The 72,089-nt window shown below is 33.6% G+C and overlaps 4 protein-coding genes across 4 annotated transcripts; 1 reads left to right on the forward strand and 3 right to left on the reverse strand.

Annotated features, from left to right (window-relative positions):
• Positions 1-2,938: 2,938 nt before the first annotated feature.
• dcakd (dephospho-CoA kinase domain containing) lies at positions 2,939-8,661 on the reverse strand. The gene is made up of 5 exons (XM_073831121.1): positions 8,442-8,661; positions 7,960-8,072; positions 6,802-7,005; positions 6,620-6,707; positions 2,939-3,847 (listed from the first exon to the last, which is right to left on the reverse strand). The coding sequence occupies exons 2-5, from the start codon at positions 8,069-8,071 to the stop codon at positions 3,562-3,564; spliced, it is 690 nt and encodes a 229-aa protein (XP_073687222.1). The 5' UTR covers position 8,072; positions 8,442-8,661; the 3' UTR covers positions 2,939-3,561.
• A 2,801-nt stretch (positions 8,662-11,462) lies between these two features.
• On the reverse strand, positions 11,463-22,482 carry fam171a2b (family with sequence similarity 171 member A2b). The gene is made up of 8 exons (XM_073831107.1): positions 22,315-22,482; positions 21,463-21,690; positions 20,071-20,163; positions 18,552-18,704; positions 17,911-18,090; positions 16,844-16,957; positions 16,618-16,744; positions 11,463-15,432 (listed from the first exon to the last, which is right to left on the reverse strand). The coding sequence occupies exons 1-8, from the start codon at positions 22,409-22,411 to the stop codon at positions 13,878-13,880; spliced, it is 2,547 nt and encodes an 848-aa protein (XP_073687208.1). The 5' UTR covers positions 22,412-22,482; the 3' UTR covers positions 11,463-13,877.
• Positions 22,483-27,417: 4,935 nt separating this feature from the next.
• Positions 27,418-53,426, forward strand: LOC141300813 (carnitine O-palmitoyltransferase 1, liver isoform). The gene is made up of 19 exons (XM_073831108.1): positions 27,418-27,619; positions 31,036-31,178; positions 33,143-33,282; positions 35,121-35,292; positions 36,432-36,533; positions 36,623-36,760; positions 38,430-38,507; positions 38,612-38,719; positions 39,292-39,379; positions 41,667-41,862; positions 42,905-43,093; positions 43,250-43,355; positions 45,495-45,611; positions 45,714-45,878; positions 47,804-47,932; positions 48,195-48,350; positions 48,648-48,761; positions 48,852-48,944; positions 50,647-53,426. Exons 2-19 carry the CDS (start codon positions 31,038-31,040, stop codon positions 50,773-50,775), a joined length of 2,361 nt encoding a protein of 786 aa, XP_073687209.1. The 5' UTR covers positions 27,418-27,619; positions 31,036-31,037; the 3' UTR covers positions 50,776-53,426.
• A 5,380-nt stretch (positions 53,427-58,806) lies between these two features.
• LOC141300820 (dynein axonemal assembly factor 3-like) lies at positions 58,807-62,958 on the reverse strand. The gene is made up of 11 exons (XM_073831113.1): positions 62,815-62,958; positions 61,437-61,549; positions 61,228-61,321; positions 60,790-60,950; positions 60,517-60,693; positions 60,168-60,290; positions 59,965-60,087; positions 59,574-59,796; positions 59,322-59,436; positions 59,158-59,232; positions 58,807-59,053 (listed from the first exon to the last, which is right to left on the reverse strand). Exons 1-11 carry the CDS (start codon positions 62,894-62,896, stop codon positions 58,915-58,917), a joined length of 1,425 nt encoding a protein of 474 aa, XP_073687214.1. The 5' UTR covers positions 62,897-62,958; the 3' UTR covers positions 58,807-58,914.
• Positions 62,959-72,089: the final 9,131 nt, after the last annotated feature.

Raw genomic sequence — 72,089 nt, forward strand, 5'->3', positions numbered from 1 at the left:
CGTTTTATTTCTTTTATGCCAAAAATAAAACTTCTTATTTAGTTCCTTGTGATTTCTGAGGTTTGCCCAGACATTTCTGAGAACTTCACCCAGAACATTTCTCAAAGTGACAGTGTTCAAAAAGTTTAGATACTTTAGCTCTTGATATGCAGATACTTGATTCTGTCTGTTTCAGACTAAGGCTCTCTGACAGGATGGCATTCACACACACACACAATCTTCATCCACTGCATAAAGACTGATGCACAATCTTAAAACCTTGACCATCTATTTCTCTCGCTCTCTCACACACACACACACACACACACACACACACACACACACACAGAGGTCTTACTGTGCAGGGCCGCTGGCCCGCGTCACTCTGCGTTAGCATAAGAACAGCTTATTAAAGACAGAGAACATGACCATCGGCCAACCCTGAAGATGAAGGACTGAGTGAAGAAGTCAGAGAAAGAGAGAGAGAAAGAGAACTCACAACTGTCATATCTGTCTGTGTGTCCGTCTGATGTACATTATTCATGTTTACACTGCGAGACCAACATAAACGCCCATACAAATCATTGTTCATCCTCAAAACACAAATTAAGATGTTTTTGATCTAAAAGCTTTTTGCATAGACAGCAATGCAACTGACACATTCAAGGCCTAGAAAGGTAGTAAGGACATTAATAAAATAGTTCATGTGACATCAGTGGTTCAGCCATATTGTCATAAAGCTAACAAAAATAACTTTATTTAACAATCTCTTTGTGTTCTGAAGATAAACAAAGGTCCTATGGGTTTGAAACAACATGAGGGTGAGTAATTAATGACTGATTTTTTATTTTTGGGTGAACTGCTGTATCCCTTTAAATTTCATATGCACTGAATAAATGGTAACGTCTAAATTAACTGGTTTTATTCAAGTCAAAAATATTATTTATTATTTAATAAACATCTCTGAACCAATCTAAATACACCAATGTTATACATACAAATTTTTTTTTTGTGTTGCAGTAGGTAACAGCTGCAGGTTACCACTTTTTACCAGTTTTATTTTAGAATAATTGGGATGAAGTTATAGTTTATATGAAGTAATAGTTTGTTATTAATAAATAATAAGCAGTTTTTTCCCAAGTTAAAGTTTATTTTTTACCACCGAATAAAAAATAAAAACGGTTGTTGTGACTTTTTATCTCATAATTCTGACTTCTTTCACATAATTGTGAGATATAAACTCACTATTGCAAGTTGTGAGTTGACTTGAGTTAACTTCATTTCTCAGAGTTACGAATTTATATCTCACAATTCTCATTTTATAACTCAAAATTATGAGTTTATATTTCACAAATCTGAGGGAAAAAGTCAGAATTGCGAGAAGAAAGCCAGAATTATGAGATAAAACGTCACAATTACCTTTTTTCTTCAGTGGCAGAAATGTTCTTCCGCTTCCGTTAGTTTCGTTGTGACTGTTTATCTCACAATTCTGACTTTTATTTCTTATAATTGTGATATAAACTCGAGTTATAACGTACAATTTTAAGGGGGGAAAAATACTGTTCTCAGAATAGCGATTTTATATCCCACTGTACTGACTTACTCACAACTGTGTGTTATAAAGTTGCAATTCTGAGGAAAAAATGTGAGTTTATCTGACAGTTCTGACGTTATAACCTGCAATTGCGAGTTTATACCTTACAAATCTGAGAAAAACGTCAAAATTTCGAGATGTAAACTCTCAATTGAGAGAGAAAAAAAAACTGAATTGTGAGGGGAAAAAAAGTTGCAATTACTTTTTAAAAAATTTTTACTCAGTGGCAGAAACGGGCTTCTGCTTCAGTTACGTGACTTTTTTTCTCATAATTGTGATATAAACTCGCAATTGCAAGTTATAAAGTCAGAATTGCGAGATATAAAGGGAAAAGACTGATATGTTCTTAGAATTGTGAATTGTTCTCACAATTCTGACTTTATAACTCTCACTTATGACTCGTGTTATGAAGTTGCAATTGTCAAAATTGAAAGATATAAACTCGCAATTCTATATATCTCACAATTCTGACTATAACTCTGACTTCATTTCTCAGAATTACTCATTTATATCTAAATCTGACTTTATAACTCACAATTACGAGTTTATATCTCACAAATCTGAGAAAAGAAACTCAGAACTGAAAGTTTGTATCACGCAATTCTGAGAAAAAAGTAAAAGAATGGTGAGATGTAAAGCAACAATTGCAGTTGCAGTTACCTTTTTTAATTTTTTATTCAGTGGCAGAAACAGGCTTCCATAATTTTAAGTATTAGTTAAAAAAGCTGTTTACATTTAGTATTTACATTTTTTTTACTAGTTTATTTTTTTATAATAACACTTTTTTTACTGTGTGAAATCATTTTTCTAAAAAAAAACTTTTTTTTGCTTGCTTTTTGCTTGCATCAAGAGACATCGTCTATTTTACATATGTGACCCTGGACCACAAAACCAGTCATAAGGTTAAATTTTACAAAACTGAGATGTATACATAATATGAAAGCTCAGTAAATAAGCTTTCTATTGATATATGGTTTGTTAGGATAGGAGAATATTTGGCCGAGATACATCTATTTGAAAATCTGGAATCTGAGGGTGCAAAAAAATCAAAATCCTGAGAAAATCACCTTTAAAGTTCTCCAAATTAGGTTCTTAACAATGCATATTACTAATCAAAAATTACATTTCGATACATTTACAGTAGGAATTTTACAAAAAATCTTCATGGAACATGATCTTTACTTAATTTCCTAATGATTTTTGGCATAAAAGAAAAATCAATAATTTTGACCCATACAATGTATTTTTGGCTATTGCTACAAATATACTCCAGCGACTTAAGACTGGTTTTGTGGTCCAGGGTCACATATGCATATTGCTGGATGGGTCATTTAGCATTACAAACAAAGAATTTAGTCTGACAGATCATGTTGTGTTAGTTTGTTTAATCCAGATATAGATGAAAATATCTGACATTAACAAAGAGCAGCAGAAGGTTTTAATACATTCGGTCCATTAAATGTATGCATGAATTCACAATGTTTACCAAACGTGTGCTGAGGTCAAAAAGTAGCATTGTTGCCATAATTCCATTTTATACAGTATGTTACATTTAGGACTAATATCACAATCATTGTGTTGATTACAGAGTTACACAGCCTTTGCAATCAAATAAACGTAAATATGGCCTTTTTTACAGATGTAGCTGAATGATTCAGACAAAAAAAAACTCATGTTAGAATACAAAATCATATTCTTCATTGTTTTTTTTTTGGACTGAAAAGAAAAATTCTGTCATGATTTAATCGCATTGTTCCAAACCTATATGACTGACTTTCTTCTGTGGAACATGAAAAAGAAATATTGTGGGGGATTTCTATCCATAAACTCAAAGCCAATGGTTTCCAATGTTGTTTGTTGTCAAAATATCTTCCACATAAGAAAGAAAGCCATACACAATAAGTAAATGCTAACAGAATGTTGATTTTTGTGTGCACTATCCCTTTAAGACCTATTGCCGTTTTTGCAAAAGCAGATCATTACATTTGCTAAGAGACCAGCAGTCTGACTGTATATAAAAACAGGCCGCTGAGCCCAGCGAAGGCTGCCATTGCGACGACCCTGACAACCAGGAACTCCATGGAGTCCTCGAGCTTGGTGTGCAGCCGCAGCACCTGTCTGTGAGTGTCCTCACGGGAGCCCGAGTTCTCGATTACATGACTGGCGAGTCCACGCTTCTCTTTGAGGGGCATCTGAGCGCCGATTCTCTGTTCGGCGGCCTCCTGAGTAGAACCGTCCCTCTGCATGAGTCGGGACAGCTGCGTCGCCGGATCACTGCCAACATATGCACTCATGAGGTGAAGAGTCCAAGGTTATTTCTGTTAACTAAAACGATGTTGTATGCAGTGTTGTGGAAAGTTACTTTTAAAAGTAATGGATTACAATATTGAGTTACTCCCTAAAAAAGTAACTAATTACGTAACTTGGTTACTTTATATGAAAAGTAATGCGTTACGTTACTTTTGCGTTACTTTTTAAATCTGGGCAGGGCTTGCTTGTTTGTTTTTAATATAAAAAGTTCTATTTTTGGCAAATGTAAAAGCCTTTTCACACTAAAAGCCTCAGGCTTAGAGAAAAGTAATTTCACGTCTGTACAGTAGACCGCAGAAGAAAAAATGTCAACTCTTCAGCAATAAAAGAAAACGAAAAAACAAATGTTCGATTATCTTGAGTCATTTTTGCTTATTAGTATGGATGAATTGGATCATCGAATGTCGGCAGCAAAGACATCGGTAATAAAATGGGATTAAATACATAAAGGATATTTGTATTATTTACCATATTTAATTATTGCAGGTTTGCGTTGAATTTCACTGTTTTTATTCATTTTGAGGAATACTGTATCTGTTTTTTTAGTGAGTGAGATTATTTTTTCTTGCATGTTCACATTTATTCTAGAACTAAAGTATCACAGTTTCTCTCAAAATGGGGACAGGAGAGCTTTTAATCAATAAATGAGGGGGAAAAGTAACTCAGATATTTTCTTGTCAATTAAAAAGTAATGCGTTACTTTACTAGTTACTTGGAAAAGATAATATTATTATGTAAATTGTGTTACTTGTAATGCGTTATCCCCCACATTGGTTGTATGTAATATTGACAGCTAGCAGTTAAAATGCAAAACTCAAAATATTGAAAAAAAGTTGTTTCTTCTGCTGCCTCCTTAAGGATTACGGTGAGTAGTTTTTTTGTTTTTTTTTATTTAAAGGATTAGTTCACTTCCAGAACAAAAAATTACAGATAATTTACTTGTCATCCAAGATGTTCATGTCTTTCTTTCTTCAGTCGTAAAGAAATTATGTTTTTTGAGGAAAACATTTCAGGAATTTCCTCCATATAGTGGACTTCTATGGTGCCCCGAGTTTGAACTTCCAAAATGCAGTTTAAATGCAACTTCAAAGGGCTCTAAATGATTCCAGCCGAGGAACAAGGTTCTAATCTAGTGAAACAATCGGTTATTTTCTAAAAAAAAAAAAAAAAAATTTACAATTTATATACTTTTTAACGTCATATGCTCGTCACATGCGTACTCTGCACTTTGGTTCAATACAGTTAGGGTATAATAAAAAACTACCATCTCATTTTCTCCTCCGACTTCAAAATCGTCCTACACTCTTAAAAATAAAGGTGCTTTAAAAGGTTCTTCACAGCGATGCCATAGAAGAACCATTTTTGGTTCCACAATAAAACATTCAGTCAAAGGTTCTTTAAATAACCATCTTTTTCTTGCCTTTTTATAATCTGAAGAACCTTCTTTCGCCACAAAGAACCTTTTGTGAAACAGAAAGGTTCTTCAGATGTTTAAGGTTCTTTATGGAACCATTTAGACAAAAACGGTTCTTCTACAGCATTGTGAAGCACCTTTATTTTTAAGAGTGTTCATCGCTGCAGAAGTACCGACCCAGTGTTTTCAAAGGTGAATGTGCAAAGAAGGTCAAACGCCCTTTACAAAAAAGGGAAAAAAAGCGATTTAGGACGATTTTAAAGTTGGAGGAGTTTTTGACCCACTCTAACTGTCTTGAACTGGAATACACAGAGCTAGACAAGATGAGCATTTGAGGTTTAAAAGTATATAAATTTTCCTTTTTTTTGTAGAAAAAGACATCTTTTCGCTAGATAAGACCCTTCTTTCTCAGCTGGGATAGTTTAGAGCCCTCTGAAGCTGCATTTTGAAAGTTCAAACTCGCGGGCACCATTGAAGTCCACTATATAGAGATGATTCCGGAAATGTTTACCTCAAAAAGAAAGAAAGACATAAACATCTTAGATGACATAGGTGAGTACATCGTCTTTTTAAAATTTTCTGAAAAAATTTTCTGCAATGAACCACTCCTTTAATAACTTTTAGATGGATGCAGAGAATTTCTAGGTTGGGTCGAATCTGCAATCTCATAGCCAGTTTGTTTGCTGGATTCTATGGGTATAATACAATGTATTTTTCACCAACTGGCAACCCGGTGTGTCAAAATACTATTGGGTAAATTGGCAGAAGGCGGAGTCACAAAGACCAAAACAAAACTAAAACAATTTGACACGCAATGCACATTTCTAAGCAGAATAACTGGCTGTCTTTCGGTGAAACAAGTATGGGAACTAAGCGTTTCCTAAATATCTGCTTATGCTTTATCTGCTTATGCTTTAACTGAAAAAAAAAAAAGATTAAAAAGTTTAAGTTGATCTAAAAAAAAAGTTTCCTTCCCTGAAAAGTCGAAGTACTGAAATTACTACAAATAAAAAATAAATACAAATAAATTTAAATATTTTAATAAAAAAAGAAAAGACATTTTATTTTATAATTTTTTTTTGTAAAATAATATATTATAAATATTAGTGTATATATAATAAATATTAGTAAAATTATGAAAATTAAAAAGAAAAAACATTTTAACTAATTTAAACAATTAACAAAATAGTATATAAATAATACTAAAACAACACTAAACACTCTAACACAGATAAAACTCAATTCAGCTATCAATTTAATTTAAATTATGTTGTAGTGATTCATGAAAACAAAGAAATTGAGAGAGAAAATGAACACCGTACCAGTATACGACAACAGTGTGGGTTAGGAAACGGGTGAGACGTTGTGTTTCGAAGAGCAGCGGCACATCCAAAATCACATACCTGTAGCCTAAAGAACAACAAACACAAACGTCAATGAGATTCGTGAGATTTTGGCACACTTCTGTCATTGTTTGTTTGATTTCATGCATTTGTGAGTGTACCTTTAATGAAGTACAGCAGTATTTGTTTGAACATTTCTTTATGTATTTCTGGGTGTGTGATGGAGTTGAGAAGTTTTCGTTTCTCTGGGCTGGAGAAGATGATCCGCCCCAGTTTCTGTCTGTCAATCTCGCCATTGTCTAACAAAATTTCTTGTCCAAAGTGCCGCACGATCAATCTGTATGCTGGGCTCTGGGGCTCCACCACTGATGCACAAAGAAAAATCACACAATTACAGCATGTATTAAATAAATAAATGTATATAAAATATAATATATATTAATTATTTAAAAGTATTTAAAGCAGTAAATTATTTAAAAATATATAATAAATATTTTACGTTATTTTATTATTTTATATTAAATCTTAATATACAAATTATTTTAAAAATATTAAATAATTCAGTGTGTGTATTTTTCTCACTGAAAATATTTTAATTTATATATTTGTTTAAAAAAATTCAGAAACACACACTAACACTAAAGTCATGTAAGTTTTTAAATTTTAATTAAATTTATTTTCTTTTTCTTTGATTTATTATGTTAAAAACCATTTGATTGATTGTTTTGTGTTTAATTGCTTCTAATTAGTTTTCTAAATGGTGCCTACATATGTGACCCTGGACCACAAAACCAGTCATAAGGTTAAATTTGACAAAACTGAGATTTATACATCATATGAAAGCTCAATAAATAAGCTTTCTATTGATGTATGGTTTGTTAGGATAGGACAATATTTGGCTGAGATACACCTATTTGAAATCAGAAATCTGAGGATGCAAAAAAATCTAAAAGACTGAGAAAATCACCTTTAAAGTTGTCCAAATTAGGTTCTTAACAATGCATATTACAAATCAAAAATTACATTTTGATATGTTTACAGTAGGAATTTTACAAAAAATCTTCATGGAACATGAACTTTACTTAATTTCTTAATGATTTTTGGCATAAAAGAAAAATCAAAAATGTTGACCCATGCAATGTATTTTTGGCTATTGCTACAAATATACCCCAGCGACTTAAGACTGGTTTTGTGGTCCAGGGTCACATATGATTTAATTTTTTTAAATTATTTTTAATACTTTTTTTTCCAAAACACAAAAACCTACATATGAATGAATGCTGTAATGAATATTAATAAGAAACTATAAAAATAAACACCTTTTCTGGCAACCACATCTGCATCGATGACGGGACAGCCCAGTTCTTTCAGCTGAGAAGACACTGTGCTCTTCCCTGAGGCGATACCTCCGGTTAAACCCACCAGAAACATGCTGAAACACACAAATCATGGTCATTTACCCTCTAAACAAGTAATTATACAGTGTGTGGCTGATTAATATTAGTCAGTGGCGCCTTCTAGCGGCCTCCACTAGAACTTCAATTAAAATTAAGCTCATAAACATGTAAAATACACGAGTAATAAGTCATTTAGATTTAAACAAAATTTTAATAACACATTATTAACGTACTTTAATTATAATAGCTGTCTTGTTTATAGAGTGTTAAAACTCAAGTTAAACTTGTTAACAAATTTTACTAAGGTTACAAATCACTCATAGCACAATAATAATGTGATTAACGAAGTTAATAAACTGTACTGACATTTTAAAATATTATAAATATACAGAAAGCACACTTACCCAACAGCTGTGACCTACTTCATATACTGTAAACAGAAACTATAAACGCGTTTCTGCATAGATATATACGAATATAAAGACGAACCGCAAGAAACCTCAAACCACAAGATAACACTTAATAGAAAGTATCTAAAGGGTTGTTGGGCTCTATAATAATGCTAGATACATATAATTTCATTATTTGTGTACATAACATTGACCTGTACGCTTGTATGTAATGTTTCTCTTCCTCGTCTTTGTAAACTAATTCAACGCGTCAGATCAGCGGCGCCACGCGGCCTGGAGCGCAACAAACGTTTATTATTTTTCATAAAGATAAAAGAATCTAATAGTTTTTAAGTAAAACGTCTACATTTTCAAACATTTATAATAATTGCGTAACCCCTGCCTGAACCAACAAACGTCAGCTGCAGCTGTGGTATTTACGCTTTGAAAGACAGGTAAGTATTTTAGAGCAGAAGTGGAAAAGGTAGATTTCCAACAGACTGTATTGAACAACCTTGTTCTATTTTGACATTTAGTTAATGATTTTATCCATAGCAATGTATAGTTTTCTTATGCCACTTTGCTCTGACCTAGAGGTTAAAAACAAATCATGTTTTTACCACAAAAGGCAACCAAGGTGGTCAACCTAAAACTAGATCTACCAGTTGGTCTTGTTTGAACACACTGCCTAGTTTTCAAGTGAGCATAAAAGCTTTTGTTCACAAGTTTGACCGTGTTTAATTAGCTGGAGCCAGGGGCGCCGCTCGCAATTTTGGGCCCTATGATAAAATAGGTCTCTGGGGGCCCCTAAAAGACGTGGGCCCTTAGAATTGTCCTTAGCTGGTTATGCTGGTCCATAGCTGGTCCTTTGCTGGTTTATGCTGGTCCTTTGCTGGTCTATGTTGGTCCTTAGCTGGTTATGCTGGTCCATAGCTGGTCCTTTGCTGGTTTATGTTGGTCCTTTGCTGGTTTATGTTGGTCCTTTGCTGGTTTATGTTGGTCCTTTGCTGGTTCATGCTGGCCTTTTGCTGGTTTATGCTGGTCCTTTGCTGGTTTATGCTGGTCCTTTGCTGGTTTATGTTGGTCCTTTGCTGGTTCATGCTGGCCCTTTGCTGGTTTATGCTGGTCCTTTGCTGGTTTATGCTGGCCCTTTGCTGGTTTATGTTGGTGCTTTTCTGGTTTATGTTGGTCCTTTGCTGGTTTATGCTGGCCCTTTGCTGGTTTATGTTGGTCCTTTGCTGGTTTATGCTGGCCCTTTGCTGGTTTATGCTGGCCCTTTGCTGGTTTATGCTGGTCCTTTGCTGGTTTATGTTGGTCCTTTGCTGGTTTATGTTGGTCCTTTGCTGGTTTATGTTGGTCCTTTGCTGGTTTATGTTGGTCCTTTGCTGGTTCATGCTGGCCCTTTGCTGGTTTATGCTGGTCCTTTGCTGGTTTATGTTGGTCCTATGCTGGTCCTTTGCTGGTTTATGCTGGTCCTTAGCTGGTTTATGCTGGCCCTTTGCTGGTTTATGCTGGTCCTTTGCTGGTTTATGCTGGCCCTTTGCTGGTTTATGTTGGTGCTTTTCTGGTTTATGTTGGTCCTTTGCTGGTTTATGTTGGTCCTTTGCTGGTTCATGCTGGCCCTTTGCTGGTTTATGCTGGTCCTTTGCTGGTTTATGCTGGCCCTTTGCTGGTTTATGTTGGTGCTTTTCTGGTTTATGTTGGTCCTTTGCTGGTTTATGCTGGCCCTTTGCTGGTTTATGTTGGTCCTTTGCTGGTTTATGCTGGCCCTTTGCTGGTTTATGCTGGTCCTTTGCTGGTTTATGCTGGTCCTTGACCAGCGACATGACCATCTAAAAACCAGCAAAAACCCTCAAAGCACCAGCATAAACCAGCATCCCAGCATCAAAACCTACCTAACCAGGGAAGCTACAAAAGAATATAACTTTGTAGGCCAAGGGTCATAAATCATATTCAGACCTGGTTTATGATAACATGTTATTATTGTCTCTCAACTTCGGTTTTAATTGAAGTTTAAACTTGCATATTTGCTTAAGTATACAGTTGAGGTCTAAGTTTACATACACCTTCCATAATCTGCAAAATGTTAATTATTTGACCAAAATAATAGGGATCAGTTTAGTACTGACCTGAATAAGATAAAAATTACCCTGTTCAAAAGTGATTTTTGTTTAGTGTTAGTTGTTCATTGGTCCCTTGTTAGTCCTGAACAGTTAAACTGCCTGCTGTTCTTCAGAAAGTCCTTCAGATCCCACAGATTTGTTGTTGTTTTTTTCAGCATTTTTGTGTATTTGAATCCTTTCCAGCAATGACTCTATGATTTTGAGATCCATCTTTTCACACTGAGGACAACTGAGGGACTCGTTTGCAACTATTACAGAAGGTTCAAACGCTCACTGATCCAGAAGGAAAAGTTATGCATTAAGAATTATGAATTTGGAGATCAGGGTACATATAACTTATTTTGTCTTCTTACTTATGTAAGTATCTTCTGTAGCTTCTGAAGGGCAGTACTGAATGAAAAAAATATGATATTTAGGCGAAATAAGAATCTTAATTCTGTTCAAAAGTTTAAACCCCTAGCTCTTAATGCATTGTTTTTCCTTCTGGAGCATCAGTAAGGGTCTGAATCTTCTGTAATAGTTGTAAATGAGTCCCTCAGTTGTCCTCAGTGTGAAAAGATGGATCTCAAAATCATACAATCATTGTTGGAAAGGGTTCAAATACACATAAAGGCTGAAAAAACAAAGAATTTGTGGGATCAGAAGGATTTTTCTGAAGAGCAGCGGGGTGTTTAAATATTTAAGACTAACAAGGGGCTCATAAACAATTATCACAAAAAAAAAAATTAAATTAAGTAATATTTTCTCTTGTGGACTATATGAAAACGTCTTTTATGTGAAATATCGTATTCAGGTCAGTGCTAAATAAAAAAAAAATTGTATGATGCCTCTTATTTTGGTAAAATAACTGCAAGGTGTATGTATACTTTTGACTTCTGTTTTAAAAACAACAGAAATGAAGGAAAACCCCACAAGAAATGGAATTTCTTTATTGTACAGCACATGACTTTCGGACACGTCAGAAGTGAAACAGTCCATTTCACATGTGATTTTTTTTTTTCTTTTTTCATCTTCCTAGGATATTATGAACAAATTATAAAATTGCAAAAGTTCCATCTGACATGATTTTAGAACAATTAAGCAAAGCTGTTGTGCACAATGGAAACAACATCATAATATCATCAGAGTCATATTTATATTCCATCAAAGAGAGAAATATTTACACAGTACAGAGGGAAATGTCTTTCGGAGCACCACATCACGTGATAAATGTACATTGACAAAGGCATATCGAGATTTCCTGTGTAAATTACACACAGGCTGTGAACAGAATATAAACAGACAGGAAGAGAATGGCTTTGATTTCAGTTCTAGTAGGTTTGAGTGAAACTCATGCTAAAGAGAGTGTGCAAATCAAAAGTAAGTGAATTTGTGGGACCATATATAAGGGTTTCAGCACCTAGTATATAATATAAAACATACTAAAATCCTCCGAAGAATTCCACAACTACAGTTTACACTAGATTTTAAGTCTCACTCTTAAGCGATAATCCAGTACTTAATCTCAGTTCCACTTATTATAAGGAAGTAAGGAAGGGTTGCAAAACAAATGACACACATATGAGACATGTTGCAACAGTGGTGTCATTTGTAGTAAGTTGACAATCATCACAAGAGACAGCGTTAATCACTGCTCTACATGTGATTGGCACCAGATCAGCATGAGCAGAGCTATTTTAGTAAAAGTCTCTTTGTATTATGTTTGATAGTCGTCAAATAGCTCTTGAGTGTCTCAGCCTTCATGCTCCTTACGGTACCCTGTAAATCTTAATGACTCATAAAATGTTGCTTTAAAAAATCACATGTCTTGTGCTTGCTTTAATAATGGAAACATGGGAAAACTAATAATAAATAGTTTTAAAAACTGTAAATAGAAAAGTAACAAATTATTAGCTTTTGATATTTAAATGGCTTATTAAAATGATCTTAGACTTTTGTCACAGTCAATGCAATGAAGACAATGTGAATATCAATAGTGCTGGAAAAGTTTGGATGGAAATACATTGGCCCAACACTGGCCTGTAAACTGGTAGATAATATTTCATGTGAAATTTTGGCAAATGTCTTTCCATCAGGCATCGATATCAGATCCATCTAGTGTCCATCTTCATGCTTTGATAGTGTCTATTTTCATTTGTAGGCATAAAAAATCTGTTGTCCTATACTAGTTATCTCATGCACATATAGGCTATTATACATATACACAAAATGCTAATGGATATCTTTAAACAAATGAATTTTGGGGGCGTACATTCATATCTACTGTATCACAGTCAATGCTTTTTAGTTGTAAGTAAGAATTGGGGTCCTGTTGAAGACTACCTTCAACTTGTCCTATACAAATCTGAAGTTTAACGCAACAAGTGGTAAGTTTAGACCTATCACATTCTCAAAAACTATTCAAGAACAGCACTCGAGTGGAAAATGTGGTATGGCATAACCAATAATGGCATAATACAATAAATCGAAAATGCATTTTGTAACGACTTGCTTGTAGTGATTTCCTATAACACCGTATTACACAAACGGGAATTTGTTCATTTTAATTAATCTACTTAAGGACTAAAGGTAAAAAAATCTGGAATGTTTGAAATCTGCACAAAACATATAAAATTAGTATGAAAGATTCAATGTGGAACTGACATCAAAATAATAGTATTGAAGGTAGAGGAACGAGAAAGTTAGGAAGAAATGCCAAGGAATATACTGCATCAGAACATAAGAAAATGGGTCTCTAAAAGTTTTACATGAATTTCGATAAAACGTCAAGTTCTTGATCCAAGCTTTAGCCAAAGCCATCCATCGAAAAAGTCGTTGAGAGTGAAACCAAGCCATTGAGAGTAAAAAGCTACTCGGGTACTTTTGGATGCAATTGTTTAACGTCTGATTGGTTTGGAAAAAGAAGGACTGTAAGACAAAGTCTTCATCTTGTAGACCAGCATATTGTGTTACTATGTTGTGCTTTATTATAATGCACTCGCCCTGTTGTTTGGTATCTTCTGTTCCTCCATCTGCAATGGCGTTCTTCTCACTATAACTAGTCTTGAATTAAATGTGATTCCTGGTGTGCAAAACACTAAGATGGTATGATGCCACCAAATTTGTGTTCTTCGAATGCCTCCATGAGATGCATTCAGATTGATCTGTGAAAGTATGTTGTCATATAAAGACAATCAATAGCCAAAATCCAATAGCATGACAATCATTTTGGAAACGTCCATGAAAATATCATTGGGTGACATTTGTAAAACTCTCAGAGTCTTTATCAATTTGAACACATCTCTAGTAATTAATTATTCAAGGCAGCTGCTGGGATTGATTTTTCGCTCTACTTCTTGGGGTGAAACACCATTAGGGGGCGCTCTTCAATGCGCTGCCAGGGACTCTTCTTGTTCTCATCCTTGTCATCGAGGTCGTTGTCGTCTTCTGGGCTGGTGACCGAGTCACGTTGCGTTTCGCTGTTGCTACTACGTGAGCTGTTCCCCCGGCTTCGACCCCTTCTTGGCATTGAAGAACCCCTTGGTTCCTCAGGACCATCATCTAAAAGAGGGGTCAATGGGTTTTCCAGTGGTGAACTGGCTCCCATGCGGCTCACCCCTCCACTTAGGTCCAGCGGATCATGGTAGGTTGGTTTGGAGTAGTGTTTTCCGCCACGTGTGCTGCTTCCCCCATGTCCCTTGCGTCCATTTCCGTGGTGTTCCTCTTTGTTCTTGCGACTGGATGTGAACTTCCGCTCATGATGGGTCTCTTGGAGACTTGTGTCTACGCTTCGATCTTTACTACTCCCAGCAGGGGCGCTCAATGTGCTTTGGGCACTGTGGTTTCCACTATGCATTCCACTGTGGCTGAGATCTGTTCCTACATCTATGTACGAGTGGCGCACGTGAGCGTTGGCGCGTCCGTCGAGTGATATGAACCAGGCACGAGGGTGTTGCTTCACCCCCAGTTCCAGAAGCTTCTTCTCTGTGAGTGCTTGCAGCTCCCCGTTCATCTGGGAGATGGTGGAGTCATTGAACAAAACAGGGATGTGAACCGGTGCCGGTGTTCCACCGGGGGGCCAAACACTATCGTCGGAGCCTGCTGGAGATGCACCTTGCTGGGCATCAAGATGGCCTGATCCAGGGGTGTGGCCTTGGTGGTTTTGACCTTGTTGGCTGCTGGGACCTTGCAAGCTTTGTCCGTCCCGGTCCACCTGGTTTGCCCCATCTTTACCTTGATCTGTGGCACCATACTCAGATGAAAGCCTCATGTAGTGGGCTGGGATCACAAGAGTTGGTACCATAGAACGATACATGTTCTCCTTCATCTGATCCAGTGAGCTGCAGAATATAATCTGACCTGGCTGCGTGTTGAGCGATGATGGACGAGCAAGGTGATCTGGGCCTTGCAAGACCTGCGAATACTCCGGTGGCTTGTCGACAAGTGGTGGAGAAGGTGGGTCGGATGTGTAGCCACGGTTATCATTGACAACGTGTCTCCGATGATAGTCGTGATCCTTGTCATCAGGGCTGTAGTTGCGTCCGTAGTCTTCATGTAGGAGATTGCTATCCAGATTGCTTGTATCCGTAGATCGATGTACCTTCATGGGGAAACTCTCTGCATTCTTTTGGGCTCCTTTGGATTGCTTGGTCTTGGAGGAATGCCGAAGTTTATGTGCAGGAATGTGCCTGGTAAATTCATCCCGGGCACTCTTGAAGGCATGGGATGGGGATCCTTCGGATTTGTTGGCGTCCAAGTTGCCATTGGAGGCTCCGGACTCGGCATGGCCACCACAGATGAGGTTCAAGTGGGACGTGGAGGTGCCTTGGTCCCGTTTGGTTCCGTTCAACGCAGATGGAGCTTGAACCTGTTTCTGCTGCCGTCGGGGCTTCAAACATCTTCGTCTAAAAAACAGATACAGAAACAGATAGTCAGAAACAGTCATTTAATGTAATCTTGTGAAATGCAGTTTAGGTCAAAAGTTTACATACACCTTGCAGAATATGCAAAATTATAATTATTTATTTTATATTTTATAAATATATTACCAAAATAAGAGGGATCATATAAAATGCATGTTATTTTTTATTAAGTACTGACTTGAATAAGATATTTCACATAAAAGACGTTTACATATAGTTTACAAGAAAAAATAATAGTTGACATTATAAAAATGACCATGTTCAAAAGTGTTTATTTGTTTAGTGATAGTTGTTCACGAGTCCCTTGTTTGTTCTGAACAGTTAAACTGCTAAAGTCCCACAAATTCTTTGGTTTTTCAGCATTTTTGTCTATTTGACAACTGAGGGACTCATTTGCAACTTTTACAGAAGGTTCAAACGCTCAATGACGCTTCAGAAGGAAACACACTGCATTAAGAGCCGGGGGTAAAAACTTTTTGAATTTGAAGATCAGGGTAAATTGAACTTATTTAATCTTCTGGGAAACATGTAAGTATAGTCTGTAAACATGATATTTAGGCAAAGAAGAAAAATGTATAAATCTTCATTCTGTTCAAAAGTTTTCACCCCCAGCTCTTAATGCATCATGGTTTTTTTTTGTTTTGTTTTTTTCTTCTGGGGCATCAGTGATCGTTTGAACCTTCTGTAATAGTTACATATGAGTCCCTCAGTTATCCTCAGTGTGAAAAGATGGATCTCAAAATCATTCAGTCATTGTTGGAAAGGGTTCAAATACACAAAAATGCTGGAATTTTTTTTTTTGTGGGACCTGAAAGATTTTTCTGAAGAACAGCGGGCAGTTTAACTGTTCAGGACAAACAAGTGACTCATAAACAACAATCACTAAGCAAAAAAAAAAAAAAAAAAAACACAGCTGTGGATCATTCAGGTAACAGTTTTGAGAATAAAGTGTATGCAAACTTTTGAACTGTAATTTTTAAAAATTCAACTATTATTTGAAAACATGCCTGTAGTGACATTTTATGTTGCTTCTTGCACATTTCGAAAAGCTTTAAAACTGAAATGTCCAGTGAGTGGCACCAAAGGTATGTTCAAAATAGAGGCATATCTTTCCAATGAGACTATGTTGCTTTTAATTAAACATAATTCAGACAAACCAGTACACACCTGCAATAATAGAGCAGGACACAGAGCAGGACTAGTACCAACAGAGCAAGAGATCCCAAGATGGACAGTAGGAAGAAGGTGTGGTAGGCAGTGATGTCTCTCAGGCCTGGGTGAGACAAACCTGAGCCTAGAGTTTAAATACAAAACATCAACATTTGTCTGCATGTTTTTTGTTTGAGGCAATGTACTGATGTGTACTTTGTGGGATTGCATTTGAGTATGTTACCTGCTGAAGAACGGAAAGCTGCGATCCAGTAGCCAAGCTGGGAGGCAGTAAAGTCCCAGGTTAGCTGCGATCCCTCTCGAGTGATAAATCCTGTGCCGTTTCGAACCCATAGTCCTAGAGAACAAATGCATAGCATTATTCCAAAAATGTGGAGCTAGTATTGATTGGGCTAATGCAGGACATTCTTGCCACTTTCATTATCATGGATGGGACTACTTTTTGCTAAATAGCTAGCATCTGATCTGACATTCATAAGTTTTTTTTGTTTTTTTTGTTTAGTGGTAGTTGTTCATGAGTCCCTTGTATGTTCTGAACAGTTAAACTGGCCGCTGTTCTTCAGAAAAATCCTTCAGTCTCACAAATTCTTTGGTTTTTCAGCATTTTTGTATTTGAACACTTTCCAACAATGACTGTATGATTTTGAGATCCATCTTTAACACTGAGGACAACTGAGGGACTCATATGCAACTATTACAGAAGGTTCAAACACTCACCGATGCTCCAGAAGGAAACACGTTACATTAAGAGCCGGGGGTGAAAACTTTTTGAATTTTTGAAGATCAGGGTAAATTTTACTTATTTTTTCTTCTAGGAAACATGCAAGTATCTTCTGTAGCTTCTGAAGGACAATACTACTGTAAATGAAAAAAATATATATTTAGGCAAAACAAGAAAAAGGTACACATTTTCATTCTGTTCAAAAGTTCACACCCCTGGCTCTAAGTGCATTGTTTTTCCTTTTGGAGTACCAGTGAGCGTTTAAACCTTCTGTAATAGTTGCATATGAGTCTCTAAGTTGTCCTCAGTGTGAAAAGATGGATCTCAAAATCATTCAGTCATTGTTGGAAAGGGTTCAAATACACAAAAATGCTGAAAAAACCTGAAGTATTTTTCTAAAGAAGCCTGCTAAATCCTGTGCCGTTTCGAACCCATCGTCCTAGAGAACAAATGCATAGCATTATTCCCAAAATGAGGAGCTAGTACAGTAGTATGCAGGACATTCTTGGCACTTTCGTTATCATGGATGGGACTACTTTTTGCTACAAATACATCTTTAAGCTGCGTACCTGTCTTGGTGTCGTACAGCCATACGGGTATGCTGGTGGCAGATCGTATGTGGGTATCAGAAGGCAGAGGCACAGAGATGTGAACTGGCTCACTGACCTCAACCGCTCGACCCTCGCGGTCAAACAGTTGTGCGCCGACCGCTGCTATCGTTGTCAGGTCTGTCCAGCCGTTCTCTCCTCCTTAAAACAGTTACACCATTATAAATATACTGTATTATTTATAGCTGTATTTCATAAAGCGAAACTCTCTTATATACAAGTCTCACACAAGTCTCATTCATAGGGAGCTTTTATTGTGGTTCAAATATGTGATCATATGTGATGGCATAAGCTTTCCATTGAGGTATGGATTGTTAAAATGGGACAATATTTGACTATTTAATAATCTGAAGGTGCAAAAAAAATCCAAATATTGAGAAAATCACCTTAAGTTCTTAGCAATGCATATTACTAATGAAAAATTAAGTTTCAATATATTTACGGTAGGAAATTTACAAAATATCTTCATGATCTTAATATCCTAATGATTTTTGGCATAAAAGAAAAATGGATCATTTTGACCCATACAATTTATTGTTGGCTATTTTTACAAATATACCTGTGCTACTTAAAACTTGTGGTCCAGAAACTGTTTTTCATACCCGTGGTGTTTGGTTCAAGAGCAAGTGGGTAAGGGAATGAATTGATTTCATTCTGCTGTCTGGCTGTTGTTAAAACCGCGGTCAGTTCTGTATAGGAGGAGTTAAACTGTAGGCTCCGCCTTGGAACCTGCAGCCATGGCTGGCTCCGCCCACCTGAAGGTTAATACAACCAAATAAATTAAGTGCAATGACTAGCAAGTGTGTGAACATGCATTAATTCATCTCACTCACAGGAACAGTTTCACTATTCCTCAAAATGAATAAAAACTGTGAAATGCAACTCAGAATATGGTTCAAACCTGCAATAATTAAATATGTTAAATAATACAAATATCCTTTATGTATTTAATCCCATTTTATTAACAAATGTCTTTGCTGTTGACCTTCGATGATCCAATTCAACCATACTAATAAGCAAACATTACTCAAGATAAACTAAAATTTGTTCTTCTTTTGTGTTGTTTGTTTGTTGTTGTTGCTGAGGAGTGTTGACATTTTTTGACATTTTTTTTCTTTCAGCATTCTACTCTACAGACATGAATTTACTTTTTCTTCAACCTGAGGTTTTGAGTGTGAAAGGGCTTTTACATTTGCCAAAAATGAAATTTTCATATTAAAAAACAAACAAGCAAGCCCTGCCCAGATTTAAAAAATGATGCAAAAGTGACGTATGAGTTACTTTTTTAGGGAGTAACGCAATATTGTAATTCATTACTTTTTAAAAGTAACTTTTCCCAACACTGAACATAAGTATACTTTTTCTTAGAGACATTATGAATATGCCACATAATTTAATTACTTTAAATGTTCCTAAATGTGTTTCTTGAAAAATTACTTTTTCTCATGCATTTCACATTATTTTGAGACTTTGAAGACACATAAAATTGTGTATGTATTGTCAATGTTGTCATGTTTTACATGGATATGCAACATTTTGTGGAAACCAAAATAATTTTGATTGCTTAATAGACTGTATTATTAATCCTGGGAACCAAGTAGTGTATTCTGGAATAGAAGTACCAGTTTTCAATGTGAGTGCATGTACAGGACATCTTTCCTTTGGATAAAAGCATCTGCTAAATGACTAAATGCAATGTAATGATTGCACTACAATGCTGGGTTGCCACTTAGGGATTATACTTCCTTCGTTCTATTATTTTCCGAAATGTAAGCCTCTCAGAGGCGCGTCGCTGATAAAGCAACAATAGCTGTCTTTGCGTCATAATAAAGGCCCTATCATTATAGTGGAATTAGAGCAATTAGCAGATTCAGATGCCAAAAGATTCTGTAATGCAATAGAATATTTCTGCTGTTGCTATGGTGACAGCTGCAGAAAACTAAAGTGTCAGGTTGGCATAAATCAAAAGCTTCAATAGGTGAGAAGAAAAAAAAATGTATATGAACATGCATACTGTATGCCAACTTTGTCCCACAATACACAATAATAGTCTTACATTTTCTGTTAAGAATGTTGTTTTAATCATGTGTGTGAATATAAAGTTGTTTTAAAGGTTCTTACTTGGAGAGCCATGAAACACCTGGATGACATCATCATATAGGATCAGTGTGCCAGGCTTCTGGGCCATCAGGTAAAGACTGACAGAGGCATATACTAACAGAGAGAAACAGAGATGTGTTAAAAAGCTAGTAAATTAAAACCGCATGGATGTCTGTTATGCCATAGTGAACATACATCATTATAAAATTTACTTGTATCAGTAGATGTGGCAATGACATTATAAGTATAAAAAGTCTGAGACTGAATCTTTTTTGCGTTCTGGTCATTTTGACCTGAAGAGGAGTTTGCTTTTCCCAAAAATGCTAGTTAATGTTATTGCATTGGACTAAAACTAAATGTCTTTGCTCACATTGTGTATCATAAAATTCCAAAAAATGTTTCTTTTTTATCTTGTTACACTTGGTGTTACAAATAATTGCTTATACATTTCTTGTTAAGCTATATTATTATCAAATGTTGGATTTAGTCTTTTGTTTTCAACTTTTTTCCCATTTAGCACAGGTTTTGTCATTATTTTTGGAACTGATTGATCATAGGCCTCTTTGATCTTAGCTTATACACTTCAGTTTTTGAGTACATATTGCCCAAATTATCCAAAATTATGATTTTTTTTTTTTTTTTTTTACCTAAAAACTATGATTGAGGCTTACTATTAATCAATTCCAAAAGAAATACAAAATCTGTGCTAACTGAATGAAAACAAGTTGATAAAATGATTGAATCCAAGATTTGGTAATAAGTAATTTACCTGCAATTTTTAAAGTATGTTTTTTGATAGAGAAAACCAAATTAGGTCAAGGTTTTTGAGCACAGAACAAGAGTTAAACATGACAATAAATATCTTATAAAAGTTTATTAAATGTTACTTCTAATACTTCAAACAAATGCATTTTAGGATTTTGTAAACAAAGAAAAGTTATGACAGGAAAATGTCAGATTCTGAATAAAATGCAGAACTTAATTTTGGACATTTTTTCTACACCTTGTTGCACTTGGTGTTACAAATAATTGCTTAGTAATATATCTTAACAAATCATTTATATCAAATGTTGGATTTAGTCTTTTGTTTTCAACTTTTTTCCAATTTAGCACAGGTTTTGTCATTATTTTGGGAACTGATTGATCATAGGCCTCTTTGATCTCAGTTTATACACTTCAGTTTTTGAGTAAACATTGCTGAAAACCAAAATTAGGTAAAGGTTTTTAAGCACAGAACAAGAGTTAAACATGACATTAAATATCGTGTAAAAGTTTATTAAATGTTACTTCTAACACTTCATAAACACTAACGTTTTAGGATTGAAAACAAAAGTTATGACATAAAATTAAGGAAAATGTCAGATTTTGAACAAGATGCAGAACATTATTTAGTTCACATCAGTGTTTACTCACAGGGTAAACGGCTAGCGTGCCATGGCACTGAGCTGGTGAGGTAATCTCTCTGAGATGCTGTAATGATTACCCATGTTCCCGTGCGGTACAGGAAGCTGACGACCTGAACGCCATCACTGCCTGCTTTGCTTTGTGCCAGCAAAGTCTGGTTGCCATGAACAGCAATGGCAGCGTTGGCCAGGGGTGAAAGATCACCGCTGTCAAATACCTGGACCCTCACCTGCACCTCTGAGAGACATAAAACAAGTTCACATGAGCGGATGCATGACAAAAACAGACATGTCTAGATTCAAAAATAATAAGATAAACCTCAATTCTAGTTAGAAATATGATGCACTCAAAAACAAATGCATATAGAAAACTTAGATTGCATGGTTCTCATAAATGAATATAAGGTAGCTTTCATTTAGCATTCACTGCTCACTCTGAAACAATAGCATGCATGCATTCATATCAGCTAAAGTAATAAATAAGCACACTCATATAATGAGCTGTCAGTGGGCCTCAGCAAATCTTAGATTTGCATAATAGACAACACAAAAGCTGTTTAGACAGCTTACATTTGCTTTTTAATGCATCTAATAGCTTGAGAATGTCAGACTGGAAGAAACATGTAAAGGCCGATATTCTAATAACGTGCACTTATTGTTTTATTTCTATAAAGCGATGCACTTTGAGTGAAATTCGTCAAATTCTGCATTTCGCAATTTGCATTCAGCAACCATAACCCGATGCATACAAATACTACGTTTTTGCGTTAGCAGTTGGCTCGCTTGCTCGATGTTTTGGGCATAAAATAGCCCACCACTCCCTCATCCAGACCCGTTATGCGCCCCTTTATTCTCTACTCACCGAGAGCTTCTTTTTCAGGAATCGATTTGCCGGCTGTGCCTTTAAAACCGGACAAAAATATAAAGAAGAGAAAACGAGAGACCAAAAAGGATGGCATCTTCAAAGCTACATCGCTGTTTCCACCTCGTCAGCCATATGTGGATGCGTGTGTGTTTTTTCAGACATGGTTGCCAGCATCCTTCAGTGTGATGCGGGATGCTGCGCTGCTGCCGCCTCTCATTGTCAGCGGAAGAGGAAAACAGCGGCCTCGCGTGGACCAACAGGGCGGTACGTTTAAATAAACATACAGCAATTTTGTAGTATCTACAGTACTGTTTGTTTTGGGAATTTGTTCTGATTTCACATAGAGAAGACCACGGGAAGTTGGACTTCATGTCAGTGACTCTAAGGAAAGGTTTGAGTCAAAATCCAATAAGACCCAATTCATCTTTTCTCAAGAAGTGATTTTGGTTTCAAACGCCTAATTCAAAATGTTCTCAAAGGAATAGTTTACCTGAAATTCAAATTCAAAAATAAGATATAGATGAGTTTGTTTCTTCCTGGAACACGTTTGGAGAAATGATAAGATTTTGTTATTTTTATCTATGTAAAGTTGAGGTCAAAAGTTTACATACACCTTGCAGAATCTGCAAAATGTTAATTATTTAACCGAAATAAGGGGGATCATATAAAATGCATGTTATTTTTTATTTAGTAATAACTTGAATGAGATATTTCACATAAGATGTTTACATATAGTCCACAAGAGGAATATAATAGTTGAATTTATAAAAAAAAAAATAACCCTGTTCAAAAGTTTACATACACTTGATTCTTAATACTGTGTTGTTGCCTGAATGATCCACAGCTGTTTTTATTTATTTATTTATTTTTTTTGTATGTTTATTTGTTTAGTGATATTTGTTTATGAGTCCCTTGTTTGTCCCAAACAGTTAAACTGTTCACTGTTCTTCAGAAAAATCATTTAGGTCCAACAAATTCTTTGGTTTTTCAGAATTTGTATTTATTTATTTATTTATTTTGTAATTCAAGCTTTTATTGTTTTCATCCGGTACATGATCACAAATGTATCAATATTGCTTGCAAGGCCAGAATATTACAGTGGCTGAAATTACCAAAAGTAGATGTATTACTAAATAAAGAGAGAAAATAAATAAATAGATATATAAATAAATATTACAATGCTAATAATAATAATGAAAAGCTAAAATTATTGTGTCACATAAAAAGCATTTTTGTGTATTTGAACCCTTTCCAACAATGACTGTATGATTTTGAGGTCCATCTTTTGACACTGAGGACAACTGAGGGACTCATACGCAACTATTACAGAAGGTTCAAACACTCACTGATGCTCCAGAAGGAAAAACAATGCATTTAGAGCTGGGGGTGAAAACTTTTGAATATAATGAAGCAGCGTACATTTTTCTTATTTTGCCTAAATATCATATTTTTTTCATTTAGTACTGCCCTTCAGAAGCTACAGAAGATACTTACATGTTTCCCAGAAGACAAAATAAGGTAAATTCACCATTATCTACAAATTATGCATAATTTTTCTCTGAAGCATTAAATCAAGCATTTGAACCTTCTGTAATAGTTGCATATGAGTCACTCAGTTGTTCTCAGTGTAAAAAGATGGATCTCAAAATAATACAGTCATTGTTGGAAAGGGTTCAAATACACAAAAATTGCTAAAAAAAACTTTTCTGAAGAACAGTGGACCATTTAACTGTTCAGGACAAAGAAGGGTCTCATGAGCCACTATAATTAAACAAACGGAAAAAAAAACACAGCTGTGGATCATTGAGGTAACAACACAGTATTAAGAATCATGTGTATATAAACTTTTGAATGGGGAATTTTTTCTTGTGGATATGTAAACATGTTTTATGTGAAATATATGATTCAGGTCAGTAATAAATAAAAAATAGCATGCATTTTGTATAATCCCTCTTATTTTGGTAAAATAATTAACATTTTACAGATTCTGCAAGGTGTATGTAAACTTTTAAACTCAACTGTATCTATCATTTGACACTATCTGCGATATATGATATTATGCTAGCATTTTTTTAAAGATTCAAAGGTCTTCAGTGCAGTTTATCAACATAAACTAAGCAATACTGAATCTTTCTTCCAGAACAACTGTGTGTGTGTTTGAATTGTGTTTCTGTGCTGCAGGGAATACACTACACCTAAAAAAAAAGCTCTTCATGGACGACTGCAAACAATGCAGCAGTTGAAACAAGTAGTTGCAAAATTCTTTAGAGATATGGATACTACATGTATCTTTTGCAACATAGAGGAAGAATCTGTTAAACATTTATTTTATGATTGTATATATACCAAGATGTTTTGGATTGATATTGAATATCTAATATTGAAAATGCTTAAATTAAAGATTCGATTCTCTGATAGAGATATATTTTTGATTTATAAGAATATGAGTCTGGAGCAAAATTTGGTGATTAATTTAATAATTATGTATGGAAAATATCATATACATAAACAAAAATGGTCTAATAACAAACCTGACATCTTATTATTCAAAATCGAAATAAAGCGTCACATTGACGATTTAAAAGATCTTAAAAATAGAAAAGCAAGAAGGCTGTATAGAATTTTTGAATCCTTTTCTTATGAAAATGTATTGTGAAATATCCCCTGTGTTGCTACTTTTTGTTTGTTTTTTGTGTTTTTGTTTTGTTTGTATATTCCTTTGATGCTATTTGGAATGTATTTGATAATATTTGGAAACATTGTGATCCTCTTTTGATGTATGTTGTGTTAATGTTCTTGTTATACAGTTAATAAAAAAATAAAAAAAACTCTTGAAAAACTGCCCTGAATCACAAAAAAAAAAAAAAACAACAACAACAACAATGCAGCAGTTATTTCCCTCAAAATACCTAGAGGGCGCTATTTAAATTATTATTTTTATCTGACTTGATCATGAATGCTAGTAAATGGAATAACCTTAACGCTAGACCCAGATTCAGTTCAGATTATGAGCATCTTGACTTCAGTAATTGTGGAAAAGGTGACAGATCCTAATTAAACAGTGTGGTAGAACCTGTTTCATGCTGTCCCACAGGTAATTTCTGCTGTGAAATAGGTCAGATGAACAGCTTTTGCACAACAAGAGTGGGGGTCGACGGGCAGGGTGGTCTTTTCCAACTGCTACGCAAGGAAATGAATCATGACAAATCCTTAAGAAGGATTAACAGCGAAACACAACCAATCTGTGCTAATATATGTAGTTGTAGTAACTTATGTTACACAAATATAGAAGATATATGTGACCCTGGACCACAAAATCAGTCATAAGGGTCAATTTTTGAAATGGAGATTTATACATCATCTGAAAGCTCAATAAATAAGCTTTTTGATTATTAGAATATGACAATATTTAGTCAAGATACAACTTTTTTGAAAATCTGGAATCTGAGGGTGCAAAAAAATCAAAAAAGAATTCAAGTTGTCCAAATGAAGTTCCTAGCAATGCATATTACTAAACAAAAATTAAGTTTATATATATATATATATAAGTAGGAAATCATGGAACATGATCTTTAATATCCTAATGATTTTTGGCATAAAAGACCATTTTGACCCATGAGATAAATTTTTGGCTATTGCTACAAATATTACTACAAATATCCGGTATATATACTACTTAAGACTGGTTTTGTGGTCCAGGGTCACATATAGTTGATAATGTGTCACTCATTTTCTTTTATCCAGATCTGTAATTCAGAAATACATTAAAAGGTAATTTATATAGACAGTGACTTGAATACAATGATTTCAATGTCTGTAAAAGTAATTTGAAAACTGATAAATAATAAAATAAATAATTTATTAAATTATTTTATTGAAATTATTTCATATATTTAATATAAATGATTGTATTTTATATATGTTAGTAATTCTTCAAAGGCTACAGAGAAACAGAAATAAAATTATGAAAATAATTTTTATATGTATAAAATAAGATTTTTTTTAATAATAATTCAAATATTATAAAATACTTGCACCTTAAATACATGTGGGTGCAAGCTATTTACAAAAAAATTATGTTAAAAGATAAAACATCTATAAAAAACCTAACATAAGTAAAATATTACAAATTTTATTAAATATATTATTTATATTTAATAATATATTTATTATATATATATATATATATATATATATATATATATATATATATATAAAATAAAATAAAAAAAATATATATATACAATAAATATCATACATTTTTCCCTAATTTACAGAAGACACCCACTAAAATGTAATTCAGTGTAACATTATATATATATATATATATATATATATATATATACTACCGTTCAAAAGTTTGGGGTCAGTACATTTTATTGTTTCTTTTCTTTTTTTTTCAAAGAAATTAATACTTTTATTCACCAAGGATGTGTTAAGTTAATCATTTTAAGTTTTAAGTTTATTAAAATTAATAATAAATAATTTACATTGTTATAAAATTTTTTGATTTTGAATAAACATTGTACTTTTTAAACTTGTTATTCATGAAAGAATCCTGAAAAAAAAAAATCACAGGTTCCAAAAAATATTTGGCACCACAACTGTTGATATTATCCAACATTGATCCTTCTAATAATAATTACAAGTCTTACTTGACAACTTAATCATAGTACAGTATATATATATATATATATATATATATATATATATATATATATATATATATATATACTATGATTAAGTTGTCAATTTAGTTTCTATATTATATATAATATAGGAACTAAATTCACAACGTGATCATAGTGGAGGTGATGTATAGGAAACGTTTTTGCATCTGCTTGATAGTAACACCAAAATATTTGTGTTTTATTCTCTCCACTCCACACCCAAGCCTCAGACTGTAAACCATCATGTCACTCCTGCTTGGTCGTAACCCTTGATTGACAGCTGTGGCGTCCAATCACAGCGAAGCCTCCCACGCTTACACCGCATTCTATATGCTCATTGGCCAGCGCGCTCGTCAAGCTATCCACAGAAACGTCATTGCCTCTTCACCAATCACAGCGCACTTCCGAACCGCTTGTTTCCCACCCTCTTCGCTGTATCTGTTACATTCTTTCGCAGTTTGTATCAAAGGTACTTCCAGTTACGCTTCATACCAGTGAGCCCTCAGCATCTATATTGGGGTTATCACGCGCTTATTAGTAGCTATTTTTTTTGTTTATGTTCCTCGAAAGCGGAAGGGAGGAGAGGAGCCCGTCACTTTGTTCCCGTCATCAGTAACATCAGTAAACAGCAGGTAGGGATGATGCTTTCTGACAGTGTAATGCTAATCTGAGGCTAGATGGTCTGTAGTTTGCTGGAGACGATGGATGATGGAGATGTGTGGGGTGTTTGATACCGACTACGTTTTTTAATAGCTGTGTGTGTGGTTAAGCATCATCCGTTATTGGCCTCGATCATCCTTAAATTACGTTTCCAGTTACTCCCAGTTTAGCTGAATGCTGTCATTTCGATCTTTTAAAGCGCCTCACATGCTAATCAACCGCCTTTCTGAAGGATTATTATAGCTAAGTGTGTTTTGTCTTTCTGGTTGTGTGTGTTTCCACCCGCCTGTGTTGCTTTAGATCAATATACGTGATTAATGATTGACTGTTTTGTTATGCAACTAGTTCTCTTTTTTTTTTTTATAAAAGGTCGGTGTTTTTGTAGGTGGATTAAATTATCTTTTAATCGATAAAATCTAGTACTGTAGATGTGTGGTACGGTTTTAAATGTCTTGTTAGTCTTTTATTTTTATTAGTTTGAGTGTTATTCTGCTTTGTTATCTCAAATGACTATATTCCTGTGTTTTAATATGCATATGTGAATTAATTTAAGTCGTTTTTTCTAATTAGGTTAAAGTTCATTCCATTCATTTCTATGCAGCGCCCTCTTCTGGTCGCTTGTTAAAGTGCCTCATTTGCATGTTTCCTGCAGTGTAATTTAGTCTCAGAAAGCGGTGTCCCATGGGATGACGTGGGATTGTGTATTTGCATATCTCAATAGTGTTTAGAACGTACTTTCTAATTAGAACTTTGATTAATGATTAATAATTTCCCCAAATTCTAATTATATGTATTTACGCATAAAATTTATACACTTTTATTACACTTAAGGGTGATTTTTTTTTTTTTTTTTTTTTTTTTTTTGTGAATTTGAGATTTATACATCATCTGAAAACTGAATAAATAAGCTTTCCATTAATGTATAGGACAATATTAGGCTGATATACAACTATTTGAAAATCTGAAGGTGCAAAAAAAAAGCATTGAGAAAATCACCTTTAAATTTGTCAAAATGAAGTTCTTAGCAATTCATATTAATAATCAAATGCATATTACTAATCTAAATTAAGTTTTGATATATTTAAAGTAGGAAATTTACAATATCATGGAACATTATCTTTCTTTGCCATGAAGAAAAATTGATCATTTCGACCCATGCAATATATTTTTTAAGCTATTGCTACAAATGTACAAATGGGTTACAGATGTGTGTGTACTGTGTATTATATTTTTAAATATATTTTAACAAATATTTTTAAATAAGTTAGTAGCCTTTTAAAAATATTTTAGAAGTATCAAATATTTTATTTAATAAAATACATATTTATTAAATTAATATCTCATTTAAAAACTTTTTTTAACTAAACTTTATTAATGAAAAAGAATGTCAAATATAGTATAACTCTAAAACAATCGTGACAAAATTTTATTCTTAATAAAAATTACATTAATTAAATCCAAATATTGTAAAATATGGCTTGTTTTATCACAACATACGTATTTTGTTGTTTATAAATTATTAATATTTAAAGTTTTTATTATTATATTTCCAGTTTTCATTTAGACATTTATTTTTATTAGTTTTGTTATTTTGATATTTGTCATTTGTTTATGGGTATTGATTACATGTGACACTGGACCACAAAACCAGTTATAACCAGTTATTTTTGTGAATTGAGATTTATGCATCATCTGAAAGCTGAATAAATAAGCTTTCCACTGATGTATAGGACAATATTTGGCCGATATACAACTATTTGAAAATCTGAAGGTGCAAAAAAAAAAAACGCGTTGAGAAAATCACCTTTAAAGTTGTCCAAAATGCACATTACTAATCAAAAATTAGGTTTTCATATATTTACAGTAGGAAATGTACAAAATATCTTCATGGAACATTATCTTTTTTGCCATAAAGGAAAAATCAATAATTTCGACCCATGCAATGTATTTTGGGCTATTGCTACAAAGATTTTTATGCTACTTAAGATTTCAGTGTGACAAATGTGTGTGTGTGTTATAATATAAAATATATATTTACAAATATTTTGAAAGAAATTAGTAGCCTTTTAAAAATATTTTAGCATTTGGAAATTAAAATAATTATTTTATTTAATAAAGTTCATATTTATTAAATCAATATCTGATCAAACAAAATTACTAAACTTTATCAATGAAAAAACTTGTCAAATATGGAGTAACTCTAAAAATCATGATGAACATTTATTATTAATAAAAATTACATTAAATCCAAATATTGTAAAATATGGCTGGTTTTATCACAACATACTTATTTTTAGTGTTATTTTTTGTTTATAATATTTTAAGGTTTTTATTGTTATATTTTCAGTTTTCATTTAGGCATTTATTTTTAGTAGTTTTGTTATTTTAATATTTCTAATTTAGTTTTATTTAACAAAAACAATGCTTTTTCTCATTTGTTTATGTGAATTGTTTATATATGACCCTGGACCACAAAACAAAAAAAAACCTTAAGTAGCCAAATTTTTCTTTTATGCCATAAATCATTAGGATATTAATTAAATATCATGTTCAGTGAAGATATTTTGTAAAATTTCTTCCGTAAATATATCAAAACTTAATTTTTGATTGGTAATATGCATTGCTAAGAACTTAATTTGGACAACTTTAAATGCAATTTTCTTAATGTTGTCCTATCCTAACAAACCATACATCAATGGAAATTTATTCAGCTTTAAGTTGATGTATAAATCTCAATTTCAAAAATTGACCCTTATGACTGGTTTTGTGCTCCAGGGTCACTCATGCCTGTTCAAATGCATAGGTATGCAAATTTGTAAGTATGTAAAGCTTCTTTCAGCAAGCCTGTGTACATCACTGTATATATGAATCTTGATGAATACTGTAACTGTTTTAGTTGAGCAGACTGGTAGTCATGAGGGAACCCTTTGCTCCTGGTTGCCATAACAACTCTGTTGCCATAGATACATCTTGTCTGGATGTAGATGTGGGAGTGATTTTATTTATTTATATGTTTTATTTATATAGATATAAACTCTTAAGTGTCTAGTCTGTCTGAATGAGAAACTAAAGCATGACAAGGCTGAATAAAGGCAAAAATGATTCAAGTTTTGAAGGAAGTTTCCCTTCATTTACATAAGCTGGAAACACTCTTTTTTATAGGGATAAAATGAGCCCTTAACTGAAACATCTGTATCAGCACTCACTGCTCTTGCCTTAATGGATCATAACTCAGCATGTGTTGATACATAATGGATGTTCAACTAAGTGTAAGTGAGATAAAGCGATGGATGTGGAGAGCTGCGATCATGCACAAAGTACTGTATGCTGCAGTGAAATTGAGCCGCTGTGTTTAAAAGCCTCTGTCTTTGTCTCACACTGTCTTTAGAAATGGCAGAAGCGCATCAGGCTGTGGCGTTTCAGTTCACTATCACTCCGGAGGGGATCGACCTGCAGCTGTCCCATCAGGCCTTGAGACAGGTTTATCTGTCAGGCCTCCGCTCCTGGAAGAAACGCGTCACTCGGCTGAAGGTAAACATGCCTTACACATACTAACAGCTTTAAAGGTAACATAAAATGCTAGTTGCAATGCAGTTAACTTTCTTTATGTGAGGTTCCTGAACAGTAAGATCTTTAATGTTTTTTTAAAGAAGTCTCTTCTGCTCTCCAAGCCTGCATTTATTTGGTTTAAAGCACAGCAAAAACTGTAAAATATATAAATATTTTTATTATTTAAAATAACTGTTTTCTATTTGAATATATTTTAATGTAATTTATTCCTGTGATTAAAGATACATTTTCAGCATCATTACTCCAGTCTTGTCACATGATCCTTCAGAAATCATTCTAATATGCAGATTTGCTGTTCAAGAAACCATTTTTATTAATATTATCAATATTTAAAACAGTTGAGTACATTTTTTCAGGATTATTTGATAAATAGAAAGATCAGCATTTATCTGAAATAAAAGACTTTTGTAACATTAAACACTATACCATTCAAATGCTAGGAGTTAGTATCTTTTTTGGGGGAACAAAATTATAGAAATTAATACATTTAAGAATTTTTAAGAATGATTACAATTTATCAAAAGGGATGATAAAGAGAGTTATAATGTTACAAAAGATTTTTTATTTTATATAAATGCTGTTTTATTAGACTTTCTGTTCATCAAGAAACCTAAAAAAATTCTACTCTGCTGTTTTCAACATTATAATAATAAACGTTTTTTGAGCAGCAAATCAGAATATTAGAATGATTTTGAAGGATCATGTGACTGGAGTAATGACGCTAAAGATTTAGCTCTGAAATCACAGGAATAAATTGCATTTTGAAATATATTCAAATAGAATCAGTTCTTTTAAATAAAAACATTTCAAAATGTTGCCGTGTTTGCTGTACTTTGAGTCAAATAAATGAAGGCTTAGTAAGCAGAAGAGACTTAAAAAATGATGTATAATAAAAACAAAGATGTATTTATTTATTAGGATAAAATGCACAAATGAACAATAAATAATGCACAATAAAATCGTTATTAAAAAAGAAAATAGTTTTTAAATTATATTTTGTCTATTAAATCTGTCCATGTTGTTTATTTTTATAAAAGTAAAGTTATACTTCAACCATGCATTTTAATATTAATATAAACAAACATAAAATGCACAATAAAATATTTATTACAAAATCAAATAGATAACCTTGATGTGAACTATTAAATCTATTTTGTTTTCGCGCACGTACTAGTATTTCATGTCGATAATGCGTTTTTATGTTTGATTCTAAAAACAAAATAAAATGCACAAATGACCAATAAAATGCACAATAAAATCTTTATTACAAAAGCAAATAGCTCATTTTAATTTTATTTTGTCATCTGCTAAATCTGTTTTGTTTATTTTTTTGTGCATGTAATAGTGTGATTAAAATGTATGCATTCTCTAATTTATTATAAAAGCTAATTTGTTTTAGAATAAAATGCACAAATGAACACTAAAATGTGCATTTTGATATTTTGTCACCTTTTTAATCTGTCTGTTTTGTTTATTTGATAACACTTTACAAACGTACTACTTGAACAATGCTTACTTAACAATGAACAATACTTTAACAGCGTTTATTAATCCCAGTTAATGTTAATTTCAGCATTCACTAATGCGTTATTAAAGTCACAAGTTGTGTTTGTTATACATTAGTTAATGCACTGTGAATTAATATGAACAAACAATGAACAACTGCATTTTATTAACTAACAAAGATTAATAAAGAGTGTAATAACTGTATTGTTCATTGTTTGTTCATATTAGTTAATACATTAATGTTAACAAATGACACCTTATTGTAAAGTGTTATTGTTTATTTTTAATGTTTATGTTTATTTAATTTAACGCCAGTTATTCTCACACATTCCCCAGCTGGATTTCGTACTGTGTGTTTTGTTTATTCTGGCCATCTTCCCTCATTTTTTTCTTGTTTGTCCATTCTTTCTATCCTACAGAACAACGTGATCACTGGTGTGTATCCCGCCAGCCCGTCCTCATGGCTGTTTGTCGTCATCGCGATCTTGGCCACCATGTACACGCGCTCAGACCCTTCCATGGGCCTCATCGCTAAAATCCAAGAACATCTGCCGGTCAGGTAATAAAGGTCACATTACCACACAGAAAACTGATTCTTTGACACTCTGAAACATTTGTCATCCTCTTACATAACTCACATTACAAACTTTTCGAAAAGAATGGACTCTGGTACATGCCTGCCGAGGGTGTGTACCTTCACACACCTTCATTCAGTTAGTTTCAGACAAAAGCTAGAGTTATTCTACAAAACAGATGCTGTTTTTTGTCTCTCATATGTGTAACAATGACTTGACTAGCTTGAATAGCTGATGCTAACGTTGTGTGATTTAATATAGAAAAAAAGTTATTTTATTTATTCATTTTTGGCACAAATCCTGTGTTTCCCTGTTTTTCCCAGTTTTTTCCTTCTATTTTAATTTCTAATTAAAACATTTATAAATGACAATTAGCATTTAGATGTTATTCTTTATACAGTACCACTACCATTCAAGTTAGGAGCAATACGATTTTTAAAAAACAAAAATTAATTATTTTATTCAGCAAGTATGCATTAAATTGATGAAAAGGGACAGTAAAGAGATTTCTAATTTTACGAAAGATTTCTGTTTTAAATAAATCTCCTTTCTAGTTATCAAAAAGCAATGTCAGCATTGATGATATTAATAAATGTTTCTTGAGCAGCAAATCAGCATATAATGATTCTGAAGGATCACGTGACACTGAAGCCTAAAGTAATGATGCTGAAAATTAAGTTTTGCATCACACATTTTAAAATGTATTCAAAAAGAAAACTGTTATTTTATGTAGTAGTAATAATTTTACGTTTTTTTTTTTTTTTTTTTTTTTTTCAAACAAATGCAGCCTTGGTGAGCATAAGAAACTTTTTTTTAAAAATGTTTTAAAAATATATCCCAGGTCTACATATTTTTAGACATATATTTATTAAAAAGATTTAGATTTTTGTTTTTGTTTTTGAACATATGCTCACAAAGGCTGCATTTATTTGATTAAAAAAATACAGTAAAAACAGTAACATTTTAAAAAAATATTCCTATTTAAAATATACATTTATAATATATATTTAAAATGTAATTTATTCCTGTGATGCGAAACTGAATTTTCAGCTAAATTTTAAAATAATATTTGACCCTGGACCACAAAACCAGTCATAAGGTTAAATTTTACAAAACTGAGATATATACATCATATGAAAGCTCAATAAATAAGCTTTCTATTGATGTATGGTTTGTTAGGATAGGACAATATTTGGCCGAGATACATCTATTTGAAAATCTGGAATCTGAGGGTGCAAAAAAATCAAAATACTGAGAAAATCACCTTTAAAGTTGTCCAAATTAAGTTCTTAACAATGCATATTACTAATCAAAAATTACATTTTGATAGGTTTACAGTAGGAATTTTACAAAAAATCTTAATGTAACATGATCTTTACTTAATTTCCTAATGATTTTTGACATAAAAGAAAAATCAATAATTTTGACCCATACAATGTATTTTTGGCTATTGCTACAAATATACCCCAGCGACTTAAGACTGGTTTTGTGGTCCAGGGTCACATATTACTATTTAAGTTTTCTGTTTCAATATATTTTAAAATGTAATTTATTCCTGTGGTGCAAAACTGAGCATCATTATTCCAGTCTTCAGAAACATTTCTGATTATCAGTGTGACAAGAAAGTTGCGTTTTGATGACTAGAAATTTTAAAAGAATATTTACAGTCTTTCAAAATGTGCTTAAAATCACCTTATCACACTGCACCTGTTTCATAAAGTATCCCAACAACTAATAAAACTATTAGTAATAATTACAATTACAAATAAGTATTACAGTATTGCATACACCAGTGTAATATTGTTTTATCTTTTGTCTGCAGTGATTCTCTGAGCGTTCAGTGTCGGACGGTGGTTTCTGCCGTGTTGTTCAGCACTCTGCTCTGGTTCTCCCTGATCTTCACCATGAGGCTTTGCCTGAAGCAGTTACTGTCGTATCACGGCTGGATGTTTGAACAGCATGGGAAAGTATCGAACACCACCAAAATCTGGGCGGTGAGTACAGTCATACTACCAGACACCTAACATACAACCACCCAACCTGTAACGGTAAATAAAGGTGACGTTTGTTCATTGGTAGCATAGGTGGAGTCAGTATTGTTGTGTCAGGCTTTGAGGAAACCATCCTACAAATATTTTGCTTGTACATAACAGGATAGGAGATGGGGATGCACCAAAATGAAAATTCTTGGCCGAAGCTGAACAAAATTACACACTCTGGGCCAAAGGCCGATTACCGAATGCGGTTTTTCGTGTTTTTCCCCCCATTTATTTTGCCAGTTTTTTTCACAGTTGCATAAATTGAATAACCAATATTTGCTTTTTACAGTTTTATTTTGCTTTTCAAAGAAAAACAATTACAAAATTCAATTGTACAAAACAACAATGTAAAAATATTAATTTAACACTCTTCTTCTTCCATTCTATTAGACATTACAGCCTACCAACAAAGCACAATTTAACTTGAAATTAATAAGTTAGTAAAATAACATTCTTTGGCCATTTTCTTGAATCAGGCATGTGTATTTAATTTTACAGAACAACAGTAAAATTACAATACTAACATTTATGAATGTTGACTTTTATTTTTGGCGGAAACCCACAAGAAGACCTAAGTACTACTTTTTGCTGACAGCAGCAGATTCATGAATGATTCTCATTACGCTGTTTCAGCACTGATATCCCTGGTGCTTTGGGCTTTGCAACCTGGCTGAGGAACTCATGCAGTGCTGTCAGAATAAATGCAATTAATGCGCGTATTAGACAACATAACATTCTGTAGTTTATTTACTAATGATTTAAGGCCATTTGGCATTAACCACCCCTTTCTCTTCTCATCAAATACATTCTAAACAGTCTCTCGCTGTCAGTGCTTGTTGTCTTTCTCGGACAGTTTTAAATGCTTCCACACTGCTGACATGTTTTCTGCATTAGTGCGCACTTCCATTTGATCACATCACGTCATTATTCGGTATAATTTATTCAGCCTTTTCACTTATTCGGCCGAACACGGAATTTTTTTTTTTGCTTTTTTTGGCCGAATAATTTTGGTTGCCAAACATTCGGTGCCTCCTTAATAGGAAAGATTTTTAACATCAAAATCACACCTTATCTTCAAATATGCTTGTTTTTAGGCCATGGTCCGGATCTTCTCAGGCAGACAGCCTCTGTTGTACAGCTACCAAGGCTCTTTGCCCAACTTGCCTGTTCCTACAGTCAAGGACACTGTTAAGAGGGTGAGATCATCATTGTGGCTTCATCATCAATAAATATATATATCACTAAAGCAATTTATACGGAAATAAAATATTGTCTGTCACTCTAGTTTCTGGAATCGGCGCGTCCGTTGATGAGCGATTCCGAATACGAGAGGATGACGACTCTGGCCAAGGAGTTTGAGAACAGTCTGGGAAACCGCCTGCAGTGGTACCTCAAACTCAAAGCCATGTGGGCATCCAACTATGTGAGAGCAACCAGCAAACCATACACACAAATTTCACACAATACTGGTCTAATGCAACCTTAAAAATGATGTTTGTAACCTGTTTTGCTTTTGTAATCCGAGGTTAAACATTCAAGTTGGCTTTGAAATATAAGGAAAATGTAGGCTGAATTTCATTTTATCTGAGAGGAATTGTTTGGATCATAAAAAAGTGCTTTAACCCCTTAGCATTCCTGTCAAGCTTAACTCAATGCAAAATGTTCCGCGGTGGAACGTTGGAAAGCTAAGGGCTTAAAGGTCAGAAAGTAAAAAGGATTTGTGATGTTGGAATGGTAACAATTGCATTTTAATTTCGTTTTGATGAAAGGTTATGAAAACAAATGTTAATATTTAGTATAAACTGTGTGCTAATAAGCAGAGATAAGAGATTTAATTATAAAATTTATTGCGTATTAGGTTTAATATAAGTATTACATTGCAGGACCATTATTAAATATTATGTTAAATATGGGCGTTACATACCAAATGAAAGATGATTTTAGTAGAGAGGTTGCAAAGTAAGACGGATATGTGATGTCAGAAGTCGCAGAAAAATTGCATTTTAAAGGTGCCATAGAAAGGAAAACTGAATTTACCTTGGCATAGTTAAATAAAAGCAGTTCAGTACATGGACATGATATACCATGAGTCTCAAACACCATCGTTTCCTCCTTATATAAATGTAGTGTTTGCAAAAGACCACCGAAAAATAGGTCAATTCCAACATAACAGACTGTTACGCAACATCCCCGAGATCGTTAACAGTTATGCCTCCAACATTTGCATCGCCCAATCGTCGGTAACGTCAGTACATCAGTAAAACAAGGCAAGCCACTGAAGGGACACGGTTAGCTTAATGCTAGCGCTAGCCTGTTACATTGCAATACATAGGATTTCACTTACCACATAAACAGAGAGATGACTGCGCTGATGATGGCGAATGATTTACAGATCTTGAGAATCACTGAGGAGCAGCTCAACTTGTGTGGTAGGAAGCACTCCCTCTGCATTGTAACTTTACACAGAGCACATGCGATCACAGCAATCACACTAAAATATCCGCGATTCAAAGCGGCAGATTCAACAAACCGCATATTAAAAGCGGCTAGAGGTCCTAATTAAAAATATATTTTTATCCATGTGCGAGCTATTGAGCTCTGTGAAACAGCCAATCAGAGCGGAGCTCATTAATATTCATGAAGCTTCCAAATAACAGAGCATTTCATTCTAGGGGCAAATCCTAGGTTGTAAATGGACCTATAAAACCATTTCTGGAGATGTTTTGCCCTTTCCTATGCCATATACCTTCTATGTAGATATCAGAGAACAATTTAAAATATTCTCTCAATGCATTATATGGCACCTTTAAATGCACTTTAATGAAAGATTTCAAAAGCATAGTATGTTAATTGGCAGAAACAAAGAATTTCAAATTAAATATTTATTAAATATTAAGTTAATATGGGCATTACATACCATTTTAAAGGTGATTTGGCAAAAAGGGGCGTTTTTAATTTCATGTAGACCTGAAAATCATATTTTAGTGGGTTCGATGTGTGGGATCGTACAAAAATTTCCAAACCTGATTTTTTTTTTTTTTAAATTGAGGTTTATTTGGTAATTAATTTTTTCTTGTGTCTGTATCTTCAAGGTCAGCGATTGGTGGGAGGAGTATGTCTACCTGAGGGGGCGTGGCCCACTCATGGTCAATAGCAACTACTATGGAATGGTACGGCTCAGTGCAAACACTCACAGATGCATAAACAAGCAGGAAGTTTCAGTGGTAAAATTATTTTTTATACACAAGCCTCTTGAGTCTTCTTTCATCCTCAGGACTTCCTGTACGTGACTCCTACACCGATTCAAGCCGCGAGAGCAGGAAACACACTGCACGCGTGTCTCTTGTACCGCAGGAAACTCAACAGAGAGGAAATCAAACCTGTGAGTCCACATTGCAGTGCTGACAGATGCTATTGGGCGGGGGATGAAACTCTCGCTGCCCCGAGCGATGACAGAGATTGATCGCAGAGCTGTTTTTAGCTGTGCTTTGAACTTTGTTAGGCTATGGATGGCTAATTGAGGCCGTGTAGTGAATAGGGAAGACCTGCAGGGCTAGTGTGTATTGAGTCATTGAGTCAGTGAGAACATATAACAGGAAAACTTTTTCTCTTTTGAAAGTTTGAGTTCACTCCGATTCCTTATGGCAACTAAACTTGAATCCAATTTACATATTAACCAAATCAGTATATTAAGCAGACAGCCCACAATTGTATATCATCATCGTTTAGATATTCATAATAGGTATTTTGTGTATCTTAAAGTTACAGTAGCATTAACAGCATTCATAAAGGGGTAGTCCAAACAAAAATTGTACTGACAATGAATATTGTTTTGTAATAACATTTTCAGGAGGACTGCACCTTTAATTGCATGTGAAGGAGGGTGGAAAATAGTTATGAAAACTACATTTTGGTTTAAGTTACCTTGACTAACAGTATAACTCTGTTTTTTAGAGTCGTGTGCCGGTTTTAAATGTTCCATTGTGTGCTGCTCAATGTGAGAGGATTTTCAACACCACACGCATTCCAGGAGAAGAGACAGGTAAGGCTAGATTTTTTTAATGTTTTCGTAAGAAAGCTTTTATGTTCGCCCTGGTTCCATTTGTTTGTTAAAAGGTACAGTAAAAAACATTAATATTGTGAAATATTTTTACAGTTTTAAATAACTGTTTTTTTTTTTATTTGAATATATGGTAAGGTGTATTTATTCCTGTGATTCAAAGCTGAATTTTCAGCATCTTTACTCAAGTCTTCAGAGTCACATGATCTTTCAGAAATCATTTTAATATGCTGATTTGCAAGATAAATTTCTGATTATTATCAATGTTTCATATTTTAGTGAAAACAATGGATTTTTTAGGCTTCTTTGAATATAAAGTTTTAAAGAATAGCATATATAAACTAAAAAAATAAAATTTTGTAACATTATGGCTGTCTTTACTGTCACTAATCAATTTAATCTGTACTTGAAAGAGATATATATATTACGAAGTTTATATATGTATATGTGTGTATATATATATATATATATATATATATATATATATATATATATATATATATATATATATATATATATATATATGCAATCAAAATTATTCAACCCCCTTGACCTGCAAGATATTTTGCTGCAGAGAACAACATTTTGTGAAAACAATTCAACAAAGGCAACCCCTGAAAGTAAATTTAATGTAGAATCTTTTATTCTTTAAAACCACCAATAAACACTGCCTGGAAGTGCTTAGATGCTTCTGTCACCTTTCTGCTGCAATCTTGGGCCATTCCTCCCCTGAAAAAGCTTTCAGATCACTGATAATCATTGGTTTTTACTTTGTCACTGCTTGCTTCAAATTCAGCCATTTATTTTCAATGAGAATTACATCTGGAAACTGAACAGGCGACTCAAGAACATTCTATGACTGGTCCCTGAACCAAGCGTAAGTAGATTTGAATGTATACTTTGGGATGTTTGTCCTGCAGAAAAGTCCATTGATTATTAGCTTCAGACTTTGCACTGAAGGCATCACAATGTTTGCCAAAATGGTCTGATACTTTAATAAATCAATGATATCCTTTGTATGGTCATGTTTTCCACTTCCTGCTGCAGTAAACAACCCCATAACAGGACTGGCCCACCTCCAAGTTTGATGATTGAGATGGTGTTCTTCTGTGTATAAGTTTGTCTTTTTTGCACCAGACGTACCTCTGGTCCATACATCCAAAAAGTTCCATTTTGGACACATCACTCCATAAAACATTCTTCCAGCACTCCACAGGTCTATCCAAATGAATTTTAGCATGTTCAAGTCAGCCTTTTTATTCTTCTTGGTCAAGAGTGGTATTCAGCAAGATTCCTCATCATGAAGACCATACTTGTCTAGTGTCCTTCTTATACACAGCATTGAAATATTTTTCCTCCTTTCGTCGGGTCATCTTGCAAGTCTTTGGCTGTACATTGAAAGTTTTTCTCAGTTGATCTGATCAAACATGTTATGATATTGTGCTTTTTTGTTCAACACCCTCAAAGGTTTTCTGGTTCAACACACTTTAATCTAAGGAATACGGCTGCCAGCTGTGTCTTAGAAATCTTCATGTAGTTTTAGACTTTCTAATATAGCAGACTATTTCTTCTCTGTTGATTTTGCGTGAGCTCTATTGACTTTACCATATTTGCTACTCATCTTCAGCACATGCATGGGCTAAGAGTATACTATGTGTAACACCCCAAGCTAATTCCATTTTTACTAAGTTTGTAAAGGCTTAATTATGTTTTAAGACAATTTTGTTCCTGACCATAAAAATAACTGTCTTAAAACAGCAATGTTGAATAATTCTCACATAGCTGTGTTATTAAAAAATCCTGTAACTCAAAAACATTACATTATATATTGACATTATCACTTTTAATATGGGGGGGGGGGGTCAATAATTTTGATTGCAACTATATATAAAATTTCTTTTTTTACTTTTTATTTGTTCTTCTCCTTAATAATCTCTTTAAACTGACAGTTTTTTAAATGTTCATTCTTCAGTCTTTCCTCCATCACCTTTCCTCATACTTTCTTGGATCAAAAGATGTTTGACATTAGTGTGTTTCCTGGAAGAGTCACAAGTCTTATTGTAGAAACTTGCACACACAAACACCCTGGACACACCTGATACTGACCCAGATAAACAAACACACTCACAGATGTGTCCTTCTCTCTGAGAATCTTCTAATCAGTTTTTTTGGCACCATTTGCTAATGCTTGTAGAACACATTATATGCAAAACATGAGGGCAAATGGTGAGAATTTGCAGGCATTTATTAGTTTTCTGTGTGTATTTAGACTCCCTGGTCCACTGGCAAGACAGTGAGTATGTGGCAGTGTTCCACAGAGGCCGTTATTTCCGCCTGTGGCTGTACCATGCTGCCCGCATGCTGTCTCCCAGAGAGATCGAGCAACAGATTCAGCGCATTCTGGATGACCCGTCACCTCCAGTGCCTGGAGAGGCTAAACTAGCAGCCCTGACTGCAGGAGACAGGTAATATCTGCTGACATGCTTTAATGGAACACTCCACTTTTTTTGGAAATGGGCTCATTCTCCAACTCCCCCCGAGTTAATAAGTTGAGTTTTACCATTTTGAAATCCATTCAGCCGTTCTCCTGTTCTGGCGATAACACTTTTAGCATAGCTTAGCATAGATCATTGAATCCTATTAGACCAATATAGCATCGTGTTCAAAAATAACCAATGAGTTTCGATATTTGTCCTATTTAAAACTTGACTCTTCTGTAGTTATATCTTGTACTAATACCGGCGGAAAATGTAAACAAACATGCATGCATTCTATATGCAAATAAATGTAAAATACAGCTTTTATAGAAATAGACCAAGATACAGTGAATATAAATAAACAATAAGACCATTTTAATGAATTTAAAATGTTTTATTTATCAGTTGACATTCAAGTTAAAAAAAATTGTCGTCTAGTTTTAGTTAAATATAACAACCCTAATTTAAGTTTTTCAGTCACATGCATTTATATTAAGAATCCTTCCTGATGTAAATCTGTGTATGATGGGGATGTAATGATATCAAAATCTCATGATACAATATCTCGATATGAAGTGCACAATGTGATATTTATTGTGATGTATAAAAAAAGAGACAAATTACGACTTTGAAAAATATTACAATTTTGTGCATTTTAAAGGTAAATTGTTCTATCTAATGCACTTTAAGAGTTAAAAAATTAAGCGCTTGTTCTTAACTAAGAAAGTCAGAAAAAAGTAAATTGTGGTATACCGTCTCAAAATTACATTCACACTGGTGTTTTAGGAAGCCAAACAAATTGGAATATAATAATAATTAAACCAATAATTGTATATTGTTGTTATACCAATAAACCCATCATTTCACATCATGTGACCACGATATTAATAGTGCCGTTACATTCCTAGTATATTATAAAATCAAAGTTTATTTAAATGTAAACCCTCCCTAGATTTTTTTTTTTTTTTTTTTTTTTTTTTTCAAAAGTTCTTTCTACAAATATTCAGATGTTTTGAACATCATTTCCCAGAATCCCTTGGGCTCAGGCAAGGAAGGAGTTCTTCAGCTCAGGAGTTAATAAGAGATCTCTGGACTGCATTGAGAAAGCGGCGTTCTTCGTTTCCCTGGATGATGATGAGCAAGGCATGAGGGGAGATGATCCTGCTGGCAATTTGGATCGATATGCCAAGTCCCTACTGCACGGCAAATGCTACGACAGGTGAGATCTTTGTCCATCCAAATTCACCCCTTCAGTTACATTACAAAGTTACTAAATGTAACCTGAAATGTAAATAGAATAAATGTTTTTACACAGCCAGACATGACAGTCTTCATTTTAACAATGGCAGTGTTTTGCACTGTGTTTGTGTTTCAGGTGGTTTGATAAGTCGTTCACGGTGGTGGTGTATAAGAACGGGAAGAACGGCCTCAATGCTGAACACTCTTGGGCGGATGCACCTATAATGGCTCACGTGTGGGAGGTGAGAGACAGAATGAGTGTAAACGAGAGTGTTTCGACAGTACAGAAATAAATGAGTATGATGTCAGATAAACTATATAATGGTGCTTGTGGTTCAAAGGAACTGATCTTGTCTTAAGCGTAAGATGTCATAATGTAGTTTAAAAACAGTAAAAACTAAACTGATCATTTAAGTCCTGTGAATTTAGGCATCACAATATTAGAATTTACATTCTAAAAACTTAATTTAGAATCTTTGCTGAAGATTACATTTAACCGCATTATAAATGTATTCATGATTTTATAAGTTTTACATGAGTTTTAGATGATTGTAAAGGTAATCGAAATTTTAAAGTATAGGAATAATATATGCAACCTATTTTTTTTTAATAAATATTACATATTTTAAATTAGAATTTTTTTTTCTGTTTAGTCTTCTTTCATTTGGTAATTTTATGTGCTTTTGTCTTTTTTTTTTTTTAATCGTCCTCTTTACAAGTTCGGTTTTAATTTTAGTAATTTACCTTCTTTGCCACGTAAAAAAAAAACTAAGGTTACAAGATTAACGTCATAATGTTTTGAGAATAAAGTCAAAATTACCAGAATAAAGTTAAGATATTAAGCAAATAAAATCGACTTTATTCTCAAAACATTTCAGACTTTATTCTCGTAATTTCAACTTTATTCTTGAAACATTTCAACTTTATTCTCATATTCTTGAAACATTTTGACTTTATTCTTGAAACATTTTCGCTTTATTCTCATAATTTCGACTTTATTCTTGAAACATTTTGACTTTATTCTTGAAACATTTCCGCTTTATTCTCATAATTTCAACTTTATTCTCAAAACATTTCAACTTTATTCTCTTAATTTCAACTTTATTCTTGAAACTTGACTTTATTCTCGAAACATTTCGACTTTATTCTTGAAACATTTCCGCTTTATTCTCATAATTTCGACTTTATTCTCAAAACATTTCAACTTTATTCTCTTAATTTCAACTTTATTCTTGAAACTTGACTTTATTCTCGAAACATTTCGACTTTATTCTTGAAACATTTCCGCTTTATTCTCATAATTTCGACTTTATTCTCAAAACATTTCAACTTTATTCTCTTAATTTCAACTTTATTCTTGAAACTTGACTTTATTCTCGAAACATTTCGACTTTTATTCTTGAAACATTTCCGCTTTATTCTCATAATTTCGACTTTATTCTCAAAACATTTCAACTTTATTCTCTTAATTTCAACTTTATTCTTGAAACTTGACTTTATTCTCAAAACATTTCGACTTTTATTCTTGAAACATTTCCGCTTTATTCTCATAATTTCGACTTTATTCTCAAAACATTTCAACTTTATTCTCTTAATTTCAACTTTATTCTTGAAACTTGACTTTATTCTCAAAACATTTCGACTTTATTCTCATAATTTTGACTTAATTCTTGAAACTTTTCGACTTTATTCTCGGAACATTTTGACTATTCTCATAATTTCTACATTATTCTTAAAACATTTTGACTTTATTCTCGAAACATTTAATCTTTATTCTCATAATTTCGACTTTATTCTTCTCGTAATTTCAACTTTATTCTTAAAACATTTTGACTTTATTCTCATAATTTCGACTTTATTCTTGAAACTTTTTGACTTTATTCTTGAAACATTTCAACTTTATTCTCATAATTTCAGCTTTATTCTCAAAACATTTTGACTTTATTCTTGAAACATTTAGACTTTGTTCTCGTAATTTCAACTTTATTCTCAAAACATTATGAACTTTTATTCTCATAATTCTCATAATTCTAATTAATTTTAATCTTGTAAATTTAGACCTCTTTTTTTAATTATTTTTTAACGTGACGCTAAAACGCTGTCGTACAATTTTTAATACAATTATTTTATTTGATTTTAGGTTCAGTTAAATGTTCTACAAGTTTTAGTTAATTATACTAACACTGCCATCTGTTTGGTTAAACTAACCCTTCAAGATTACTTCATTATTAAATTTAATAACATAATTAAATAATATAACATTCATTATTCTTTTGCTGACTTGCATTGTTATTCAGTAATTGCAATCTAGCTGTCATGTTATGATGTTCTCTACTACCACTGTCTCTTTTTTTTTTTTTTTTTTTCCCCTCCTCTCTCAGTATGTGATGACTACCGATAGTTTCCAGCTGGGTTATACTGAAGAGGGTCACTGTAAAGGAGACGTAGCCTCCTCCCTGCCTCCACCAACTAGACTAACCTGGGACATACCTGCAGAGGTACAAACACGCCTTCACACCTTCTCATGTTTACAGACACGCTGTATAAAATGACTACTAATGGACACCCTGAATAATTCATCTTCCTGTATGTGTATTTAGTGTCAGCAGCGTATCGAACGCTCTCTTGCTGTGGCTCAGGCAATAGCAGATGATGTCGACTTTCATGTGTTGCCAATACAAGAGTTTGGCAAAGGCGCCATCAAAAAGTGTAAAATCAGCCCGGATGCCTTCATTCAGATTGCACTACAGTTGGCCTATTACAGGGTAAGACTGAACCCACATAACACACAAAATCAAATGTAGTGTATGGAAGTCAATTCAACTCAAGTTAACACTAGAACAATGTAGAGAATCACATTAACTATGTATAAGTTCCACTAAGGCTTCACAAACGCTCTGGCACAATATGTCTTGTTTTCATTTCTTTCAGCACTAGATCAATTGTTTTATCCTTTAAGACAATTATCTTGACTTGCTTAAACATATGACTTTTATTCATTATTAAAGTATGATATTTATATAAATTATATTAAAATAAAAATTAAAACATGGTAACAATGGTAAAACATGTTGGAAACATTAAATGTGCTAGAAACGTGCAGTCAAAGTGTTAAAACGATAGCAACGTGTCAAAACATGTTGGAAACGTACTACACATGCTATAAATATGTGGATGTGTTAAAATGTGTTACAACATGCTTGCAATGTGTCGTTATACATATTAGAAGCATGTTAATAAGTTAATAACGCTTTAACAGTTATAAGATGTTAGAAACAGTAAGTATGAAGGCTTTTCTATTGATTATTGAGAAGGGTATGAATAATTTTGGACATGCCACTTTTTGTTCAAAAGTAAATAGAAGATCAGTAATATTCTTTTCCACAATGATGCCTCTTGTACATTGTCTGATCATTTGGGAGAAGTTTGTGTCATTTCCAGTCAAAAAAAAAAAAACTTGCTGGTTGAATAAAAGTAACTTTAAGTCAGAATTTGTCAGGGGTATGAATAATTTTGGGCTTGACTGTATGTTAAACATGTTAGCAACATGCTAACAAAGTGTTAAGACATTGAGAATGAACTAACCATACTAGATGTTAGAAGCATTTTAAAAGGTTGGCATCATGCTAAAAAGATGCATATTGGATTGGAAATGTACTAATCATGCTAGGAATATGCTAAATGTGTTAAAACATGTTGAAAACATTAAACATGCTAGAAACATACAAGAAGCACGTTAAACAAGTTAACAACCTGCTAACAATGTGTTAAAACATGTTATAAGCTAAACTCTAGTGGAAACATTAAACATGCTACAAGCATGGTAAACATGTAACCAATGTGTTAACAATGTTAAAACATACTAGCATGTTAAAACTTACTAACATATGTGACCCTGGACCACAAAACCAGTCTTAAGTCGCTGGGGTATATTTGTAGCAATAGCCAAAAATTCATTGTATGGGTCAAAATTATTGATTTTTCTTTTATGTCAAAAATCATTAGGAAATTAAGTAAAGTTCATGTTCCATGAAGATTTTTTTGTAAAAATTATACTATAAATATATCAAAATGTAATTTTTGATTAGTAATATGCATTGTTAAGAACCTAATTTGGACAACTTTGAAGGTGATTTTCTCAGTATTTAGATTTTTTTGCACCCTCAGATTCTAGATTTTCAAATAGACGTATCTCGGCCAAATATTGTCCTATCCTAACAAACCATATATCAACAGAAAGCTTATCTATTGAGCTTTCATATGATGTATACATCTCAGTTTTGTAAAATTTAACCTTATGACTGGTTTTGTGGTCACATATATTACTTACTAACATGTTAAAACATGCAATTAATATGTTGACAAATTTAAGCAGTGTTCTAAAACGTACTAGCGAAGTGTTAAAACATGTTAGAAACATGCCAGCAACATGCTAAGAAGGTAACCACATAAAATCTGTCAGCTTTTTCTTAGCAACACTAACAACTATCCAAACCCCTATCAACTACAAAGCAACCAACACATTAGCAACCACCAAGGACACCCTAGCAATGCCCTTGCAGGTACACAACAGACTCTAGTAATCACAAACAACATTTGAATCTAGTTACATTGCATTAAAATATAAACTTGACTTAATAATTGATAAAACAATAACATTATTCCGTTCTCGTTCCTTCGTTTCATACAGAACCGAGGCTCGTTCACTCTGACCTACGAAGCCTCAATGACCCGTTTATTCCGCGAGGGCCGGACTGAGACTGTGCGCTCCTGCACCAGCGAGAGCTGTACCTTCGTCAGAGCTCTGGAGGGTGGAGAGGTAACCGACATTATACATAAAAATATTGATGAAGGACACTTAATGTACACAAACGCACACACTGTAGTGCTGTTAAATTTAATTGCCATGAATGATGCAGGTTACGATGATATCCATATAAAATGCATTAAAAATGCTATAATTACTGTAATTTAATACAATAATTTAATTACTTTTATTTTGCATTTGATTAGTTTAATGAAAGTTTAAGTTTGTTAATTTATATAAAAGTGCTTATTTAAACGTCTCTCTGTGTCTGTAGAGTAAGGAAGTGTGTCAGCGTCTCTTCCGTACAGCGGCTGAGAAACACCAACATCTTTACAGGATGGCAATGACAGGAGGAGGAATAGACAGACACCTGTTCTGCCTCTACATTGTGTCCAAATACCTGGGAGAGGAGTCACCTTTCCTCAAAGAGGTGTGTAACTCTGGGAAGGGCCACGGATTTCGTATATTTCTAGCAAACAAAAGGAAGTTTAACTGATTTTTGGTTCCTTGCAAGTGCACTTGCATGTGTGTCATAAGTGAAAGAAACAATAGTGCAAAGACAATTTCCTCATTTTTACCCACATGTAGAGCTTTGTGACTTTGCATTCATTACTGTTATGCAAAAAAAAATTGTTAGTGAAGTAATAATTAAATAATCAAATATTTGTATAATTAAAAAAAATAAGCTTATAATGTAATATTAAATTTGTGTGTGTGTTTTCTTAAGGTGCTTTCAGAAACATGGCGTCTGTCCACCAGTCAGACTCCTCTCCAGCAGGTGGAGCTGTTTGATTTCGTTAACCACCCAGAGTACACCACCTGCGGTGGAGGATTTGGCCCGGTCAGAAATTTTAATGCATATCCACAAATTAATTTTTTCCTTTTTTGTGTGTGTGCATTTAATTTATTTTAATTTGTGTGTCCTTGACAGGTTGCAGATGATGGTTACGGCGTGTCTTACATCATCATCGGAGAAAACATGATCAACTTGCACATTTCCTGCAAGCACTCTTGTCCTCAAACTGTTAGTACACTAATGTGTAGTTTTATTTCATTACCGTTTTCTTAAAACTACAGAAAAGGGAAAAATAGAGACCAGCAAACTAATTGACAAAATATTGTTTTAAGTTGGTTTTAAGTTATTAGGATCTACACTAAAACCTTTTAAAACATTGGTAACGCTTTACAATAAGGTTCATTAGTTGACATTAGTTAACTACATTTGTTAACATGAACTAAGAATGAACAATACTTCTGTAGCATTTATTAATCTTAGTTAATTTCAGCATTTACTAATGCATTATTATAATCACATGTTGTGTTTGTTAACATTATTTAATGCACTGTGAACATTAACAAATAATAATAAATAGTGTAATAAGTATTGTTAATTCATGTTAGTTAATACATTAACAAATGCTGACAAATGACACCTTATTGTAAAGTGTTACTAAAACATAATTGGTAACTGAAATAAAGCTGAAATAAAATAAAATATAAATATGATATGATAAACTTAAACTTGTAATGCTTAAATGAAAATTAGAAATATTTCATTGGCAAATAACTGATATAAAATAAAGTTGATAAATCTTAAACTGAAAATATAAAAATAAAAGCTCAAATAAAATGTATAAATACTGTAAAAGTATATAAATAAATATCGTAAACGCAGATAGAAGCAAAGAAAAATAACAATTACATATTTAAATACTTCACTGAACAGTGCAAATCATTAACTAAATGAATAAAAAAAAATAATATACTGCACATGAAATAAAAGTAAATAAATTAAAAGCAAAAAATATAAAAATTAAACATGATTTAAAGTGTTAAAATAAACTGTAATAGTATATAAATAATACTAAAATAACACTGGTAAGGGACAAAAAAAATATAATGAAACTGTCCCTCAAGTTGTTCCAGACCTGGATGAATTTCTTTCTTCTGTTTAATGCAAGAATTTTGAAGAATTTGGGATTTTTTTATTTTATTTTATTTTATTTTATTTTATTTGGGTTTTTTAGTTTGCATTAAACAGAAGGAATAAATCCATACAGGCTTATTAGGGTTAAAAAAGTGCTAATTAAATTTAAATTTTATGGTGAAATATTCCTTTATGGCAAATAAAACATTGTTTTGAAGTATGAAAATCTTAAACTGAAAATATAAAAATAAAAGCTTGTATGTATAAATACTGTAAAAGTATATAAATATCATAAACACAGATAGAAGCAAAGAAAAATGACAATTACATTAAATATTAATATTATTTAAATATTACACTGAACAGTACAAATCACTAACTAAATAAATGAAAAATAAAAAATATAATGCACATTAAAAAAATTTTTTTTAATTAAATTAAAAGCAAAAAATATAAAAATAAAACGGTTAATATAAACTATAATATTATATAAATAATGCTAAAATAACACTGGTTAGGACAAAAACTATAATGAAACTTACCCTCAAGTTGTTCCAGACCTTTATTTTATTTTATTTTATTTTTTTAGTTTAGATTAAACAGAAGAAATAAATCCATACAGGCTTAGAACAACATAAGGGTGAATAAATGCTAATTAAATTTTAATTTTAGGGTGAAATATCCCTTTATGGCAAATAAAACATTCCTTTATGGATTTCTTTATAATGCTACACCTGTTTATGACATAGTTTAATGAAAACTATGCTAATTTGTTTTTAATAATCTTTCTGTATTGCAGGATTCTCACAAGTTTGGAGCTGATATCAAGAAGGCCATGGAGGATCTCCTGGAGCTGATGTCACCGGAAAAACAAGGCCTGTCCAAATCTGAGCAGAACCACTCAAGGAACAGCAAAAAAGACCTGTAGAGGTAGAACAGATCACCCATGACCGTCAGAAGAAGACATGAGGTTGCTTAGTACTAGAAAATAGCGTTTTTGAGTGTTTTGGTTTGAATGCACGTTTGTTATTACACACAAATATGCATTCATACATTCCATGCTTGTTGTACAAATCGATGCCATGAAGCCATGAACAACATAACAATGTAAAATGGTGGAAGCTGCTTCGTATAAAAACGTATTAGCTAAATAAAATGTATAAAAGAGGATAAAAAGCAAAAGATAGTTTGATAGTGGTAGGACCAGTCCGTTTAGATTTAATTTGGTCCTTGTTTTTAAATGTAATGAAGAATTGAAATTATTAGCATACATCACTACCAGGGTGATGGGAGTCTAATGGTTAATGATCTGACCAATTAGCTGGTTGTAGGTTCGTTACAAGAAAGCTTGACAGGTGATCTCAGTAATGCATCACCTCTGTACCTTCTGATGAAGGCACTTCACTGCTCTTACAGTATAAATCACATCCACATAGAAACCCCCATCTGAACTGGACTGTTAAGATATAAGAAACCCAGAGCAGAAGTATACTTGAAACCCAGAGCAGAAGTATATTTAAGATTTCAGTGACTAATGACTCAGAATATTACATGTGACTGCAGTTTTAATGTGATTGTCCAGATACATTAATGTGTTGATTTCACTATTAAGTCTATTAATTTTAACACTTTTTTTTATTTTTATGTAAAAGTCTTTGTTTCTTTTTTTACATAAGGTCAAGTTAAGATACAATAATAACCTAATAACTATTCATAATGTATTTAACAAGTTGTCTAATAGGTCAAAAGGCAATTCCCGGAAAGGAAAAACATTCAACAACAACACATTTCTGTTAATATCTCAGGTGTTTCAAATGCACAATTTAACTTCAAAGATAAATCAAGGCCAGTTAAATGCAAATAGTTACTGTTTACATCTACCCAAAGAGTCTTAACAAAGCTAAGTAAAACAAAATCTGATGATTTTAATTCTAAATGGTGTACTAATTAAATGAACCAATTAAATTTCCAGAATGCTTTTAAAGCTAAATGTGGTCATGATTAATATGCACTTAATAATATTACTAAATGCACTAAAAACATTCCATTGAAATTCTGTTCTTTGAAATTGATTTTAAAGAAATAGTTCACCCAAAAATGAACATTTGCTGAAAACTTAAAGGCCATCCAACTTGCCTGGCTTCTCTGTTGTGAATGGGTGCCATCAGAATGAGAGCCCAAACAGCTGATAAAAACTTCACAATTATAAAATAACGCAAAAGACTGCAAAAGCTGTTTGTAATGAACAAACAACTTCAATAGCTGTTTCCAGCTAAAATACGAGTTTGAAATGCATAATATTGCTTTCTCCAGTGAAAATGTCTGAATAAAAAAAAAAAAGTTCTAAATAAATGTTGTTATGGATTATGGACTAGAAAATGTTGATTTTAAATTAAAATGCTTTAATGATAAATTTGTTTCTTACAAACAAACAGCTTTTTGCTTTGCAAGGCATTAATTGGTGGGGATTATTTTTTAATCAGCTGTTTAGACTCATTCTGACGGCACCCATTCGCTGCAAGACAATCGATTGGTGAGCAAATGATGTAATGCTGCATTTCTCCAAATTTGATGAAGAAACAAACTCATCTACATCTTTGTTGGCCTGAGAGTGAATACGTTTTTAGCTCATTTTCATTTTTGGGTGAGCTGTTTCTTTAAATTACTGACAGAATCATTCAAATGAGGTGGAATATGAATAAATAAACAGATGCAGGACATATTTCAGTAACCATATTTCTAAAACCACTATATGATTTGAATACAGTCGTTGCATTAGTGCATATAACATCAAAAAACTCATACTTTTTGCGAAGGACATAAAGATAACTGATGAGACGTCATCATAAACATCAAACATGTACAATCACTGTACAGTCTGCATTAATGTCGTATTTCATTAGGATGTGTTTTTGCTGTTTTTGCCCTTTGCTTCACTTGGCCGGACTGAGAGCAAGGGCTTTAAAACTTCCTTGTAGTTTTTCTGTTTTGTCTTTGCAATCCGTTGGCAGCTCTACTCTTTATTATCTCTGTTATGCCCTCATATTCGGCATTTTAAACAATATAAAGTTGCCTTTGAAGTGCGCGAGATCTCGTTTGCACAACTAGATATGGTCATTGTGGAAATGTTGATATATATACTTCAAAAAGGTCTCGTCTTTTTTTCCTATACTGCCTAACACTGCTTACACTGTATCTCTCACATGAGTTTAAACCTTACTGAAGACTTTTATTATTATTGTTATTATTATATTATTGTCACTATTCTAATGATGAACTTGAAACTTAAAACAGTAGCAATGCAAGCGTTTGTGTAGTGCTGGTATTAGTTTGGAGTGGCAGTGTTTTACCTCACGATGAATGTTGAATCATCCATTGATCTCTCTTTTCTCCCAGGCCAGTACTGTATTCTGTATCTGCCTGACTTTTTTTCCTCTGATTGTATTTGGTTTCAGACTATCTGTACACCTCAGAGCTTTACACTTTCTCTCTTACTCTGGCAATCTGTCGTTCCTTGACATTTTGTATGTGAATGAAAAGGAAGAGACTACAGATCACTTTTTTTAATTAAAATTGTTCAAGCACACAAGTGTTTGTTGTGTTATTATAATGGGCTTGATGTCTGTGTTTGCTCGTCTTACTGGATCAACATGAAAACCAAATGTGCTTTTACATTATACATTAACTGTTTTGTGTTTGTTTCGTTTTCACTTTTTGTTCAATGTCCTTTTCCAAGTGTTTTTATACGCTTGTTCTGTTATCTTGACCTAAGGAATGTAGTCGGGCAAGTAGTCAGACATAATTTAACTATATAAAAACTTTATATTTTTGTATATATTTATGTTTACTATGTTTGTTACTGTTTGAAGTTGCTCGGGTTCACTGTGAGTTTGAGAAACAGTTGGATCATTCTGCATCTTCTCTTCTGTTATGAGACTGTCTTGTGGATTGACAACAGGAACTTGATGGCTTTGCTTCATTTTGTTCAGTAAAGAGTTCCCTCTAGTGTAAAGACATTCAAACAACGTCAGATAAAAGGAAATCATGATGCGAATGTTAAAGGTGAGCAGAGTATATTGATTTATAATGACTATAATGATCAAGTTTATTAAGCTTTTGTTTTGTATTCAGTGGTTAATTAACTAGTTTCTTTCACCTTCTCATGTTGATTGTTTTGTTTCTTAAGCAGGTCCTTATTTTCTGTCTGGAGGCCAGAGACAATGTCACTCCTATGTCCTCTAACAGCAACTCGATCTCCTCACTGGTACAAACACAAACAGGTTCATCATGGGCCACCCAACAACAGCTCTCAGAATTGTGTGAACACACACACACACACACACACACACACACACACATGTTGGGTTTACATGTTTTATGGGGACATTCCATAGGCGTAATGGTTTTTATACTGTACAAACCGTACTTTCTATCGCCCTACACCTACCCTACACCTAAACCTAGCCCTCACAGGAGATTGTGCATACTTTTAATTCATCCAAAAAACTCATTGTGCATGATTTATAAGCCTGTTTCCTCATGGGGACCTGAGAAATGTCCCCACAAGGTCAAAATCTACTGGTATTCCTATCCTTGTGGGGACATTTGGTCCCCACAACGTGATGAATACCAGGTACACACACACACACACACACACACATACACACACACACACACACACACACACACACACACACACACACATAAGTGGTGTGAAAAAGTGTTGCCCTCATCCTGATTTTTTTTTTTTTTTGCATGTTTGTCACACTTTAATATTTCAGATCATCAAACAAATTTAAAAAATAATCAAAGATAACATAAGTAAACACAACATGCAGTTTTTGAATTCAGTTTTTTATTTTAAAGGGAAAACAAAATCCAAACCCACATGGCCCAGTTTGAAGAGTGTTTGCCCCCTTAACTTAATAACTGGTTGGGTCACCCTTAGCAGCAACAACTGCAATCAAGCGTTTGCGATAACTTGCAATGAGTCTGTTACAGCGCTGTGCAGGAATTTTGGCCCACTCATCTTGGCAGAATTGTTGTGATTCAACCACTTTGGAGGGTTTTCGAGCATGAACTGCCTTTTTAAGGTCATGCCACAGCATCTCAATAGGATTCAGGTCAGGACTTTGACTAGGCCACTCCAAAGTCTTTCATATTGTTTTTCTTCAGCCATTCAGAGGTGGATTTGCTGGTGTGTTTTGGATCATTGTCCTGCTGCAGAACCCAAGTTCGCTTCAGCTTGAGGTCACGAACAGATGTCCGGACATTGTCCTTCAGGATTTTTTGGTAGACAGCAGAATTTATGGTTCCATTTAGCACAGCAAGTCTTCCAGGTCCAGAAGCAGCAAAACAGCCCCAGACCATCACACTAGCACCACCATATTTTACTGTTGGTAAGATGTTCTTTTTCTGAAAGGCTGTGTTACTTTTACACCAGATGTAATGGGACACGCACAATACCAGGGTATTTTCCCAAAAGTCTTGGGGTTAATCAAGATGTTTTGTGGCAAAACTAAGACAAGCCTTTATGTTGTTTTTGCTCAGCAGTGGTTTTCGTCTTGGAACTCTGCCCTGCAGGCCATTTTTGCCCATGCAGTCTCTTTCTTATGGTGGAGTCATGAACACTGACCTTAACTGAGGCAAGAGAGGCCTGCAGTTCTTTAGATGTTGTTGCGGGGTCTTTTGTGACCTCTTGGATGAGTTGTCGCTGCGCTCTTGGGGTAATTTTGGTCGGCCGGCTACTCCTGGGAAGGTTCACCACTGTTCCAAACACTTTTTCAGGCCATGTGGGTTTGGATTTTTTTTTTTTTTACCTTTGTTTTTGTTTTCTAAAAAAGGCCCAAAATGTATGCAGCTAACAAAAGAAACATCACAGAATGTAAATAAGTTGTCACAGAATAGGACTATGTGAATAACTCAATTTTGACAAAAAAAAAAATGTCAGATAGAACCTTATAATTCTAAGGTGATGATATGTGCACTCCCTCTGATTAAATATAAAATATATATTTTCTTAATGATCACTAATATAACTCATAGAAAGATGGTTGAACTAAAATGTGTTAAACATATTCTTAATAAAAACAGAAAAATATGTGCCATTTAATATTTGCAAAATAAGTAACTTACCCAATTTTGTTGATGAGGGATTGCAGAAATTAGTACACCCTACAGATTTAAATTAACAAAGTGTAATATTTTAGTACTTAATATGTCCTGCATAACCCTTCATACTTTGACCTTTCTTGAGTGTACAAGTTCATGACAAATTGTCACATTTTGGATTTTGATGATACTGGATGATTGACTTGGTCTCATGAGACCAGAGTATGGATTCCCAGAAGTCTATATTTTGTAAATATGGACCTTGGAAAATGCTGCATGAGTTTATCGTGCTTTGGCTACAGTAGGTAGCTCTGGTGTGGATAAACAACCATGCATGTCACTTCTGAAGGCTGCATCTTACTCTTAAATGTTACTCTTTTCACAGCTTTTGCCAGCTCTGAGACACATTCTTAGTGTTTCTCCTGCTCTTTTCCTAGCAAAAACTCACTCAACACTAAATGAAAGCTTAATTTCAGGGGGCTTTTCATTATTTTTGAATTTCTGTTATTTTTGCTATATTTTCACTCTCAAAACAATTATTTGGTATTCCTTTTGAACCATTGTCCTCTTTTATGCTAAGAAATAAATCTCCTGAATTTGCAAGATTGTAACGGGGAAATGCTCCATTGAGGGACTGATTTACCCACCTAGCTTGAAAGTTACTACTAGTAACTTAAATTGTTGTGTAAGTAAAACTTGCCATATTCATATTATTTGATATAAAGTTTATATATTTAGCTTATATTTATGTATGAATGTAATTAATTTTAACATTCATAGTGTCAGATTTTTTTCATATTGTCATAGGCTTACAGTGATTTTCCATTTCAGAGATCCAGAAATATTAAAAATGGCTGAAGTGTCAGAAACTAGGCAAGGCAAGTCATAAAAGATCTGTCATGAATGATTTCAATATACATTAACACTATTGAAACACAAATCATGTTTAGTTTATTTCTTCTTCCTCAGAGTTGGTTCTTGCTTCCCCATCTGACATTGTATTTTGTGATCCTGGAGATGATGCTGTTCTGTCATGTCATCTTAAGCCAGCTATCAGAGCTGCTTCAATGGAGATCAAGTGGTGGAATAAGGCCGATCTGGTCTGTCACTGTAAGAATAGCCAGGTGACAGTGAGCAAACATTATGAAGATCAAGTGAGTTTCTCATTGCAGGAGCTAGGCAATGGAAATGTGTCTCTGACTCTCAGAAATGTACGAGGGTCACAGAGGGGCATCTATATTTGTGAAGTCATCCACAGAAGTCAAACTATAAAGCAATATATTTTTCTCCATATCTGCTGTAAGTATTCTGCAGGGTTTTTTTCTTACACTACTAAATTTATATCACAGTTAATTTCCTTTGACTGTCATTCATGGTTAAAGAAGATACATTCCTTTGTCCAGCTCAAGACTTCAGACTTGAGGTTCCTATAGGTCCTACTGTATGTGCACTGACTCTGGATCAGACATCATCTTACCTGCTCATCTCTTACCTGAAACCAATGCTGTGTCCATGGACATCAGATGGTTTAAGGGAACAGAGCTCATTTATCAGTATAAGAATGTCATGCATGTTCTGTTTCTTTGCTTCTGTGTCTATGTTCAGTGGGAAGAGAGAGTGGTCATCAAAACACGAGACGAACAAGAGAATGGAATACTGCCACTGGGCAAGAGTTCTCCTCCCCAGATACATCATCACAGGTTCTGCCAAGGCTAAGAACAACAGCATCAGTAACTTCAGAAGGAAAACGTCATCCAGTAATGCTAACCCCAAAAAGCATTCACGCCTTCCCTAGATCCACCCTAGATTTACAATCACAGGTACTAGTAAGACCATTAAACACAGCAGATCTTTTACAAACATGCTGAGAGAGGCTGGAAGCCACAGCGCAAAGCAGCTTAGAAACTACACCAAAAAAAAAAAGGCCAAAATATGTAATTGACCCACGTAGGACATATTCTGCTACAGCTACTACTACTGATTTAACAAAGACAAAACCTGACCATTTTTGATCCATTTTCCCTACAATTAAGATGTCATGTTGGAAACATCTGGATTCATTTTTGATTTTTATTTCCAAAGCTTTTTTTATGACATCTGATTTAATGATTTCTGTAAAAGAACTTTTATTCCCAAAAATTGGAAGCAGCACCTTTCATTTTCTATTCCGATTGAATGTAACGTCATTTATTTCTTGTTAGAACATTTAATCCATAATTTTATTTTAAAAAAATTAACTCAGGTCAAATTGTTTTATATTAAAACAATACCTATTCAGTGTACACAATGTATTTAGCAAGTTTGAGAATGTTTAATGGTTTGCAGCACATTTCCGTTAATATTTTTTTAAGGGATAATTTGCCCAAAAAAAGAATTCAACCTCATGTTTTTCCAAATGTGTATGAGTTTCTTCTTTCTGTTGAACACAAAACATATTCTGAAAAATGTTGGTAACCAAAGTATGGAAACAAAATACCATGGAAGTTAATGGCAACTCTTTGGTTACTCTTTGTTTGTGTTTTCTTAGTGGATTAACAAGACCAAATGTGCTCTCAGGGTTGAAGGCATTAATGAATAACTGTTTTTGTTGTTTCATCTTTGTCATTTTTGTATAGTTCCGTTTTCTTTACCTAAGATGTGTATCTGTTTGTGTAATTACGCTAATTAATTAAACACATTTAGGTGGCAGCTTTTTTATAACTTTTATAAAAAATCTATTTTCAAACATTTAACACATAATGCTTAAATTTATTTGTTCATGTACATTCAAGTTACAAACTACTGTATATAATTGTTTACACTTTCATATATGATCATTATTAAATGTTTGTTAAAGTTATTATGATGTATTAGTGTTTGTTTCATATATCCCATTAAGTATTCTAAAATTAAATGATTTTTGTAATTTATCAAATGCATATGGCTAATATATTGCAGAGTAAAGTGTGAATCTACTTTAGTCTTTTTTCCGTGTGAATACTGCATATATGTCACTGCTCTGGTTGTGTGTTACTGTGAATCCTGATTCTTCAGCGATCTCCTTCACTCTGTCAGCAAAACCTGACACTTGCTCTTTTGAAAGGTCCAGCAGGTATCTGAACAAGAGAGACACAGATCATGAGCATTCAGGGCAGTTTTGCTTACAAGCTGTGTAGACATTTTGGCAGTGTTTTTTTTCTGTGTGTGATGACGGACTCACTTTGCTAACTCTATAACCAGAGCAGCATCAGATGCTGCGATCTCTCTAAGAGAGGAATCCAGCTGATGAACCATACTGAGAAAACAGAGAATGTGTTATCAGCAGGTAATAAATGATGGTCACTTTACTCAAACTCAAATCCTCTATTTATGAATAAGCTTCACCTGGCTGAACAGAAGATTGTGTCAAACAAGTTCCTGTATTTATTTTTGAGAGGAAGTTTGCTGAGCGAGTCCGGAGACAGAAAGGACACTTTCACTCCACTCAAGTTCATCAAATCTGCAAAAACACACAGAAACAGAGAGAAAATGTGTGGGAAACTGTAACTTTAAACTCTTTTGTTTCAGTTTGATTTGATTGCAACATTTCACTGACAGTAATAGCACATTAACTGTTTTAGCATAATATGCCATTACCAAGATCTTGTCTATGTTGTTCTGATGGATGTTGCTCAGTTTCTGTGTGAGTTTGAGAAGCAGGTGGATCTTTCTGTATTTTCTCATCTGTTATGAGACTGTCTGTGGATTGACAACAGGAACTTGATGGCCTTGGTTCATCTTTGTTCAGTAAAGAGCTCCCTCTGGTGGAAAGACATTCAAACAACGCCAGGATGTTCACTTCTGAAATATCCTGAGCTGTCTGAAAGATGGCCAGAGAAAGGTAACTCATGATTTAAATGCTATTGCAATGCATTATATAACATACAACACATTAAAAGCTACACATTTATGAATGTGATCTTTTTACGAGGTTATCATCTTTAACTTTCGATTTGGATTTGGTGGTTAATTAACTTTTTTCTTGCACCTTTACATGTTGATTGTTATGTTTCTTCAGCAGGTCTTTGTTCTCTGTCTCTATGCTGAAGGACAGATACGGACTGGAGACGATATCACCCCAATATCCTCTAACGGCAACCCGATCTCCTCTCTGGTACAAACAAACACACATTAAAGAGTATCATGGGCCACACAACCCCATATACCATAATAGACAGTCAAAATGCTCACATGATTGAACACTCGTGTGGAGAGCAGACTCTGATTGGCTGTTTGGTAAAGCCCCTCCCTCATCTCAAATGCCACACCGCTTTCCCTCCATTTCACATACTGATGTTTGCTAATGACGCCACACTGACAAAAAAACAACAACATGGTAACATGGAATTAGTCTCTGCTATGAATCATTATTTGATACATTTTAGATGCTAGTAATTCAAAAATTACTTAAAACCTCACATTTGTAACAAAATATGGCCTGAAATAAGTCTATTTGCCAAATGTCTGTGTAAAATGCAATGAAGTGAGTTTGAGTCTGTCAGGAGTAAAGATGCATATTAATGTCAGATGAGGTATATACGTCACTCTGGTGCAGTTTCATAGTGAGATCCCAGTCAAAACAGCCTTGTCGTGAGTCGTAGCGAGTCCCCAGGTGTTGTCGAACACGGGCGTCCCAGACCTTACGTACACTCACTGGCACTGACAGCGGCCGTTCCCATAGTTTAAAGATCCGGACCAACTCATCTCTCTCCTTAAACTATGATAATACACCAGAGGAGTGAATACTACTTAGCTGAGTTTGATTATGACATGCAGTACAGATGCAAATATAATAGATTAATGTATGCCGGACCTTCAGAAGACCGGTATCAAGGCAAGGATGGCTGTGCGAATCAGAGGACAGGCTGTTTGTGATGGACAGAGAGAGTTGAGCCGCGGCGTGTTTTAGAGTCTCTTCAGTCTCTTTGCGAATCTCAGAGTTTCCAAACACCTCTAGGAACACCTCTGTCTTCTCTGGAAAATATAACACAACTAGATGTTACTTAAGTCTGCAAACATGAATGCAATATGTGACATATAGAATGAAAAAAAAAAAAAATTTAAATAAAAAAAGTTTTTTTTTCATTGCTTTATTTTCTACATCTTTCCACATATTTAAAATGTCTAAATGTATGTAAAATATTAGTTGATTATATTTAGTTATTTTACTATTTTAAATTAATTACATTATTTAATATACATTTTTATATTTTAAAAATACTTTTCATTATTTATATATGAAGATACATACTGTGTAGACTCATGTTGTCAGGGGTCAGGAGTGATATATAAAGTAATAATAGTTGTCTGGCGACTACCTCCATGCTGTTCTCAATCACCCAAACCTGTAACAAGCCATACATCTCATTATTAACACAGTGTGTTCAACATAAATCAAAGCTGATTTAGGATATTGTATTATATGATTAATCTCAATTCAAGTGCTGACATATCTCTCACATGTAGCATGTCTGTGTCTGTCAGTCCAGTGATGGTCTTCAGGATGTGTCTGGGGTCTGCACTGCCCACAAGCAAAATATTCAGCTCTCCATGTGGCCTCACTCTGTGTGTGTCTGTAAGCACATAATAATGAGAATTCAAATTGAAAACAAATGTGTGTGTAAAACTTTATAGATATTTACTGTGTTTACTTACAGTGTGTGCATAATTATTCCCAATAATTTCCAACCGCATTTTACCAATTCCAAACCACATCAATATTAAGAACTACTAATAATTTTGTATTTAATCATTTATAAGTTATATATAATTGTCCATGAACACTGAAAGTGAAAACTTCAGGTGTGCAGAATTATTAGGCAGGTTTTCTTTCACAGATAAAATAAGCCAAAAACGAGATTTAACTGAAACTGAAAAGTCAAAAATTATTAAATGCCATTGAAAAGTATGCAATACTAATGCAATACTAGAATTTGCAAAGTTAAGGCATGACCATTGGACAGCACGGTCAGAAAAAAAAAACAGGTAGAGAAGAAAAGACATGTTAACTGCAAAAGAATTACGAATTAAGGTAAAGAATTGAGAAATCATCAGAAACCATTTAGTCTCCAGCACCACTGTTTTCCAAAGTCTCCAGAAATGTAATGTGTCAGGTTCTGAGTGAGTTTGCTTGGTTATAAAATCCTAAAAAATTACTCTCACTTAATAAGAATCACATGCTGAATTGTTGTGAAATACATGAAGACTGATTTTATTTTTAATAGACTTTATAGACATAAGTTGAGAGTGACTTTTAAAGGGCCAGCATCACATCCTCTTGTACCATTCTTTCGAGAATTAATATTACAGAATCTGCCAGTAAGTTTTGGCAGTTTTCCTATCCTGAAAAGTCTGTCTTTGAAAACCTGTTTTTTTCTGACCCTGCTGACCCAATGAGCATTTTGCTGTTTAATGATCATGACGCATGTATTAACTTTGCCAATTCTAGTATTGCATTAGTATTGCATCCTTCCAAGGACATTTAATATCTCTTTTAGCCTAGTTTTATCTGTAAAAGAAAACGTGCCTAATAATTTCGCACACCTAAATATATAAGGAGTTTTTCACTTCCAGCCCTAATGGACAATTATATATCACTTATAAATGATTAAATACAAAATGACTAGTAGTTAAGATTGATGTGGTTTGGAACTGGTAAAATGTGCTTGGAAAAAAATGACCAGAATATCAACGTGCCTAATAATTGTGCAGGCACTATACGCTAGATAGCCTACTATGTGATGGTTTAACGTTACTTTGGATAGTCTGAAATGTGATTTCTTCTCTGCGGTTCTTATCTTCTATAAATAGTCTTTAGTTATTGTTAATCTGGTTTTACCTGAGCTCAGGAGGTCTCTTGCTGGTCCGAATCCCCACCAGGTCACACATCCCGCTCCCTCAACAGTCCGACCGGTGCTCATTCTTCATAAATAGTAAAAACTCCTATCCCGTTTCAGCAGACTGTCGTGGAGTTTGGTTAGCTAGCATCTGACTAAACTTACATTTCGTAGCAATATTAAGTAGCGGATATGTAGCAACGTTAAAATAATCATCTGTGAAACTCACCTCTCGCTCCTTGTGGCTTGTAAACAAACACAAGCTAAAAGTTTGGAAGACGGTTGCTTGGCAACTGGGAGCGCATGGCCATAGATATGCGCGCGACACTTAGAATACAAGCACTTCGCTGGAATCATGATGAGATACAGTGTTTTAGCTTTTACATTTTAGTGCAAACAAATGTGCCAGAGTAATTTGAATTATTTAGAATAATTTAGAATTATTACCAAAACTTAAAACAACGCTTTTTATGCATAATGAACAAAATCTAAAAAAAAAAAAAACTATCCTATTTATTTGTTTTGTGTGTAAACGGGATAATAATGTAGGTATTTTTACATTTACCTTATCTATAAACACTTTAAACAATTATGATTTAAAACATCCATTATGTATTAAATTAAATATATTCAATCTAGCCTATATCTGGTAATGATAATTTTACAGAATATTTAATAAATGAAAGAGGAACAGCCTTAAGGAAATAAATCTCGATTGTTGAGTTGTTACTAGTTCAGTTAAGAATCTTACCAGACCAGTTAACGAAGCAGGGCAAAACCTTTGTCACTGCAACGAGGAAGGTAAGAAAATTTCACTTGCTTAGGTTTTACATTATACATGTTAAAAATACAAGTTTGAACTTTTGTAAGTTGAATTATAACCACCTATGAATGTGTCTCAAATATAGAGGCACATTCATACTGTTTTAATAATTCATAGGTTGCTTATCTTAGCTGAAGTTAGAGTTAAACATCTCTTTAAGTGGACAGACATCTATTTTATCCATGCTGAGCAGTTTAGTTATATTTACAATATGTGAATTTCGAGGTTTGAATTCTATTTGTTTACTGCTCATCATCTTAAGGTTTCTTATAAGGTGTTTTAAACGTAAAAAAAAATATATATATATATATATATATATATATATATATATATATATATATATATATATATTCATATTGTCAGTTTGTTTTCTAGGCTTGCAGTGGATATTTCATCACGGTTTCAGATGTGTGGAAATATTAAAAATGGCTGAAGCTATAGAAGCGACACAAACTAGTCAAGGCAAGTGAAAAGAAGAATTATGTATAACTTGCTTTGGCTGAGTCTCACTGCCCTAGTAAAAAATAACTCTACCAAAATATAATTAAAATATATTTATTTCATGCTGAGTATACTACAAATACATTTAAATATGATTTACTATGTAATAAAAATACCCTGCAAACTTTTAGTGTATGAAACTGGTATATTTGAAGTCTAAATTGGAACAACAAATTTTTGTTTGGAAGTACTGCTGAATTCCAACTAAAGATATACTTAAGTATATTTAATTGTGCTATAGAAGAACTATTTCAAGTATACTTGAGGTACACTTTAAATATTTTGCATTTAAAGATTGATATTATTTAAAAAACGTATGATCCTCATCAATAGTGACATTAAATTATTTAAATATTTTAGGCTTAATGTTAAGAAATGTGCATTGTGCACAAGTAGTACTTGAAATAATGTTTAATTACAATTTTAATATCAGCAAATACCAAGCGATATGTAAGTTATATGTGTTTAGAGACTTTAGCTATACTTTGTGTAAAATAAATGCATTTTAAATCTATTGCTTTTTTACTAGGGTGTACGTAAAACAATGTTACAGAAATGACACATTTTTTCTTACCATTTCATTATTACTAATTTTTTATCTCTTTTTTCTTCAGAGCTGTCTGTTGTTTGCCAGTCTGACATTGTATTTTCTCAGCCTGGAGATGAAGTTGTTCTCTCATGTCAACTTAAGCCAGCTATCAGTGCTGCTTCAATGGAAATTCAGTGGTGGCATAAAAAGGAGTATCCAGTTTTCCATTATAAGAATGGACGGGTGACAGTGAACATTGACCTCAAGGATCGAGTGAGTCTCCCATTGGAAAATCTACGTAATGGCAATCTGTCTTTGACTCTCAGAGATGTCAGGAGTTCACAGAAGGGCCTCTATATTTGTGAGGTCACCCATGAAAATCAGCCAACACAAGATACTGTTTTCCTTAATATCAGCTGTAAGTATTCAACTAAACATGTTTCAAAAATAATCCGTATTAGTCAAAACATCTTTAGTTGTAGAAAGTTGAAATAGTTCCTCAACATCCTTTGTGCTAGATAAAACTGATAAAATGCATAATCAGGCCAGTTTTCCACAATGTACACTGCTTCAAAGCATCTTCACAGAAACATTTTGCAGTAATATTATCTTAAACTATGTAAGCTCCTCTTTTAGTCACTGAAAGCAAATATGCATCATTAGAGTGATTTACCTTTATATTTTTGCGTTTAGCAGCAGATGCTTTTATTCAAAATGACTTTCAAAAGAGAAACAAAAGCAATTAATCAAAGAGCCAACAATACTTGTAATGTAGAATTCCAACTTTATTAGACAACTAAAGAAGCAGGGAGAAATACCATTCAAATATAAAATTGTGCCATATTTCAAAGTTTACATTTTGACACCAAGTTCCAACCTAGATCAACTCGTAAATAAGAAATGAAAGTGGTAATAAACACTCTACAATGTTACAGTCATGAATGTAACTTCTATTCATGTTTTTGATGATAAATGTATTTGTTTTTCCAGCTGTAGACTTCAGTCTTGTTGTTTCAACTGATACGTTAACTGCTGACCCTGGATCAGACGTCATCTTACCCATTCATATCTTACCTGAACTCAGTGCTGTGCCCATGAAAATCAGGTGGTCTAAGGGAAAAGAAACAATTTATCAGTATAATAATGGGCAGGAGATGACAAATAATGACTTTGAGAACCGAGTGAGTTTGACCAGCCAGGAGCTGAGGAGAGGAAATCTTGCTCTGACTTTGAGAAATGTTCAACAGTCAGATTCAGGAGACTATATATGCACAGTCTTTCATGATGGATGTGAGAAGAGAGGAGTAGTTCACTTGCAAGTAAAAGGTAGGATACTGATTAATATCGCAACAGCTGGAGGTTCTCTTATACAGCTTCTTTCTGTACATGCATAGAAAAAAAAAACACTTATCCTGACTGAACCATTGTAGTGGCTAGCAGGTTTATTGCCTAAGTACTTTTTATGTTTTAGTAAAATGTATGACAAGCATATATCATTTTATTTTTCCATAATTATTCTTTTTGTGCTTCAAATACAACCACTGACAAATTTATGACTGATAAAGGACTCATCCTTATACTGTATTTGGTTCATTTTAGAGACTGAGAGATTGACACATCTCCGCAGTGTCCTAAAGCAAGCACATGAAGACATTACGCAACAAAGAGTAAAATTAAATGAAACCATAAAGCTGCTTGAAGAAACACTCAATCATGAAGGTAAGTAAAAAAAAAAGAAAGAAGCAAATACAGAGATTTTACATGAAAACTAACTGGACAACCAAGTTATTGACTGGAATTACATTTTTATTGTGACGTATTATGACAATTTTGATTAACTTTGTTTGCATCATTTTAATTTTAGATCAGTCACGTAGGCATTTAAATAGTATGGAAGGACAGCCCCCACTCAGTAAGACACCATTTTAAATGCTGTTAAATGCTTGTGTGTTTGTAATCTCAGTGCCGCTGTGCAGATAATACTATGTCACTGTAATCTTTGACTGGTTAGTCATTGTGGTTTAACTGATTATTTAATTTTTGTGTTATGTTTTTACATGGGATTGACATACTAAAATGACATTTTCACAATATCTTGCAGTGAAAGGTCATAGTAAACTGGAAAGACCTGACATGGAAGGCAGGAGAGCAGGTAGATGCTTCCTTTATGCTTTTGGTGGGGAGAACTTTACAGTATAAAATGGCTTTTACGTTTTAGATGGGTTTTCACAATTACAGTATAAATGTAAGTCATCTACTGATACTGTAGGAGCTCATCTTAAAGATTAAAACAGTTAGTCTGAAGAACTCTGAAAACAAGAATTGAGATCTTCTTTCAGCTTCCCCTAAATTGTTACTCTATAAACAAAAAAGTACACTGGTAAAGCTTTGTTTATCTCCTTTTCATTTGTAGATTCTACATTTAGAAGTATGAAAGGAATTCACCCACTCAGTAAGATACCAATTTAACTTGTGTGTTTGTGACTTACAATTGCATATTTTTAGTTCAAAGTTATGCATGTCCTGTTTCTTTGCTTGTGTGTCAATAATTGTAGTGGAAGGAGAGCATGGCAGTCAAAGCACAATACAACCTAGAGAAGCAGTGACCACTGAGCAAGAGTTTTTATCCTCAGATATGTCATCACATGGCCTGCAAAGACTAAGAAGATCAGAAGTTGTAAGTTTACCAGAAAGAGCTACACAAACCCAACAGAGCCCTGAAACAACGATGCAAAGCACTCAAGAAATGAGACCAGAGACTGTTGCTGCAGAGCATTCCTCCCCAGCTGTGCAACCACAGGTACAGGAAAGAGAAGGAATGTCACAATCACATTCAGCACAAACACTAGAGAGGCCAAAAAGCAGGGGGAAAAGAAAACGAGAAAAAGGAGAGAGAAAATGCCACATTTTGTAATTAAATAAACTCTTAATTATTACAGGTTTGTTGCAATTAAACATTTTTATAGAGTAGATCTTATGTTTGTATGACTAAATTACCATTTTTGGTCACAGTTTTTTTTACATTTTTAGATGTGTTATGGAGTGATCTGGAATCATTGCCATATTTGTGAAATTGTGTAAGTTGCTGTAAGTGATTTTAGCCATTTTACTAGCTTAAAGCATGGGCTTTTACAGAAAAAAAAGTGTGTTTCTGATTAATTATGTTTTCTGATTTGTGGTTCGATAACGTTTTAGGATTATGTGCACTTTTCACACTATGTATACAGAGTTGGTGAGATTACATGCACTGATTCAGGAAACATATTGGACATTTCCTATTTATTTTAAATAAATTGTCAACATTTACTCACCCTTGTGTCATTCTATACCTGCATGACTATTCTAAAACATATAAGAAAAGTCATATATATTTTTAATAAACTCTCTGAAGTTTTTTTAATTGCATTATTTTCTACATATTCCTGTACTTTCCAAACATAGTCTACTGTGTAGTCTAGTGTCCACAGGGTTAAAAAGTGGCAAAGCAGTAATAGTTGTCTGTAAAAGTAAAAGTGAAAGAAAAAAAAAAATCTCACCTCACCTGACCTGTCTGGAAAACACCTTTGTCGCTGTTACCAGAAGGAAGGTAAGCAAATTTCGTTTTTAAGAAATTTGTCACATGCTGTAAGATAAAACCTGATCGTATTTAAGGTAAAATGTAACCAAATTCGACTGTGCCTCGTGTTGCTCGTATGAGCCGAAGTTAGACTTTTATTATCTCTTTAAGTGGACCGGCATCTGGAACTAAACATATAGTTTAGTCTAAACTATATGAAGTACAAACAATAACAGTAGTGTGTTTAAAGTATACATGGCAAGCATAGTTTTTGCTTTTTGGTTCTGACTGCATCAACAGATTATTTTCGTGTGTGTGTGTGTGTGTTTAATATCTAATATCACAGTATCGTTGTCATTAAAAAGCAAATTACAAAGGCAATTTCTTCTTCTTTACAAAGGACATCGTTTAAAGTAAACAAGATAGCTTCTTTCGTTTTAGATTTAGACGGTTATGCCTGATGTCTGTTCTGCCGATAGGGGAAAGCAATGAGCCTATTATTTGCACGAGTTTACAAATGTATTTTCTTTTTATAATATTTTAAGTATGACAGTAATTGCTTTATTAGATCAGAAGTTTTAGACAAAGTGACATAATTTGTTACATTAATTTGTTGTTTGATTTGATGTAATTTACAAGAATTTATGTGATTTTTGATTAAACATTTTTCAATATCTTTAGATAATCAATGTTGGGGGTAACGCATTACAAGTAACGCGAGTTACGTAATCAGATTACTTTTTCAAGTAACTATTAAAGTAACGCAATTCTTTATAATTTACAAGAAAATATCTGAGTTTCTTTTTCAAATAATTACAGTTTAGTAATAATTCAGTTACCTTTTCCCCATTTATTGATTGAAAGCTCTCCTGTACCCTGTTGAAGGAAATCAGAAGTAAGATTTTACTTTAGTTCTAGAATATGTGAACATGCATGAGTTCGTCTCACAAAAACAACATATTATATACATATTAAACTTATATCAGATTCAGATGTATTACTCAAAATGAATAAAAACTCAGAATATGATGCAAGCCTACAATAATTAAATATGGTAACTTGATGTGTTTAATATTAATTCATTTTGTTAACCAGTGTCTTTGCTGCTGACCTTTGATGAACTAATTCAACCATACTAATAAGCAAACTTTACTCAAGATAAACTGTTTTTAATAAAGAGTGTTGAACTTTCTACTTCTGCATACAGACTTGAATTTACATTTCCTTCAGTCTGAGGCTTTTACATTGCCAAAAATATAACTTTTTATATTAAAAACAAACAAGCAAACCATGCCCAAATTTAAAAAATAACACAAAAATTAACATAACGCATTACTTTCCATAAAAAGTAGCCAAATAATGTAATTAGTTACTTTTATAGGGAGTAATGCAATATTCTAATGCATTACTTTTGAAAGGAACTCTTCTCAACACTGCAGATAATTGTGCCATATTTGCATGATTTATCAATGCTAAACTAGTTAAAGTAAAGTTCATTAGTAAATCTAATTAATTTACTGTTCATCGACTTAAGGTTTGTTAAGAAAAATTAGATGATGCAACGATATATTCATTCACTCTATCATATTGTCATCTTTTGTTTTCTGTTACAGTGGGTTTTCCATCGGTGTCTCAGATGTGCAGGAATTTTAGAAATGGCTGACGCAGAAGAAGTCTCAAAAACTAGTCAAGGCAAGTCAAAAGAAAAATTAAGTATAACTTGCTCTGGCTGATGCTCACTGTACTTAAAACACTATTACAAAAATGGCATTTTAATAGTTTTTCTTCATATCAGCTGTAAGTTTTCAACTAAACATTTTGAAGGTAATCTATATTAGTGAGAATATCTACAGTTTGAAGGTGTAGATAAAAAGCTTAAATTGTTGTTTTTTCTTTTGATTAATGCTGTTTTTTTTTTTTCATTTTCATTTCAGGCCCTGCTCATAGACGTTCAAATAGTATAGAAGGACTTCCTCCCATCAGTAAGATATGACTAAACACACATGCATGTCTGTGTGAGAGTCTGAAGATGATCAGAGAATATTACAGTATAGCTATAACTAATACAATGGTAGTCGCTTTATCTTTAAAAAAGAAGTTCACTTCCAGAACAAATATTTACAGATAATGTACTGATGTTCATGACTTTCTTTCTTTAGTTGTAAAGAATGTTTTTTGTGGAAAACATTTTAGGATTTTTCTCTATAGTGGACTTCATTTCAAATGCAGTTTAAATGCAGCTTCTAACAATCTTAAAAATTAAATTATAATTTATATACTTTTTAACCTCAAACACTTGTCTTGCTCAAACACTGCTTTTTCTGGTTCAAGACACTTAGGGTATCCCATCCCATTTTCTTCCTTTCAAAATCGCCCTACATCGCTGTTTTACCTTTTTTGTTATGGGTGTTTAATCTTCTTTGCATGTTCACTTGTTCACTTGGTTTGTACTTCTGCAGCGATGTAGGATGATTTTGAAATGATTTAGAAGTTGAGGGAGAAAATACACCCTAACTGACTTGAACTTTTTTCGAGCAAGACAAGACGAGTATTTGAGGTTAAAAAGCATATCAATTGTAACTTAAAAAAAAATATTTGTTACGCTAGATAAGACCCTTCTTCCTCAGCTGGGATCATTTACAACCGCATCTGGGATTGTTTGAAGCTGCATTTAAACTGCATTTTGAAAGTTCAAACTTGGGGCACCATTGAAATCTCCTATATAAAGAAAAATCTGAAATGTTGTCCTCAAAAAAACATAATTTGTTTACAACTGAAGAAAGAAAGACATGAACATATTGGATGACAAGGGGGTGAGTACATTATCTGTAAATTTTGTTATGGAAGTGAACTTCTCCTTTAAGAGCTTTCATTAGTTTTCATTTGATTTTATTTAATTTAGTTGTATATAAATTTTTAATCCATAAAAATCTAATAACATGTTATTTTAATAACATTTTAAATAACACTTTATTAATATCTTGTGATTCCCTGCAGTGGGAGATAATGGCATTTCTTAAAGTATTATTGCATCTGCATTTGTTTTGTGATTTGCTTAGTCTGCATGACTTGTTTTCTTGCTTGTGTGTCAATATTACAGTGGCTGGACATGATGATGGTCAAAACAAAGGACAAACAAGTGAAGGGAATACTGACACTCAGCAAGAGATGTTGCAGCCAGTTATACAGACACAAAATGTGCAAAGTGATATAACAGAAGAATCAGTCACTGTATCTGCAAGAGCTAGGTCATGTGGAGCAGGGAACCCTGGAACAACAGAACAAAGTACTGCCACAGAGCAAGAGGGATCCTCCCCAACTGTACAATCACAGGAACAAGAAAGAGAAAGACTATCAGAATCGGCCATGTCACTAGCAGGAGAATCAACACAAGCATCAGAGAGGCCAGAAGACAGAAGGCAAAGGACTCAACGGACACACAAAAAAACAAAGAAAAACTGTCGGATAATGTAATTATTAAACACAAAGTAGAAGATATTAGTAATATTAGAATATTGGGGTTAAGCATGTAAATAGAACAATTTTAATATCATTGTATATTTAGCTGCATCTTTGATGTATGTCATGTTGGATTGAAATGGAATATATCAAATGTTCTGTGAAATCCCAAAAACACACACACTCTCACTACAAAAACAAACATCCAAACGCAATTTCTGAAGTTTGGCAGGCGGTTGCTTAGCAACAGGAAGCGCGCGACTTCAAGTAAGAACTTGATTCATGGACACCTGAAACTGGTTTTAGAATTTTACACCCTTTTTTTGTTTAAAGTTGACATGCTAGCATATTTTTAAAAGGCTGTGCTTTTGGAAAAGTTGAGTCACGCTTTGCATGTTAAATTCAAAAC

The sequence above is a fragment of the Garra rufa genome, chromosome 24, assembly GCF_049309525.1.
Source record: "Garra rufa chromosome 24, GarRuf1.0, whole genome shotgun sequence".
In the NCBI taxonomy this organism is placed as follows: domain Eukaryota; kingdom Metazoa; phylum Chordata; class Actinopteri; order Cypriniformes; family Cyprinidae; genus Garra; species Garra rufa.

Excerpts from the sequence above, each read along its gene's own strand:
- dcakd (XM_073831121.1), bottom strand. The coding sequence starts at position 8,071 with ATGTTTCTGGTGGGTTTAACCGGAGGTATCGCCTCAGGGAAGAGCACA. Across the intron at positions 6,708-6,801 it reads ACTGCTGTACTTCATTAAAG|GCTACAGGTATGTGATTTTG; the intron begins GTACACTCACAA and ends GTTGTTCTTTAG. Across the intron at positions 3,848-6,619 it reads CACACTGTTGTCGTATACTG|TGATCCGGCGACGCAGCTGT; the intron begins GTACGGTGTTCA and ends ATATGTTGGCAG.
- fam171a2b (XM_073831107.1), bottom strand. The coding sequence starts at position 22,411 with ATGCCATCCTTTTTGGTCTCTCGTTTTCTCTTCTTTATATTTTTGTCC. Across the intron at positions 20,164-21,462 it reads GCACGCTAGCCGTTTACCCT|TATATGCCTCTGTCAGTCTT; the intron begins GTGAGTAAACAC and ends TCTCTCTGTTAG. Across the intron at positions 18,091-18,551 it reads TCTTGAACCAAACACCACGG|GAGGAGAGAACGGCTGGACA; the intron begins GTATGAAAAACA and ends AACTGTTTTAAG.
- LOC141300813 (XM_073831108.1), top strand. The coding sequence starts at position 31,038 with ATGGCAGAAGCGCATCAGGCTGTGGCGTTTCAGTTCACTATCACTCCG. Across the intron at positions 36,761-38,429 it reads CCATGTGGGCATCCAACTAT|GTCAGCGATTGGTGGGAGGA; the intron begins GTGAGAGCAACC and ends TGTATCTTCAAG. Across the intron at positions 39,380-41,666 it reads CATTCCAGGAGAAGAGACAG|ACTCCCTGGTCCACTGGCAA; the intron begins GTAAGGCTAGAT and ends GTGTGTATTTAG.
- LOC141300820 (XM_073831113.1), bottom strand. The coding sequence starts at position 62,896 with ATGAGCACCGGTCGGACTGTTGAGGGAGCGGGATGTGTGACCTGGTGG. Across the intron at positions 60,951-61,227 it reads TGACAACATGAGTCTACACA|AGAAGACAGAGGTGTTCCTA; the intron begins GTATGTATCTTC and ends TATATTTTCCAG. Across the intron at positions 59,437-59,573 it reads ACAACATAGACAAGATCTTG|ATTTGATGAACTTGAGTGGA; the intron begins GTAATGGCATAT and ends GTGTTTTTGCAG.